Source organism: Dipodomys spectabilis, unplaced genomic scaffold (genome assembly GCF_019054845.1).
Source record: "Dipodomys spectabilis isolate Male_0828 unplaced genomic scaffold, ASM1905484v1 ptg000125l, whole genome shotgun sequence".
Classification (NCBI taxonomy): domain Eukaryota; kingdom Metazoa; phylum Chordata; class Mammalia; order Rodentia; family Heteromyidae; genus Dipodomys; species Dipodomys spectabilis.
In genome coordinates this window covers 3,387,507-3,448,454 of record NW_024870802.1, presented here as the reverse complement: position 1 = coordinate 3,448,454, position 60,948 = coordinate 3,387,507, and the positions used below count along the sequence as shown (strand labels likewise).

At 45.7% G+C, this 60,948-nt stretch overlaps 1 protein-coding gene and 1 long non-coding RNA gene across 44 annotated transcripts in view; one reads left to right on the top strand and one right to left on the bottom strand.

Moving 5' to 3' along the window:
* Positions 1-4,063: 4,063 nt before the first annotated feature.
* On the bottom strand, positions 4,064-25,005 carry LOC122116012. Its single transcript, XR_006148858.1, has 3 exons — positions 24,976-25,005; positions 6,955-6,959; positions 4,064-4,248 (listed from the first exon to the last, which is right to left on the bottom strand). It is a non-coding gene; the product is annotated as an uncharacterized LOC122116012 (long non-coding RNA).
* A 23,191-nt stretch (positions 25,006-48,196) lies between these two features.
* Tcf7l2 (transcription factor 7 like 2) overlaps positions 48,197-60,948 on the top strand; it is a 212,906-nt gene continuing 200,154 nt past the window's right edge. For 27 of the 43 annotated variants that reach the window (XM_042689167.1, XM_042689166.1, XM_042689153.1 and 24 more), the window contains exons 1-3: positions 48,214-48,935; positions 49,251-49,317; positions 49,541-49,665. In XM_042689167.1, the coding sequence (XP_042545101.1) occupies positions 48,747-48,935; positions 49,251-49,317; positions 49,541-49,665 (381 nt within the window). In that variant the 5' untranslated portion in view covers positions 48,214-48,746. Of the gene's footprint in view, positions 48,936-49,250; positions 49,318-49,540; positions 49,666-60,948 lie in introns of all 43 variants that reach the window. The other 16 variants (XM_042689169.1, XM_042689188.1, XM_042689165.1 and 13 more) reach the window with 1 other exon arrangement.

Here is a 60,948-nt window from a genome sequence, read left to right as displayed (position 1 = left end):
CCAACCTGATTAGTCTGGACAAAGAAAATGATGAATTTGGCTGATCAAAGTGGGGAAGGCTCTCCCTTCAACTCCACCCACCCCATTAGGCCTCCTGCAGACCAGAGAGCACATTTCTCACCCTTCAGGGATCCTGCCATATTCACTCTGAAATAGCCCCTTCTCCATCCCACTGTAAACCTTAGCTGTCTCTTAATAACCCACTTCAGGACAGGGATGGTTCTGATCTGATCTTATTATATGGAAAGTGGCCGCTTTCTAATCTGAAGAAAGGCAGGGCATTTGTAACAGCCAGAATCAAAGGGCTGGTCCTTTCTGTTCCTAATTATCAATAGTGTTTTATAGTCTTATTAATATTGATATCCAGTATACTGAAGATCTGTTAAGGCGTAATATATGTGGAAGATAATTAACAAGACCCCAGTCAGATCAATCGCCTATTTGACAGGCAACGGTGTGTGGCTTATAAATTATACATATTCTAGGTATTGCTCAAAATGTTTAAAGTTTCCATCCAGTCCTTCCGGTCCCAGCACTAGGGGAAAGCATGAACCTAAAGGTACGGTCCCCAGCTTATTGGAACCTTCTCTGCACATGCAGGATTGGCTTTCTTACTTAAAAATCAAAGGGTTCCGTTAACCGCCAGGCTCTCCACACAGCATAAAAACACACCTTTTCCTTGTAAAGTGCACAAAAACAAAAGGTGAAATCTTGTAAGAAAAAAGATGATTAATGAAAGGAAGGTAAGTCAGCTTTTGATTTCCATGGGAAGATACAGTTGGGTGTTTCAAATGGCAGAGCTAGTCTTTCCTGCTGACACCAATCAGGACCAAAATGGGTTAGATAGGTTATAGTGAATACAATTAGTAATCCCAACGAATGGATCTGTTTGGGTGGGTTATGGCCTTAAACAGTACTTTTGGACAAGTACACAAATGCATACCTGTGTGTGGCACGTATGTATGTGTGTATGTATGTATGTGTGCGTGCATGTGTATGCCTAAAGCAGATCCTATGAGAGCAGTAAATACTGATTTTTCTCGGCCAGTATCCCTTTAGAACAGCCCTGTCCAGTTAACTCATTGCCTGACTCAGAGCTGTGTTGCCAACTTATGTAGCCATGAGTTAGAAATGTCCACATTTGGGCTGGGAAGGTGGCTCCGTGGTAGAGTGCTAGCCTTGAGCTGAAAAGCTGAGGGACAGCCCCCAGGCCCAGAGTTCAGGCCCCGTGACTGACCAAAAAATAAAAAAATAAAAAGGAAATGTCCACATTTATGTTGGGCATCACTGGGTCTGAAAGCTACTTGCTGTGCAGCATTGTTGAATATAAGCTACCCAATCTACATTAGTTGCCAACGAGCTTCTAGTGCTACCCATGGTCCTTGAAGATAGAATGATTTGCTGACTCTGTGAAATGGAGCTAGGCAGCGTCCTAGACACTGAGCGAGGCCGTTTCTACTCTCCTTCCTGCCATCTGCAAAACAGAAAGGCAGAAACTTTTGTCTCTCAGGCATAGGATAGAGATAAAATGATCATTGGAAAAGTTTGCCCAGTGCTGCCAGAATCCCTGAACTCTTAATGGCTCCCTAATACCAGCAGTATGGCAGCACACAAATCTCCCATGTCTGTTCCTGCTGACTCCACTTTATTCCCCTCAGTACTCATGTGTGAACCATTTGCCACCACCACCGCCACCACCACCACCACCACCACCACACCACCTGCCCAAAACTGATCTGCCCTCCACACCTGGTTGCCCTGGCCCCTTCCCTTGTAATGTGGTCTCCTACTGACTCACGTTTTGCAAGCATCCTGGTATAGCCAAGATGTGGCACTCTCCAAATGGCTTCCCTGGTCCCTTAAGCAAAAGTTAAAGAACCATTCCTCCGGACACTTATTATACTTTACTTGAACTACAGGCATGGGCCCATTTCTATCCCCTACACTGAGTGAGAACCAGCTTTCTGAGAACCAAGATCATTTCTTGTCCATTTTCCTCTTCCACAGACCCTGTAAAACTTTATATCTGCATATATGTGTAGGTATATATACATATATGTGTATGCTCAGGGTTTGCTGATCTCTAGGGGTCTTAGCCCACTAAGCAAATGTCCTCACATACTCTGCTGGCATGTTCTGGAAGCCATCTTGACCGGTGATACAGGATTGGGCTAGTATCTTCGCCTGTAATGACCCATAAGTCAGATACTAAACACTAATTCTGGGCCACAATCTCTACTAAGCACTCAGATATATTGTCTGGCTGACTCTTCTTTCCTTCCTTCCTTCTTTCTTTCCTTCCTTCTCTCCCTCCCTCCTCCTCTCCCTCCTCCTCTCCCTCCCTCTCTCCCTCCCTCTTTCAGAATCTCCCTTTCTCCCTTCCTTTGTATCTCCTTCCCTCCCTCTCTCCTTCTCTCCAGCTTCCCCTCTCCCCTCTCTTTGAAATAGTGTCTCCCTGTGTAGCCCAGGCTAGCTTTATACACATGATCTTCCTGCCTCACCCTCCAGGATGTGTGAGCTACCATGCTGGGTTATGTTGTCTTATTTAACACTCTTAGTAGCCCCTTTGATGGTGTCTAAGATGTACTTCATCTAACTGGTGCAATAGGACACAGACTGTGATACATCCCCTTGAGCATCCAGCGAGACCACAATTCCCAGACTCCCCTGCAGTTAGGTAAAGCCATGTGACTAGCTTCTGCCCAATGGAATATAAAGGGAAGTAATGGGTGCTGGTTCCAGGCCAAACTTGTAAAACCTCCCCAGTAATTCTTCTCCCTCCTGTTCTGCCCACAGTTGTAGAGGACCCAGCCAATGACCCTAGAGTATGCTGGAGGCCCGGGGATAAGCCATCTGTGGAATATTCGTGGGTTGAACTGGTAATATGACCGTGAACTGAATTTCCATTTTGTTAAGCCACTGAGATTTTAGGGTTCTTACATGCAGCTGTTCCATGAGGAAACTAAAGATTCTGCCTTAATGACTTTGGGCAAGTTTATATAGTAAGTGTTGGAAGGCTAGGGTTTTAACCTACCCCTACCTGTGGCTGAAGCCTGTGCTTGCAACTACTAGTATAAACTGCCTCTCAGCTAAGAAAAAAACATGGAGAGAAACTCCCTTACTGGGGCAAAACAAAGGTTTTCCAAACCCTGACTGTGGAATGCTGGCCTCCCCAGAATTCTCCCTGGGGAGGCTTGGTGAAATCACTGACTTTGTTGCCTTCTCTAAGGGAAGGGAGGACCCGAAGGGAAACATCAAGTGCTTGAGAGCGCACTGCTCGGCTGATATCCTCGTCATCTCTTCTCTATTGTCACCCCGTGGGGCAGTATTACTACTGCAGGCTCAGAAGAGCCAAGCCACCCGCTCAAGTCTCTATGGCTAGTGAGAAACAACAGCCAGATTCTAATCTATATCCTTCTGCTTCCAAGTCTAGCACTTTCTCTCCTTTGCTATCCCAAGGAGGCTCTCTGTTCAGGGTTGATTTCATTGCCTTCATTCATTGATCCAGTTAGTGTTTATTGGATGTATTCAGGAATCAGGCCCAGGACTAAGGTGATACAGGAAGGTCACTCAGGGTGTAACACGGAGGGAGGGGTCAGCTCAGGTGATTCAAACTGCACCTTGCCACCTAGAGAAACAATGTCTCTTTCGCAGGCTCTGGGCTTTCTTCACCCAGTTCCAGCCCTAATGGCTGGAGTGAGCAAATAGGACCTGCCTTCTCCCTAGCCGTATAGACAAACTGGAGATTTCAGTTACTGCCAGCCCCATCTCACAACCTTAGCAATTGAATGGGGGACTAGAAGACATAAGGTCTTGAGTCATCTGAAGGGTCAGCTGAAATGAGGGTCGGGCCAGGTCTAGAAGGGGCTGTTGGAGTAGACCACTGCTTGTGGCCAAACATGTGTGGCCTAGGGCTAAGCCCTGTTCTAATGGAAGGAGTATCATTGTATTGATGGCCATTTTAAAGCTATCACCATGGCAATGATAATAATAGTATTAGTGTTAATATTTTATAGTGGAAAAGAGCCTTCTAATGTAAAACTGTATAGAAAAGGAGGCAACTACATAGAATATCAGAATCTTGTTGACTTCATAAAGGGAAAGCAAGCACATCTAATAAGGATGCAGTGAACTTTTCAATGCTACACAGTTATAAAACAGCTATCCCAACTTGGGCAAAAGTAACACAGAAGAACCTTAATGTGATAATCATCTTGAGATATGGATCAATGTAAAAAGTCAAAAGAACTAGATATTTTCTTGTCCATAACAATCTAACAGTGAAATTCAGTTATTTGTTCATTTTTAAGAAATTCTATATTTAAGATAATGTATACTGATTTTAAAAATATAGCATTTCAGAAACAAAAAAAGAAAAGAAAAGAATTCTGTAGCTGGGTGCCGATGGCTCAAGCTGTAATTCTAGCTACTCAGGAGACTGAGATCTAGGATCACAGTTCAAAGCCAGCCCAGGCAAGAAAGTCCGCAAGACTCTTATCTCCAATTAACCACCAGAAAACCACAAGTGGCACTGTAGTTTGAAGTGGTAGAGCACTAGCCTTGAACACACAAAAAAAAGCTCAGGGATAATGCCCAGGCCCCAAGTTCAAACCTCACAACCTGAAAAAAAAAAAAAATCTGTGGAGGAACTGAATGGGTCATAAAAATAGGCTGCATTTATGCATGCATGCATGCATGCATTCATTCACTCATTCAATGTCATCCATTGAATGCCAACAGGGTACCAGGCTTTCAGGAGAGGAAGCAGCCTAGCAGAGAGAAGCAGAGCTGTGTGGGAAGGAATGCAGGTCTATTTGTGCTTTGGCTTATGTGGCTATGGAAATGGTCCTCCCCCCACCCCCTGCCTGCTACCCAGAACTAGTTCAGAGGAGTATGTAAAAGCTCCCAAGTCCTTCACCTATGCTGGCCTGGGGTGACACAGAAAGTGCAGTTCTCTACCTAAAGAACTTGGACTTTGCCCTGTTATTATTGTCTCCACCATCATTATTATCAGGAATGCATTGCAACCCTTGTAACTGTATGTCCTTGCATTTGTAAAGTGTGTTAGTCAGGGTTCTCCAGGGACTCAAAGCAAGTAGGGGATACATAGACACATGTATAGAAGGAAGGAGAGAGGGAGGAATGGAGAGAGAGAGTGACAGAGAGAGAGAGAGAGAAAAGGGGGGAGAGGAAGGGAGTTGATTCACATGGTTATGGAAACCACAAAGTCTCACACTCTACCATCTGCAGCCTCCAGGAGAAGCCAGGGATATCCTTAAGTCTGAATCCAAAGGTGTGAAATTGTGGAGTTAAAGTTAAGTCTCAGTCTGGATCTGAAAACCTAAGAACTAAGAGTCCTTATATCCAAAAAGGAGGAGAAAAAGGGCATCTCTGCCCAAAAAGGGATTGAATATGTCTTCCTCTACATTTTGTCCTATATAGCCCTCCGTAGATTGGACCGTGCCATCTTTGGTTTTACTAGTCTATTGACTCAATCCATGATCTCTTCTGAAACTCCTTCTCAGACACACCCAGAGCTAGTATTTTACCAGCTATGTGGGCATCTCCTAGCCCAGTCACGTTGACACATGAAATTAGCCATCACATAAAGAGACTGTAGGTTCCAAAGTTCTTCCACAACTCTTACCTCACCTGAAGCTCATCTACAGTGGACAGGGAAAGAGGTGAAGCAGCATTCACAATCTCATTTTACAGACAAGGAAACGAAGTCTGAGAGGATAAGACATGGGCTATCCTAAATTAGACAGATTATTGGCAGCCCCCAGACGCTTCACTCTTCATCAATCTGTGACTCGTGTGTGTGTGTGTGTGTGTGTGTGTGCGCGCGCGCGTGCGTGCGTGCGTGTGTGTGTGTGTGTGTGTGTGTTTCTTCTCAAGTCCATTTTCTCCCAAATCTTAGTCTTTTCCCTGCCGTCCTTAAAAGCAAAAATGGATAAAATGATCCCACTGTGGCTGGGCGCTGGTGGCTCACACCTGTAATCCTAGCTACTCAGGAGGCTGAGATCTGAGGATCACGGTTCAAAGCCAGCCCGGGCAGGAGAGACCGTGAGACTCTTATCTCCAATAAACCACCAGAAAACGGGAAGTGGCGCTGTAGCTCAAGTGGTAGAGCGCTGGCCTTGAGCTGAAGAGCTGAGGGACAGTGCCCAGGCCCAGAGTTCAAGCCCCACGACCTACAAAAAAAAAAAAAAATGATCCCACTGTGAATGCATATCAAAATATCACTGTGCCCCATAATTATGTACCATCATTATGGGCCAACTAATTTTTTTTCTTATTAAGCCAGATACCAGTGCCTCCTGCCTGTAATCTTTACTCAGCAGGCTGAGATCTGAAAAATCACAGTTCAAAACCAGCTCAGGCTGTAAGGCTTTTAGCTCCAATAGCCAGCCAAAAAAAAAAAAAAAACCAGGAGTTGAGCTATGGCTCAAGTGGTATAGCACCAGCTTTGAGAAGAAAACAAACTTGATTACAGAACAAATCATAAGTGACTGCGCACTTGTGTGCCCTATAATGCAGAGCGTCCCACGTGCTAGCCCCGGAGAGAAGTGGAATTCCCATGGCCCCACATTCGGATTGAGCTGGGTGTGGGAAGGTAGTGCTGATGGATCCCAGCTAGGATTCTCTGTGCTGTCATTACCAGTGTGGGGGAAGTGGGCCTCACGCTCACTCTCAATTATGCATGGCCTGGGCTAAGCCCAGCACCTTGGGAACCACCCAGGAGGAGGTGCTTCCAGGCATTTACTTGCTTCTCTTTAACTGTTTCCTGGCTGGTGACAGGGTTTGGGTTTTATGCATCTCTACCCAGCCCTACATTGGGCTAGCTACCCACAGGGTGATTTCCTTTCACAGCGTTTTGGTGGTTGCCCCAGCTAGCTACCCTGCAGATTCTGTTACTCCAGGCTTCATGAGTGACCACACACACACACACACACACACTCACACTCAGGTTTACACAGATGTAAATCAGGCCATTAGCACCTCATGCTTTGGCAAGGAGGAGTTGGGGAAAAGGGAATTTAAGGATGGCTGAGTAGGGGGTGGGGAGCAAACTTTGAGTCCAACTTAATGTTTAACCGCTCTGACAATGAGATTGCCAGCCTTCCCCACCCTGACCCCGCCTGGGTGTGCTGGAAGGAGTTGATAAATGCCAGCAGACAGATGGGCTGGGTGGGAGGGAGTGGCTGGCTGAATTAGACAGCAGACACAAGGTGGCCGGGCCTGGCCAATGGCAGAACTTTCTCCATAGTCCTGGTGCCCCCCCTAAGCGCGGTCACCTCCTTTGTCTGGGAGGAGAAGCCCCTGAAATGCCTCTTAGCGTGGTGTTAAATCATCCGGGCAGGAAATTGAAGGAAGATCATTCTAGGGGCGGGTGGGAGGGTCGAGAGAACCGCGTTTCTGGTAAATAATTAACAACAAAAAATTGTTTCCCTAAAGACAAAAAAAAAAGTGCCCAGCAGAACATCCAACTTCTCTAATTTGGAAAGTCAAAAGTTTAAGTGGGCGCCAGGGAGCTGGTGCCAGGGCCTGCTTCCTTCCCGGCTGCTGCTGCTGGCCCAGCTGTGTCGCTGGTGGCCTCTGTTTCCTCTGAAGTCCTAGACCAAGAGGCAGGACCTTGGAATCTCACCCTCCACAGTGCTTCTGCCTGGTGGCAGCTCAGGATGTTGAGAGCATCTGTGGAAAACATGGTCACTGTGTGCTGTGCAACCTCCCACAAGTTACCAAACCTCTCTGAACTGCCTTTGGAGACTTATTAAGACAGTATTTGTCGGGGTTTAGAAAATTGTGGCTCCGGGGCTTAATTTATCTGGCACCCATTTTTCAAATACAGTTCCAGATTTTGATGGAACACACACACACACACACACACACACACACACACACACACACACACACACACACACACACACACACACACACACCCTCTCTGTAGTAAGGTCTGTGGCTGCTTGTGTGCTAGATCCATGGGGTGGAGTGGCAGAGGCCATGAAGCCTAATGTGTGTGCCCAGTCGCCCATGTGCACCCGTGCTGAGCCGAGCCCTATGAAGATGCAGCCTGGACTCTGGGAAGGAGGTGGGCGGCGCTGATGGGCAGATGCACTGCCAGGCAAAAGGCCTCGGCCGGCAGAAGGGCCGCTCTGGCTCCTCTCCCTACTTCACTAGTCACAGCTCTGTCTCCATCACTGGCTAAGCCCGCTGGTGATGGCACGGAGCAGGTCCTTCCCTCTGCTGCCCAGCAGGTGCTGAGAATAGCACTGGGTCCAGCCTTCATTACCATCTGGCCAGGTGAAAAACAGATCCAGGAAGGGGAAGGAAAAGCAGCAGGTAGAGACAGAACCTGCCCTGGAGGGGGCTGCTGGGAGACTCGGGGGTCACCCCGGGGCCTGGGCTGGGGGAAAAGGAGGAAAGGAAGGTGTAAGCCAGCTCTTGTCTGCAGAGGCTGGGCCAAGTTGGTAGAAGAACCCGAGACGCCCCCTGAGCAGCCTGGGGGAGGGGAGGGGGAAGAGGCAGAGGCAGTGGCCACCCCTCTCCACCCAAGACCAAGTTGAATCAGGGCCGTGCCAAACCCTTCGCTTCTGCTATCTGTCTGTCTTTCCCTTCTCTTCCCTCCCTCCCTCCCTCCCTCCCTCCCTCCCTTCCTTCCTTCCTTCCCTTTCTTATTTTTTCAGTCTTGGGGCTTGAACTCAGGGTTTGGACACTGTCCCTGAGCTCTCTTAAGGTTAGCTCTCTACCACTTTGAGGCACAGCTCCACTTCCTGTTTTTTTGTTTGTTTGTTTGTTTTTTCTGGTGGTTAATTGGAGATCAGAGTCTCTAGGACTCATCTCCTGTGATCTTCCTATCTCAGCCTCCTGAGTAGCTAGGATTACAGTTGAGCCACCAGCACCGGCCACTCGTGCTTTCTTGAACACAGCACCAACTTCAAAGCCTCATGAGCCAACTAAAGAGCTACGTTGGAAAGAAGTGGGGAGGGGGTATGTTGAATTTGGCAGACAGCGAGAATGAGGGCAGGGGGAGAGAAAGAGACTCCCTTTCCTTTATGTTGGCACGTGAATTCAGGGCCCTTGTTTGACTTACTTGCTCCCCTGCTACGCTTACCATTTGTGCCATGCTGCCAGTCTACCATTTTGATAAGTTAATTGGAAGTGGAGTCTTATAGACTTTTCGGCCTTCCTCCAGGTCTCAGCCTCCTGAGGACCTGGGATTAGAGATGTGAACCACCAGCACCTGGCCAGAGAGAACCTCTTAATCAACCATAGTTGGCTGATAGTATTCTGTCCTTTGATTTCACTTAAACCCTCCTGGCCATCTGAAGGTGAACATTGTCCCTGCCTCACACACATAAGGAAAAAGGAAGCGATCTCTGCTCACCGGTCAGGACAGCAAGCACCCACTAGAGCCCCTCCAAGCCTGCTTCATAGGTAGGGCACTAATAGCTTAATAGCATGCTGGCCTAATAGCATGCTCTTGCAGAGCAGAGTAGCAACAGGAAGTAGAAAAGTACCTCACAAGTCCTGCCCACAAATCCCTCCCACCTGCCCTCAGCTGCTTGAGCTCATACTGGTCTTCCCTCTAGCCACAGTCCGGCAGCATTGCAGGTAGACTGGGAACCCTACCAGAGAGCCTCCTGCTGCAGGTCTTGCATGTAGCATTCATCCATAGACTTGGAATGTGCAAGGCCCACACACCTGTCCAGGTGTGCCAACACCCTGGGCCTTCAGCATGTGGCATGTGAGGGATTTCATATGCATGAGTATAGACTTCTCAAAGTCTCTGAGATCAGTCACCATACTTGGTAATATATTGACAAATTATTTATTTTGTCCTTCCCTTCCTCCCTCCCTCCCCCTCTCCCTCCTTTCTCCCCTTCCCCTCTCTCTCTGATCTTGTACATGCTAGGCAAGTGCTCTACCACCAATGCAATCATACACTAGAATTTTCCCGGTACATGATGATGTCTTCACTCTGAAGCCCAATGAAATGTATCTTCTAGAGTTTTCTAAGGTGAAGTCTTGGGGGTGCTCCATAGTTTTTATGGGTGTAAGAGGCCAGTTCAGCTATACTCTGGGCTTTTAGGCCTTACCAGTGTGGCAGGTGCTATCATGCCTACTTTACAGACAAGGAAACTGAGGCTCCAAGAAACAAAGTGGCCGACTTAAGGTCACATGGTTAGGAGCAGTCGAGCTAGGACTAGAAGCCAGTTCAGGACCAAGGACAAGCTCTTGTCCTCCATGTGAACTCTGTCCAGATCTTGCATGAACACATCCCTTGAGACCAAGGGATCTCAACATAGGGTGCCCCAGACAGGCTCATGGTGGGTGACGGGTAGTGTTCCGGGGATGACTCCTGAGATCCTTTCCGGCCAAGCTTCCCCAGACCCAGAGCTCCAAGTGCCAACCTTCAGTGACAGGTGAGGGCAGATAAGGACAATGACCGGAAGGTCAGCTGGGATGGGTCAAGGTCAAGGGTCAGCCGTGTCTGTTCATCCCTTTCCCCTCAGTGATTTCCAATTTTCCTTTTTTTACAAAAAGATTTGGAAATAGAATCTAGTTAGATTTTAATCCAGTGGCTTTGCCAAGAAAAAAAAATTACTTTAAGAGAGAGAGGGAAAAATAGAAAGGAACAAAACAAAACCTTTTCAGCACTGAAAGGTTGGCCCAGCCTTGCCTTCCCTCCGTTCATTCTCGCTAATGGCTGTCCCCACTGGCCTAGGCCAGGGCTTGGCTTTGTTTCCAGTCAGTGCCAGTGGAAAGCACCTGCTCAGCTCTTAAACAAACAGCCCCATTTAATACAGCGTCGAGACATCATTGGCAAGGGAGCCCTGAGAAAACAGAATGCCTGACTTTGGTTGGGGTTTTATGCGTGTGTTTTTCATTTTGTTTTGTTTGGGATAGGCTGGGGAGGGGGGGTTCTGCATACTTCAAAAGAGGCTTGGGTGCCCCAAGAAGGCCTGTATTCTTAGCTCATCTCCCTCACATGTGGCTTTTGTGGACTTGTCTTCTATTGGTCTTATTGTTCTTGCCTATGGATTTAGGCTTTACAACAAAGAGATTGAAGGGAAGTACTGTGAGCAGCTAAATTACACCTGCAGATACAAAGTCAATGAGGGCCTGAGGGGCTGCATTCTTTCCCCACAAGCAATGGCTGAGCCTCAACCAACATCTGCAATCAGCCAGAAACCTGGGACCCAGCTTTGACCAACTCCTTATCACCAGACCACCCATTTCACCTCCAAGGTCTAGGGACTCTACCTTCTTACCTGGCCATAAGTATTGGGGTAATTTATTTTAAGGAGTTGCACAAACAAGGTTTCTTTTCAACAAGTCAGATTATGAGTACAATGCATCTTGATCGACATCACCCCTTTTACCATCCTCCCACCCCCCCCACACACACACCCCTACCCCCGCTCCGCCAAGGAAAAGAGTTAATTTATTTTTATTTTTTTTGCTGGTCTTGACGTTTGAACTCAGGACCTAGGCACTACTGGTCCTGAGCTTTTGTGTTCAAGGCTAGCACTCTACCACTTGAGCCACAGCTCCACTTCTGTCCCTTTTTTTTTTTGGTCATTAATTGGAGATAAGAATTTCATGAACTTCCCTGCCTGGGCTGGCTTTGAACTGTGATTCTTATATCTCAGCTTCCTGAGTGGCTAGGATTACAGGCGTGAGCCACTGCTACCAAGCTAGGAAAAGAGCTTTGCCTAGAACAGATTCGCATTCAAATCATAGGTTGGCTTTTATGACTTGCCCTGGGCAAGATGTCCCATATTGTCAGGGCTTACCTTCAAAGTCATTCCCTATGAATCCTTACTGGCCTTCCCATCAGGCACCTGGCACCTCTCCCTGCCGTGAGACCCAAGGCTCTCCCTGGGTAGGACAGCCAGAGAACCTGCATTTGACCCTCTAGAGAAGGCGTCCTTCCATGAGAGACAGCACTGGTGTGTAAACATGTCCTGATGTTACTAGGCAGGGGGGTCCTCAGAGTGCCTGCAGTAGGATTGAGCTCCTGTCTCTGGCAGTGCCACTTTTTCCTTTCCCCATCCCTTCCCCTGCCCCCCTCTTTTTGTGTCGGTCATGGGGCTTGATCTCTGGGCCTGGGCGCTGTCCCTGAGCTCTTTAGCTCAAGGCTAGAGCTCTACCACTTGAGCCACAGGGCCACTTCTGGTTTTCTGGTGGTTAATTGGAAATAAGAGTTTCATGGGCTTTCCTGCCTGGACTGGCTTCAAACCATGATCCTCAGATCTCAGCCTCTTGAGTAGCTAGGATTACAGGTGTGAGCCACCAATGCCTGGTGCCTCCCCCTGTCTTGAACTTCTGGGATCACATCCCAGATAAACTACCTGACCTCCAGCCCTTGTGTTGAGATCTGCACATAAAGATTGAGTGCCCCTAATTCAAAATCAGAAATATCCCCAAATCTAGAACTTCAGGGGGAACAACATGAAGCTGTCAGTGGAAAACTCCAGAGATCACCTCATGCAGTGAGTCAAAATGCAGGTACACCGAAAGCACTGCATGAAATTACCTGAGGTTATATGTGTAAGGTGCATAGGAAGCATAAGTGAACTTCATTAGCACTACCACGTGAGCCGGACACTGGTGACTCAGGCCTGTAATCCAGCTATGCCAGGAAGCTGAGTCTGAGGACTATTTAAAGCTAACCTGAGCAGTAAAGTCCATCAGACTCTTATCTACAAATAACTGACAAAAAGCCCGAAGTGAGAGTACAGCTCAAATAAGTGGTAGAGAACCAGCCTGAACCACCTAAGGGACAGTGCCTGAGTTCAGTCCCCAGTACTGGCACATGAATATATGCATGAGCACAAGTACCTGTGTGCGTGTGCGTGTGCGTGTGTGTGTGCGCGCGCGTACACACTATTATATTATCCAGCTATACCAACCCTCAGTATATTCCCAAAGACATTTAGGTCATTGTGCAATAGAGGTCCCTGCACATCAAGTTTAGAGCTACACAATTCCCAATGTCCGAATTATAGGATCAGCCAAGTACCTGTCAGCCAATAAATGGCTAAAGAAAATTATATATATATATGCAGTTTATAGTTTATATTTGTGTGCACATATTATCTAGCCATAAAGACAAATGAAATTATGGTATTTGTAGGAAAATGAATGGAACTGGAGAATATGTTGGTAAGTGAAATAAGTCAGGTTCAGAAGGACAAAGATGGAATGCTTTTTCTCATATGCAGAGTCTACATTTTGCTTTCACAGATATAGAAGTAGGAAGGAACTACTGATGGGAGGACCAGTGAGAGGAGGTACAGGGACAAGAAAAGATGGAGGGGTTGACCTTTGTGTATACATGCATGTATGAACGCATGAGTAAAAATCTGTTATTTATATAATTTCTTTTGGCCAGTCCTGGGGCTTGAACTCAGGGCCTGGGCACTGTCTCTGAGCCTCTGTGCTCAAGGCTAGTACTCTACCACTTGAGCTACAGGGCCACTTCCAGCTTTTTCTGTTTATGTTGTACTGAGGAATCAAACTCAGGACTTCCTGCATGCTAGGCAAGCACTCTACCACTAAGCCACCTTCCCAGCCCTATATAGTTAATTTTTAAGAATTAAAAAAATAGCCAGGCACCAGAGGCTCACACCTATAATCCTAGCTATTCAGGAGGCTGAAATCAGATGATCACAGTTCAAAGCCAAATCAAGCAGGAAAGTTCATGAGACTCTTATCTCCAATTAACCACCAGAAGATGAGAAGTGGCGCTGTGACTCAAGTGGTAGAGCACTAGCCTTGAGCTGAAGAGCTGAAGGACAGGGAGTGCCCAGGCCAAGAGTTCAAGCCCCACAACCAACAAAACAAAAAAGAAAAAAAATGGATATCATGTTTATGTTTGGAACTCATCCCCAAGATAGCTATCTTGGGGATAATGATATATATCATTAATATATTAAAATTTCCAAAAATCTAGCTGGGTGCTGATGGCTTAAACCTATAATCCTAACTACCCAGGAAGCTGAGATCTAAGGATCACTGTTCAAAGCCAGCCTACATAGAAAAGGCCCCATGAAACTCTTATCTCCAAGTAACCACTCAAAACCCAAAAGTAGCTGGGCACCAGTGGCTCATGCCTGTGATCCTACCTACTCAGGAGGCTGAGATCTGAGGATCAGGGTTCAAAGCCAGCCCAGGCAGGAAAGTCCATTGGACTCTTATCTCCAGTAAACCACTAGAAAACCACAAGTGGTGCTGTGGCTCAAGCAGTAGAGCACTCGCCTTAAGCTGAAGAGCTCAGGGATAGCACCCAAGCCCAGAGTTCAAGCCCCATGACCAATTAAAAAAAATTCCAAAATCTGAAATTGAAAACATTTCAAGGGAGACGTAGCCTATAGAGTAGCTCACTTAAGCTCGCTGAGCCTCCAGTGTTCAGTGGTATTGGGAGCTGTAATATTCCCCTTCCAGGGTTGTTAATGAGGAACTATATGAAATCCTCACAATGGCAGAATCTACAAAGCCCATGCGTGGTCTCCTTGAGCCCTAGAACTGAGTGCGTATTTATGAAACCTCATTATTTCTTCATCATCCTAGTCTATCATTAATATTCAGCGCACAGAGGTTGAGCTTTGGGAGGATGCTTGTTACACACTTGTAACATGCATTACTAATGTTCTAATGTTCTTACTTGGGCTCCTGTGACAAATGAAAAATGGCTGCTGTAGAAAAGGAGGGAAATGGAGGTCTGTGGGTGAGAGGCCAATGCCACTATTCATTGGTCAGGGAGTTCCGAATCCTTTCAGCGCTCATCTCCCTGGCCTCATCCCTTCATAGCCAGGCAGGTTGACAGCATTCACTTGGTCTTGCTGAGTCTCTGTGTCTTCTGCCTTGCAGAACTGCCATGAGAATTAGAAACACGTAAAATAGAGGCAATGTCATGGTAGGTACAGAAGTGAGTGGTACAGCCTCTTTCTCAAACATCTTTTTTTTTTTTTTTTGGTCAGTCAGGGAGCTTGAACTCAGGGCCAGGGCGCTGTCCCTGAGCTCTTTTGTTCAAGGCTAGCACTATACCACGTTGAGCCACAGCACTACTTCTGCTTTTCTGGTCTTGAATTGGAGATAAGAGTCTCAGGGACTTTTCTGCCAGCCTAACATTGCACCGAGATCCTCAGATCTAAGGCTCCTTGAGTAGTTAGGATTTCGGACAGGCATGACCCACCAGTGCTCAGCCTCTCAAAGACCTTGAGGTAACCCAAACACCAGATTAGCAGAAACAGGGCATGGCTAGATCCTTGAACACCAATATCTTCTGAACATCTACTGTGTGCTAGACACTAGAATGGCGGTATCAGGAGAAGCCAATTTTATGGCCTCCCTCCCTCCCTCCCTCCCTTCCTCCTTCCCTCCTTCCCTTCCTTCTTTCCTTCATTCCAGAGCTACTTGTTGAACATGCATAAGCACATCATTGCCTGAGATGTAGGTGACACAGGAGAGACAGTGGGATGGAAATCGCCCTCCCTTGGGGTAGCTGGATGATGTACAGTCACTGATCACATTCAGGAGGCAGAAGTTCAAGTTCCAACTGCGTGTCCCAGGGTTGGTTATTTTCCTTTTTGCAATTCAACTAATTGTAGTTGTTTCTTTGTTTCTGGTATTGGGGTTTGAATCAGAGTCTTGACCTTTCTAAGCAGGTGTTCTACCACTTGAGTCATGGCCCCAGCCCCTTTTTTTGTTGGTCATGGAGCCGGAAGTCTGGGCCTGGGCACTGTCCCTCAGCTCTTCAGCTCAAGGCTAGTGCTCTACCACTTGAGCCACAGCACCACTTCTGGCTTTTTCCTGCTTATGTGGTGCTGAGGAATCAAACCCAGGGCATCATGCATGCAAGGCAAGCACTCTACCACTGAGCCACCTTCCCAGCCCCCCCAGACCTTTTTTGGTTGGTCATGGGGCTTGAACTCTGGGCCTGGGCACTGTCCCTGAACTTTTCTGCTCAAGGCTAGTACTCTACCACTTGGAGCCACAGAGCCACTTCCAGTTTTCTAGTGATTAATTGGAAATAGTCTCACAAACTTTCTGGCCCGGGATAGCTTTGAACTGTGATCCTCAGATCTCAGCCTCCTGAGTAGCTAGGATTACAGGCATGAGCCACCAGTGCCCAGCTTCCCTGAGCTGTTTTTGCTCAAGGCTAGCACTCTCCCTCTTGATCCACAGCTTTTTGGTGGTTCATTGGAGATAAGAGTCTCAGGAACTTTCCTGCTCAGGTTAGATTTGAACCAAGATCCTCAGAACTCAGCCTCCTGAGTAGCTTGGATGACAGGCATGAGCTACCCATGCCCAGCTTGACCATTCTCTTTAAAGGTCACACTGGATGGTCCACCCACCCAGCATTTTCCTTTGGAGCCACACCCTGTGCAATTTAATCATAGGAAAGTATGGGGATCTTGAGCAAATTGTAAAGGCCTGGAGGGCATGGACTATTGCCAGCTGACCATTTCTCCAGAGCTTCCAGGTGCCCTGCGAGTACTTAGTAGGTTGCTGGAGTACCACAGAACCACTACCGGGCAGGATGTTACCACGCTCTGCATATCAGGGTCCTTAGAGGCAACCAGCCCCAACGTGCCAGCTGGGTCTGTACAAGGGTTCAGTGACACAGAAGCCAGTCCCTCTCACAGCTAAGGAAACCAAGGCCGTGAGAGTTTGACAACACACTCGCCTCAATGTGCGAATTAAGAAAAAAATTAGAAATACCATAAAACCCCATTCATTTAGCAAATGGCTCGTGCTTGTAATCCTAATTGTTCAGGAGGCTGAGATCTGAGGATCAGGGTTCGAAGATAGCCCAGGCAGGAAAGTCTGTGAGACACTTTTCTCCAGTAAACCATCAGAAAGCTCGGGCTCAAGTGGAAGAGCACTAGCCTTGTGCAAAAGAAACTCAGGGACAGCACCCAGGCCCTGAGTTCAAGCCCTGGGACTCAAAACAAACAAACAACAACACATAGTCTTAACTACTATGGTATGAACAAAATGGAAGTAAAGCTTCCACATTAGTAACAGAGTTATACGACATGGTTTCCCCAACTTAGCAAACTGAGAAACTGAGTCCATAAAATGACTGAGACAGCAGCCTGGGCCTACCAGGAAAGTGTTGGGAGTTGGACCCTTGTGGAGGACTAAGGATAAAGTGCCACTTAGCCAGGAAGAGGACCAGCCATGGGCTCAGCCTGGGCAGCTCTTAGGCTCTGCTGGATCCCTGTCCTTGGCTAGGTGGTCCATAAGCCCACTACCTCCATTTCAGGTCTGGGTTTCTTCCTTCTTTCCCTTTGGATCCTCCTCCTGGGGGCAAGGGGAGGGTGTTTTCTGGTTTCCCCAGCTGCACTGCATGACTGTGGCAGAATATTGCAGAAACATCCAATCACAGAGCCTTCTTTGAGTTCTAAGGCCTGGTACACATTGTTTTTCCAAGGCTTGTGCCCACTAGGGATGATCAGCAGGTTGGAGGTTCCAATCTCCCAAGGGCTTCAGAGTGACAGATGCCCATACTGAGTGGACACATTGTAAATGCGCAATGGGGACCAGAACCAAGATGGAAGTCAAAGCCTCACTTCTCTCTGTGCCTAAGTCTGTGCCCAGCATTTCCCAGGCTTCCCACAGGCCTTTCCTCTCTCAGCCCCAGTCTACAAAGCCATTGTGGTAAAGGCCAATGCTGGGACTTAGTCTCAGTCAGATACTCCCGGTGTCTCTCAGAGCTTAGAAAAGCTACTCTTTCAACCCAGATGCCTTTGACTCACATCTGTAATCCTAGCTACTCAGGAGGCTGAGATCTAAGGATCACAGTTCAAAGCCAGCCTGGGCAAGAAAATCCATGAGACTCCTATCTCCAGTTAACCACCAAAAAGCTGGAAGTGACGCTGTAGCCCATGTGGCAGAGCACACAAGCCTTGAGCAAGAAGCTCAGGGACAGTGCCCAGGCCCTGAGTTCAAGCTCTAGAATCATTCTCCCTCCTTCCCACCCCCAATGCCATGCCACCAAAAAAAAAAAAAAAAAGCTGCTCTTCATTCAGGTGCCAGTGATCACATCTGTAATCCCAGCTACTCAAGAAGCTAAGATCTGAGGATCTAAGTTCAAAGCCAGCTTGGGCAGGAAAGTTTGGTGAGATTCTTTTTTTTTTTTTGTCGGTCGTGGGGCTTGAACTCTGGGCCTGGGCGCTGTCACTCAGCTCTTCAGCTCAAGGCGAGCGCTCTACCACTTGAGCTACAGCGCCACTTCCAGTTTTCTGGTGGTTTATTGGAGATAGGAGTCTCACGGTCTCCCCTGCCGGGGCTGGCTTTGAACCGCGATCCTCAGATCTCAGCCTCCTGAGTAGCTAGGATTACAGGCGTGAGCCACCAGCACCCGGCAGTTTGGTGAGATTCTCATCTGCAATTAACCAGAAAAAAACCCTAAAAACACAAAAAAGAAAAACAAAAACAAACAAAAAGAGACGTGGAAGTGAGACTCGAGAGGTAGAATGTCAGCCTTGATGGAAATGCTAAGGGCAGCACCCAGCTCCCAGCACCCAGGCCCTAGAACAATCCCTAATACTGGTTTTGTTTTGTTTTTTTGTTTTTTAATTGTGAAAATACCATATAGAGGGGTTACAATTACATGGGCAAGATGAGTACATTTCTTTTTTTTTTTTTGGGTCCAGTCATGGGGCCTGAACTCTGGGCCTGGGCACTGTCCCTCAGCTCTTCAGCTCAAGGCTAGTGCTCTACCACTTGAGCCACAGCGCCACTTCTGGCTTTTTTCTTTTTGCTTATGTGGTGCTGAGGAATTGAGCCCAGGGCCTCATGCATGTAAGGCAAGCGCTCTACCACTGAACCACCTTCCCAGTCCCAATGAGTACATTTCTTATCAAGGATTGTTGCCTCCTCCTTTGTTTCCCCTTCCCATCCCTTCCCATCCCCCTCTACCCCTCCCCCGCATCCACATAACGACTTGTACATCTCATTGTTGCAATGGGTCCACCTGTATCCCTATTTAAACCATTTGTTTTTTCCCTTCCCCTCCACAAATTATACCAACATCAAATACAGTGAAAAGTTTTTAAAAAGAAATCCACTCTTCAGTGGTGTTCATGAAGGACATTTGGGACCATCACTCCCCAGAGAATGGCTGTCCAGCAACAAGGGATCATTATTGATGAAGAGAAATGCCCTGAGCAGCCCCTAACCCTAAGTAGCCAGGAATTCACTCACAAAGCAACATTTTGTTCTTCTTCCTTCCCACAAACATTTGCCCTGAAAAAAACAAAAAGAAAGAAAAAATCCCCCCCCCCAAAAAAAAAACCCCTTTTGGTTCTTAAATGCATCTGCAGGCTGATTTGTATGCTGTAATGGTGATATGCACTGTCTGGCTATAACCAGATCCAAACGCCAAATGGTGAACTTGTTTGAGAAAGTGCAGTTGGTGAGCCACAGTAGATGGGAAATGTTAATGAAGGGCAGATAGCTGAGCAGAGGTTAAATACTTTCATACTTCTCAGCTAACTCAGAAACTTCCCTGAATTCTCATTAAAAAAAAAAGTCTCTGTAATCTGATGTTTTACCTCATTTAATGCTGCAATTTGAGAAGCAAGAAAAGGGCTTGAGTTGAAAATTGGCACCTGGTTCAGGTCACTGAGCTGTTATTCTGTGTCTGGGTTGCCTGATTTCCCTCCAGGGGAGGGCTCACAGAGTGACAGGAAACTGGGCAGAGGCTGAGATTTCCTATGGCTTCCCAGAGGCCTTTTCCAACTCTCAGCCCTGATCCACAAAGCCTATTCTGGTCCCCATTCTATCAATGTTTTTGGCAGCCATGCCACCATGTTGGTTTTTGAAGCCTAAGGAAAAGATTGGGAAATCCAGAAGCGGATTTCCTGTTGTTCCTGACACAAATTCTCCTTTGCTTTCTGTTCTTCTACTGTCTTTTTCTCCCTATATTTCAGCTGGATTCCCTTCCTTATCAGTGTATTGAAACTCCTAATAAGAGATTGAAACAAAATTTTGAAATTAATGGCAATATACAATTAAATCGTTCACTTCAAATGACTGAATTTTAGAGTCGGTAAATTATATGTCAATAAAATTATTTCCAAGAAGAAGGACATATAGGAAATACAATCTGATTTGATGGGAGATCAATCCTGCTTGTACTTATGTTTATAAGTCTCTAGCTACCCACAGCTAAACATGGGCTGAGCTGACAAGCCTTGAGCTATACATTCATTCACTCACCTTGGAATGGCCATTTTTCTTTCACTTCCTTTCCTGGGCCCAAACAGAAGATGAGTTTAAGGTTGTGACCAGAATTTGGAGACAAGGGAAAGCATATCGTTCTGTGGATGGGCATATTTTCACCACCACTTTGGCCTCATCTTCTAAGTAACCCTGTGTTTGGAATGTCAAAGGTTAAATTCACTTATCAATGGCTTCCTTTTCTCAGAACTAGGTAGCCAAAAGTTGTGTGGCTACTATCTGTGAGAGATAGCTTGCTTTTCTCTGATTCCCTTTTCTCACAGCCATCACTTTCTCCTTTTTTCCATGAGAGGAACCCATACCAGAGCCCAGCTGTGGAATTCCCAATCCAAGCTCAGCAGTTGTCAGCCAGGTGACTCAGGAACCATAAGCAATACTGCCCTGCACTACCTTAGACCTCCACAGGCCACCTGCCCCAGCTCACACACTCACAGCTTTGTATAGGAAATTCACCACTTTATGACCTCACATAAAAGTGCCATTCTGAATAAACACAACCACCATCAAATGCTCTTGAATGGTTGGTCTTAAATATCAGTCATGCTTCATCAAAGCCTTAAGGGACCAGTTCTTTGCATGATATTGTCATATAAAGAGGAAGGACCTTAGTGGTACCTTAATGAGGTGATAATGAGGGAAAAATGCTCTGGTTGGGGGGGGGGGTGTGGTACTTGCTCTGATCCTTAAAATGGGCTTCATCTTACATCAGACTCTGCACTATGGAGGATGAAGGATGGATGGGGGCAGGGAAATGAAGATGGTTATTGAGTTAGGGTGTGTTTGCCTGTGCACATGCATGAACCTGGCAAGATTGCACTGTGTTTGGGATTTTTTCAATCTGCCTTTTGTTACTCTTGAAGACCTGCCCATTGTTTTATGAGGTGACTTTTTTTTAGACAAGCTGTCCTAGTCCTAGAGCAACGCCTGCAAGGAGGAGCTTCCTTCTCTAACATCCAGACCTATTTATACTCTTCCTGGTTGTATCATGCTCTTGTTGGTTCACTTTGTTTCCTGAGATATCCTTTGTTACTCTTGAAGACCTGCCATATTTCAAAACCCTTTCTCTTTATATTAACCACTGTGGAGCAATAGGGTGTGAACACCTCCAAATTCACCAAACAGATGTTCTTTATTCTCCCTTCTGCCTTCTTTCCTCTCAGAAACTTGGAAGAACTGGAGAGTTGAGAAAGTTCTTTGAAATGGAAGTAACCAACCATATCCTCTGCTGAGTGACTTCAGCTCTTTAGAGGAAAAGGACGGTATGAAGCCATCAGAGCATTGTTATCGCGCAGGGGGAAGTGCTATTGGTTCCTTCATTCATTGCCTGAATATTTCCTTGGGAACATCAGACTTGGTCTAATGTTTGCATTCTGAATCATGTGTGTTGGGAATCTTCCTTTACTAAAAAGATTCCACAGGTTTCAAACAACAAAAAAAATGGTTCCTCTATTCTAAAATTTTCAAAAGCTGTCATATCTTTATTTTTGATCTCTTGCTGCTACTGGTAGTTTACAAATTGATTACATCCACTCAACCATCCCTTCTGTTATCCATCTATCTGTCCATTCATCCATACACTCAACCACCCATTTACTTATGCATCCATTCATTCATTCATGCACCTATCCATCCAACCCTACCTATCCATCTATACATCCACCCATCTGTCCACCTACCTATCCACCTACTTATTCACCCATCCGTTCATCTACCCACCCATCCACCAATACATCCATCCATTTACTTACTCATCTATCCATCCATTCAACCACCCATTCACCCATTCATCTACCCACTCACCTACCCTTCTATCCATCCATCTACCCATCCATGCAATCAACTATTCATGCACTCATTCATCCATCCATGCACTCACCCATCCATCCATCCACTCAAACACCGTTCACTCATGCATCCACCCATCCATGCACCCATCCATCTACACCTACCCATCTATCTATCCCATCCATCTACCCACCTACCCACCCACCCACCCAGTCATTCACTCATCTATACACCCATTGATCTATCCATCAATATATCTACTCACTTGTTCATCCATCCACCTATCTGTCCACTCATCTATTTATTTACCAAAGATTTACTAAGCTAGTTACTCAACTAGATCTGGGAGAACATAGGCATAGAGACAAAAAAAAGTCAATAAACCATTACAATATAATGTAAAGTCCAGTGCAGAGTAGATTTAGAAGCACAAAATGGGGGCTGCTGGCTAGAATTAAAGGCACAAGGCAAGTACCCTTATGGAAATGCTATCCTGAGACCCAAAGGATAAGAAAGAGAAGGAAGGAGCAGGACTTTTTCTCAGAAAGAAAAATATCCACAGGTGTTTCTGCTATTCTACTGTGCAAAGTAATTCATCTTGCTGAACCCTGAGTGATCCATCTTAAGTAATGATGGATTTTCATGTAGAAAGTGCATAGTGTTGGACTTGGTAACTTAGGACAATTTTTGTAAACTCTTTTGGGCCTCACTTGCCTTATTTGTAATGTGTACAAAAGAATTCCTGCCCTACAGAGCTGTTGGAAGGATTACATGTATTATAGCCAAAGCCCCCAGAACATGAGAGACCTTCACAAAAATAGTAGGTCTGGCTGAGGAAAATTATAAAGGACACTCCCAGAAAACTTAAAAAAAAAAGTAGGGGCAAATAAACACACCCAGACGTGTCCTAAAGGCTCCTTGGTGATTTTGATATTAACCATGGTTGAGAATTACCACTCTACCCTGCCAAAGCAGGGCCTGTTTTTAGCCATATAGCTGCCACTGTAAGTACATTAAAACCACAACTAAGGGCATAGTAATGATGATTTAAAGTAACTGTTTGACAGAGTTGGAACAGCATGCTGATTGGGTGGACCGTCCTCCCTGGGTAACTGAGAAGGCAGTTTGAATCAGTAAAAGTAGAACCACAGAATTTCTCAGGCTCTTAGGAATGATTCCTGTAAAAATTTCTGGCTTGAGTCAGAGTGGAATTTTCATATTTCTCTTGACTGACCACTGAACCCTTTGGTAATTGATCTAGTAAATTAGTAATGTATATCATACAACAGCTTAAACTTGCAAGAGTTCACAACTGCCTGCTGAAAATAGACATCTGGGCCAAAGAATTTACAGCCAAACATGCAAGAATTCAGACAGCCATCTGCTCAGGAAAAGTCTCAATATTTCAATCTTCACTCTGAAAGTTTAGTTGGTCAAGGTGGAATTCTTTTTTTTTTTTTTGGGTCCGGTCGTGGGGCCTGAACTCTGGGCCTGGGTGCTGTCCCTCAGCTCTTCAGCTCAAGGCTAGCGCTCTACCACTTGAGCCACAGTGCCACTTCCGGCTTTTTTTCTTTTTGCTTATGTGGTGCTGAGGAATCGAACCCAGGGCCTCAGGCATGCAAGGCAAGCACTCTACCACTGAGCCACCTTCCCAGCCCCAAGGTGGAATTCTTAAGAGTATGTTTGTAAGCTTTTCTCCAGTGGGGAGTCCAGGCTGTGTGTCTCTTGTTCACTCCTTTGCTATTTGCACAATCCAACACAATGAGGTTCAAGGTTAGATTTGTTAGAGCTTGGGGATATATCCTGCCCTGGAGTTGCTGAGAAAGTCTCTAACTTTCCTTTTTAGAGATAGCTGTGTTACACTGAAGATGGAGGGGAAGAGGAGACTAAGCATTTTTTACCTGGCCTGAGTCATTCCAAAACGGAAAACAAAAAAAATCTTACAATTCAACTCTCTCCAACCAGTGCGAGGAATCTTCCTGAGATCACTTGGCAGAACCCATTAAGCATATAGATTGCTGTGTACCTGCCCAGTCTTATTCATTGTGAGTTTCTGGGCATGAGAACCAAAGCTCTTCCTTCCCAGGTGATTTTTTTTTTAATTGTTGGTCCTGGGACTTGAACTCAGGACCTGGGCTCTGTCCCTGAGCCTCTCTGTTCTTAAGGCTAACACTCTACCCCTTGAGCTACAGCACCATTTCTGGCTTTTTTTTTTCTGAATCATTTATTGGAGATAAGAGTCTCACACATAGACTTTCCTGCCCAGGCTGGCTTTGAACCACGATCCTCAGATCTCAGCCTCCTGAGAGGCTAGGATTACAGGCTTGCCCGGTTCCCAGGTGATTTGTACAATCACATCACTTATGACATAGCAAAAGTGTCTTCATTTGTTTCCCCTAAGACAAGGTCTACATTGTATAACCCAGGCTGGCTTTGAACTCTGAATCCTTCCATTTCAGCTTTCCAAGTGCTGAGATTACAGGTATATGATATGCTATTACACTTGGCAAAAAAAAAAAAATTCTACATTGTCTTTTTAGTACACTTTTTTTTTGTTGTAATGGAATTCTATTTCTGTGTTTAGATTCTTTTTTATTCAGTGAAGAAGAGGAAGAAGAACAAATTAGGTGCATGAAATCTGGAGACTCCCATTTGTTTTCCTTTGTTATTTCTCTCAGACAAATCCTTTATAGAGTTCAATTCTCTTTTCCCTAAATGACAATAATACTTATTATTGTATTGTGTGTTTATGATTACTATAAATATTTATTATTATATTTATTTATTATCATTTATTTATGTTGGAGATTAAATCCAAAGCATCCAGCATGCTAGGCAGGTATTTTATCACTGAGCTATAGATTCCCTCCCCCCATCATTTAAAAAGAAGTTATAATTCCTGGGTACCTGACCTTAAAGATGAACTAAGAACATGAATGTGAGAATATTTTGAAAACAACAAGAAATACACTTAAAAAAAATCATTGCAGTCATTTTATATAGAAAGGATTAAGCTTTGTATCTAATATTATTCCTGCCTAAATGCTAAGTAGGCATCTTAATTTGGCTATTTGTTTTTTCTTTCAAAGGACAGTGGATGCTTCCAGACACAATAAGCCACCTAGCCCTGAGCATGCATAAGATGGGTCAGATGTTATAAAGAGGCAGACAGAGGTCAGAAAGTCCTTCACATATCAATCAAGAATTACATAATTCAGATCTAGAGCAGCTACTAAGAAACAGGGAGAGCAACTTAATACACTCCCCAAAGCACGTTTGTTATTTGACATCCAGGAAGCTAGTTAAGCCAGAGCTTTCTAGAACTTAAGCACTGTCCACTATTCTGACTGCTTGCCTACTGAGATTTTTCTGTTTTTCCTATTTCAGGAAGAAATAAAGGAAGAAAGAAAGAAAGAGAGAGAGAGGGAGGGAGGGAAGGAGGAAAGAAAGATGGAAGGGAGGGAGGGAGGGAGGGAAAACCCCTGGCATTAGAAGAAGCCAGCCTGATGTATTTTGTGACAGATCTTCCTGAATACTCTCTTAGGCCCCAGGCCTGCGTCCTTAATAAAGGTAGTTTAGTAGATGTGTAAGAGCCCTCTGTTATCTACCTTAAATTTCCATCTGAGAGAAGGCCTTATCCTTCCCTAGATGCATTCTTTAACATGTTCAATGGATAGAGGTTGACCCATATAAGCTGAGTGCTGGTGGCTCAGGCTTGTAATCCTAGCTACTCAGGAGGCTGAGATCTGAGGATCACAGTTCAAAACCAGCACAGGCAGGAAAGTTCATGAAACTCATACCTCCAGTTAACCACCAGAGAACCAGAAGTGGTGCTGTGGCTGGAAGTGGTAAAGCACTAGCCTTGAGCTAAAGAGCTTAGGGACAGCACCCAAACCCTGAGTTCAAGCCTCACAACCAACACAAAAAAATTTTTTTAAAGAGAGATTGAATCATGCATAGTCCTAGGTAGAACTGCGCATATTCAGTTACCTAACATCTCTTCAGTATGATTTCTCTGGCTCAATCCTATAGCAGCATGGACACCAATTATTTATTTTGAATAGATGTTTTCCAGGCCCAGGGCAGATAGCCAATGATGAACAGAAGTCAAGTCCTTACCTAGCCTCAGCTGAAAATGAGGAAAGGCTGGTGGAGCAGGAAGAGACCAGGAAGAGGGAAGGAGGAGAATGGGATGATTGTCTAAACTCAGAAGAGACCTTGCATTCATTCTGCTCACCCACTCAACTCATCTCACTCATTGCTTCAGCCAGTGCTAGAGCACAGGGGTTGGGGGAAGGGCGCACTGTGCCCTCTGCAGGTGAGAGTTACTGTGCTGGGTTTTCAAGCAGCCACATTTACAAGTCTTTCTCTCACTTTGTTGGGGGAGAACAAAAGACTAGAAGACAAACTGAGCTAAAGCCTTGGGAAAGAAAATCCAGTTCCACCAGGCTCTTCCTTGACCTGTTCCCACCCCTTTACCCCTTCTGTAGCAGGTGGGGCAAGCTGAGCCCCTAACCACTGGCTTGGAAAGAAAAATCCTGGTGTCATTTGATCCAGCTCTCCGAGCTGCATTCTCCCAGGAATTAGAAGGAACTTTCCAGGGTGTTAACCCTTTTGGGTCACAAATAGAGGCTACGAGGCCATCCAGGCACGAAGAGGGCACATTGGAACATGAAAAGATGACGATGAAGCGGTGATGCTGATGACGCTGATGACAAGGACAATGAGGATCACTGGCTCCAGTGGAGACTTCACTCTGTGGCAGGCAACTGAACTGTCAATGGTACAAGGTAGTGAGTGTCATTATCTCTATTTTTCAGATAAGGAATCTGAGGTCAGGAAAGCCAAGTATTTTGCCCAGTCCCACAACTAGAAGGTAGAATTACTGAGCCAGTGTCTGTTTATCTTCTCTCTCTGCTCCTTCAGTACTGTTTGGGATGGTGAAATGATACAGGTTCATATCTATTTAAAAAGTCCCACGATACACTTGCTTTATATTCTTGTGTGTCAGATGACCAGGAGGATATTCACAGAGCATAGATGGTCCCTGGAGTCTGATTAGACTTTGTTGGTCTTGGTCAAGATCTTTGTTTTCAGTTACTGCCTAGTAGGGCAGAGCAGGAAGAACGTGAGGATTCATTTGGCCTGAGTCCTAAGAAGACCCAAGGACCAGATACCTGGTTTCATTGCTGCAGACCCAGCAATGAAAGATCCCAATGGGTAAGCACAGGCAGATGGTGACGTGGAGCAAAGGGCAGACAAGAACAAAAACAAGACACACAAAGGAGGGCTGGGAAGGTGGCTCAGTGGTAGAGTCTTTGTCTTGCATGCATGAGGCCCTGGGTTTGATTCCTTAGCACCCCATAAGCAGAAAAAGCTGGAAGTGGTACTATGGCTCAAGTGGTGGAGCACTAGCCTTGAGTTGAAGGGCTGAGGGACTAGCCTTGAGTTGAAGGGCTGAGGGACAGTGCCTAGGCCCAGACTTCAAGCCCCACAACTGAAAAACACACACAGAGGAAATAAGAGAGATCCAAGAGTCTTCCAGTCCTATTATTTTTGAAATAGGGTCTTATTTCCTGTGGACCATGTCCGCCTATTTTAGGCTTCCTGTAGTTGCCGGGATGAGAGGAGTATCACTGACTTTCCTACCAGGGCTAACCTGGAACCAGGACCCTTCCCACTTCCCCCTCCTGAGTAGCTAGGATTATGGCACCTGGCCTAGACCCCATAACTTGATGAAAAGTTTCAGTAAGATTGAGTGTAAGTTTTGGGATTCTGTTGCACAGCAAGGTGATATGTCCTTAATAATAGTGCATAATCGATTTGAAAATAACTACGAGACAGGATTTTAAAATCTTCTTACTAGAAAAATGATAAATACTTGAGATGTCAACCACTGATCCTTCTTTAATGGATAGAATATATATTTTATATTCTCTCATGTATTCATATAATGATTACCATAGAGCATATAATGTATGGTACATCCTATAATGTAACACACATATATAACATTGTTTGTCAGTTAAAAATAAAACAAAGAGCTAGGCCCTGCTGGCTCATGCTTGTGAGCTACTTAGGAGGCTGAGATCTGAGGATCACTGTTTGAACCCAGACTAGGCAGAAAAATCTGTGAGACTCTTCAATAACTACTCAGAAAAAGCTGGAAATGGTGCTCTGACTCAAGTGGTAGAGTGCTAGCCTTGAGCACAAAGAAACTAAGGGACAGAGCTCAGGTCCTGAGGTCAAACCCCAGAACCAGAAAAAAAAAAAATTAGAAGAAGGAAGGAAGGAGGAAAGGTAGGAAAGAATGAAGGAAGGAAGGAGGGAAGGAGAGGAGGAAGGAAGGAAGGAGAGGAAAGGAAGGAGGGAAGAAAGGAAGCAGGGAAGGAAGGAAATCACAGAGGCCAGAAACTAAGATGATCCTATAGCCATCTTTTCTGAACTATCCAGACCTGGGATTAGAATATTGATAGAACAGACTTTATATGTAGCAGAATTTATCTCTATTTTACCACACACACACACACACACACACACACACACACACACACACACAAATTGAAGAAACATGAAGTCAGACTTCCCTGGCCCCGTTCTCTCCCCTGGCAATGGAGCCTGAGGTCTGTGGGGAGCAGCTAAGTGTAGGTTTGGTTTGCTATACCTTCCATTCTCAGGGCCCTGCTAGGGACTGACATACAGAGGGTCTCATACATTTGTGGAATGACAAAAAGCCTGTGGATCCCCAAGCCTGGATTCCGGGGCCTCTGGGGATGGCTTTGTTCCCCCTGGGGCAGGCCAGATGTGGACTTGAAGCTCCAGGCTACAGTAGCTGACCTGAGAGCAATGTGGGAGCTGCGCGTTAGGCCCCTCCCGCCTCCCTCCCACAGACTTGCTTGCACAAGCCAGCGACTCCCATCCTACCTCTCCACTGAGCAAACCAGGTAGTTTCTTTTTGCTCGAAAGGAGCTGGGGGAGACTTGGAAAACTGGCACAAATGTGGGATTCATGACTAGCGTCCAGTGGAGCCGGCCAGCCTTCAGTTCTTTTGTCAGGCAGAGACCTCCAACCTGTTGTGACTTTGCACGGGGGATTAACAAACACGCTCTGCTGGGGTGCAGGGATTGCTGCGCAGGGCAAAGGAATCCAGGCTCAGGAAGCATAAACCCTAATTAGGGAGAAGAGGAAAATGGGCAAAGTCTGCAGTGGGATGGGAAGGATTTCCAGGAAGGACCTGGAGGAGGAAACACAAAGGTTAATAACCAGGTTTGCTGTGGGATTAAAACTCTAAGGCACCTTTTACCAAAGTCTGAAGAACTGCATATCTCTATGGAGAAGCAACAGAGATGCAACCAAGGAGAAGAGAGTGAGGGTCTGGGCGGGGCTGCTGAATGGGGTGTGTGTGTGTGTGTGTGTGTGTGTGTGTGTGTGTGTGTGTGTGTGTGTTAGTTTCCTCTGGCCATCAAGTGAGATGTGTGGACCCTTCTCAGAGTTTATATTTTGTTTAAAATGCATTAAACAAAACCCATACGAGAGACTAGCACAAAGAGAGCATTCCAGAGATCCAGAGAGAGTCTTGGCCTCTCATGAGAGCTTTTGGTGAGGTAAAACTAGAAGGATTACCCAGAAGAGTCTGGATACCTACAGTTGCTGGAGCTCACAGAGCAGAAGGGAAGTGTCAGGAAACCTTAGCTCTCTTACTGGAATCTAAGGTCCCTCCCCAATACTCACCACTCCACCTAATACCAGATTCTCAGGAGACAAACCTTAGGGAAAGAAAAGGAGCTAGTCAAGGCCAGCCCTGAGGACAATAGAAGAGACTTATCCATCTCAGATCTTTAGAGGAAGGGGATCTCTGGAGGTATGAAAGGCTATAATGGGATCCAAAAGGGTACCAGTAAGAAGATAGGCTAGGGCAGGCACAAGTGGCTTACACCTCTAATCCTAGCTACTCAGGAGGCTGGGATCTAAGGATCCTGATTTGAAGCCAGCCTGGACAGCAAAATCCATGAGACTCATATCTGCAATTAACCACCAAAAAGCTGGAAATGGAGCTATGGCTCAAAGTGGTAGAGTGCTAGCCTTGAGTGAAAAAACTCAGGGACGGCCCTGAGTTTAAGCCCCAGGATGGGCACAAAAATAATAGTGATACATGAAAGTATATTCCAATAACATTTCCAATCAGTATTAAAGAAGCTGGGTGTGTTGGTGTACACCTGTAATCCTGGCATATGCAAAGCTAAGGCAAGAGGATCTTGGACTTTTATCCAGAATATACATGAAAACTAACACTGGGCACTAGTGTCTGCCACCTGTAATCCTAACTACTCAGAATGCTGAGATCTGAGGGTCAAAGTTCTAACCTACTCCAGATAGGAAAGTTTGTAAGACTCTTATCTTAACTAAAAATACCCAAAAACCAGAAGGGGAGCTTGGCTCAAGTGGTAGAGCTCTAGTCTTGAGCAAAAGAAGCTCAGGGATAGCACCCAGGTTCTGAGCTGAACACACACACACACACACACACACACACACACACACACAAAACTATCAAAACTCAATAGAAGCTGGGTGCTGGTGTAGCTCACTCCTGTAATCCTAGCCACTCAGGAAGCTGAGATCTGAGGATTACAGTTCAAAGTCAGCCTAGGTGAAAGTCTGTAAGACCCATCTCAATTAAATCACAGAAAAAGCTGGACGTGGCACTGCGGCTCAAGTTGTAGGACACTAGCCTTGAGCAAAAGGAGCTCAAAGCCAGTGTGTAGGCCTAGAGTTCAAGCTTTAGTACTGGGGAAAAAAGAGAGAGAAACTCAATGGAATAAAATAGAACAGTAATAAAATAGAAAATTAAAGTACTTGAACAAACACATCACTGAAAATATACTTATAAATAAGTGAAACGTAGCTCAATCTCATTAGGCACTGCAGAAATTCAGTCTGTAATCCGACTGAGGAGCTTTGTTTGGTCTGTTTGTTTGTTTTGTTTTAACTAATTTTTTTGTCTTTTCTTTTTTAGTATTGGGGACCAAACCAAGGATGTTGCACTTGCTAGACAAGCACTTTGCCACTGAGTTACATCCCAGCCCTAGTGTAATGTACTGTAGTGGTAACATGTTTTCTTAGCAAGTGTGAGATCCTGAGTTCTATTCTCAGCACCATAAATAAGCAAATGATCTGGGTACTGCTTGCTCATGCCTCTGTAATCCTAGGTACTCAGGAGGCTAAGATCTGTGGATCACAGTTCAAAGCCAGCCTGGGCAGGAAAGTTCATGAGACTCAAAATAACCATCAGAAAATTGGAAGTGGCGCTGTGGCTCGAAGTGGTAGAGCACTAACCTTGAGTGAAAAAGCTCAGGGACAGTGCCCAGGCCTCAAGTTCAAGCCCAATGATGGGCAAAAAGAAAAAAGAAAAAGAAAAAGAAAATCTACGCTTAAAAAGATTAAAGCTAATCATGGTGGTAATAGCAGCATGTCATGGGAGGTTGAAGCAAGAGGATCTCAGTTTGAGGCTAGCCTGGTCTATATAACCAACTAAACAAAAAAGAACAACAAGAACCAAAAAAAAAGCAAATTTTTAAAAAGTCACATGAGTGTTGGTAAGGATGAGGAAATTTCCTACACAGCTAGGGTTGAGTGTCTATGTTCAAATCCTCTGAGGGGGAAAGATGGTAGTCTCCAAAAGTCTCACAAACTCCCATTCTCTGACCCTGCCACTTCACAGCTAGGTAATCGCCAAGTGAAAAGCCACATCCACACTAAGATGTGCATGCTAATGTTCAAAGTGGCTTTATTTGGAATAGCCCTCAACTGGAAACAAGACAAGGGCTTGCCAACAGGAGACTGGATGAACAAAGGGGTGTCTGTCCACAAAAACAATGCCCCTCAGGAAGAAAAAGGATCAGACTATTAATCCATAGCAGTATGGATGGATATGAAAATAATTGCACTAGCTGAGCGCTGGTGGCTCACGCCTGTAATCTTAGCTACTCAGGAGGCTAAAATCTGAGGACTGAGATTCAGAGCCAGGCAGGAAAATGCCTGAGACGCTTATCTCCAGAAAACCGGAAGTGGAACTGTGGGTCCAAGTGGTAGTGGCTTGAGCAAAAGAGCTCAGGGACAGTGCCCAGGCCCTAAGTTCAAGCCTCATAACAGACTAAAAAAGAAAAATAAATTGTACTGAATGAAAAAGTAAAGTTGGATAGAACATATACCATAGAATTCAATTTCTATAAAGTTCTAGAGAATGCAAACTAGTTTGTAGTGACAGAGGTCAGTTGAGTCACTTTCTGAGGACTGAGGTCTAAGTAGAAGTAGAAGGGAGGCACTACCAAATAGTGCCAGGGAACTGTCATATAATGGGTATGTTATCTCCATCATCTGTCTGTCTGTCTGTCTATCATCTAGCCACTTATTTATTGAGATGGGGGTTGTACTCTGTTGCTAAAGCTGGCCTTGAACTCACAATCCTCCTGCCTCCTCCACTATCTTGATTATGGTGAGAATTTCATGAGTGTGCACTTAGGTCAAAATCTCTCCAGTTGTGCATTTCTGTATCAGTAAGCTCAGGCTGTTAAAACAAAATACCACAGACCAGGTGGCTTAAATGTCATATTATTTTTTCTCTTGAGGGGTCTAGAGGCTGGACATCCAAGATGAAGGTTCTAGCACAGTTAGACCCGTGAGGCTCTCTCCTTGTTTTGAAGAGAGCCTCTCCTTGCCATGTCCTCTGTGTGTGCAGCCCTGATCCACTGGGGCCCACCCTCATGACCTGATCTATCTTCTTCACCTCCTTCCTGGCCATATCTCCAAATAGAGTAATGTTGGAGGTTATGACCTCAACCTTTAAAAATATAGTAGCTCATGGTATATCAGTATACTTCAAATAAAGATGCCAAAAAGAAAAAGTAATATAGAGCACAGGATGTCAAAGGGCCCCAATTCTACTGAAATGGAACTAACAAAGATTTTTAGAAACTGAAATTGTAGCTGGGTCTGATTGTCCGTGTCTGTAATGCAAGCTGTTGGGAGGCTGAGACAGGATCATGAGTTTTAGGTTAGCTTGAGCTCCAACAATACACACACACACACACACTCACCACATACCACAAAACAAACGCATGAGCTGAGCTTTGTTGGTAGAGTACTTGTACTGTGTGTGGCATCGCAAAACAACAACTACTACTGAAAATAACAACCACCAAAAAATGTGATAGAATTACCATAATGTTTATTAAGACAAGTATGTTTGGACTGGGAATGTGGTTCAGTGGTAGAGTGCATGCTTGCCTAGCATGCAGGAAGCCCTGGGTTCAATTCCTCAGTACCACATACACAGAAAAAGCTGGAAGTGGTGCTGTTGCTCAAGTGGTAGAGTGCTAACCTTGAGCAAAAAAAAAAAAAAGAAAAAACAAGTATTTTAACTATGGTAGTTTAGAATTACTGCATATGAATGATAATTTGAGGAGCTGTAGCCCCCATAAGGTGACATGAAAATACTTGTGACTTTAGTACTGTTAAAATCACAATGACTGCTAATGATCCTGCAGGCTGAGGTCCACTTATTATTATTATTATTATTATTATTATTTGTTTGTTGTGGGGTTGAACTTGGGGCCTGGGCACTGTCTCTGAGCTTGTTTGCTCAAGTCTAGTACTCTACCACCTTGAGCCAGAGCTCCATTTCCAGTTTTTAAATGGTTAATTGGAGATAAGAGTCTCATGAACTTTCCTGCCTGGGCTGGCAGGAAAGATCCTCAGATCTCAGCCTCCTGAGTAGCTAGGATTACAGGTGTGAGCCACCAGTGCCTGGTTAACTCTTTTCTTTTTTTTCCGTCTGAATCTCAGATTAGGAGATCTTAGACAGCTTTTTGAATCAACTTAAGAATTCAAGTTCAGAATCAAAACTATTTCTCAAAAACTAGCATGCTCTGGCTTTCCTGCAGTGGGATGGATGGAAGGGAAGGATTATTTTTAAAATCTTGCAAGTTGGGGGCCCTGGGAGCAAGTGTTAGGGTTCCTCAGGAGGATGCAGGGGTCTGTACACAGTGCATTTGGCTGGATCTCCAGAGCAGACTTCATGCCCCCCTGCAGATGTCAGAGAGGACACATTTCCTTAATCAAGGCCGCACCTGCTGGCTCAGGGGAGCTCCAGCTCAGTCTACAGGTGGCAGTTCATCTTGTAGAAATGAAGCTGTGCAGATTTAAGTAGAGCCTGGAATGGCTAGAGCCCTTGGGGTCTCCTGCTGTGTCCAGGACCTCTCTCTCTCCCTCTCTCTCGTAGAAGCTGCGACTGGCCTGCCTGAACCCAAAGGAGAGTCTCACTTGGCACAGGAACCTGCAACTCAAGAGCCAGATTTCAGCATCTCCCTTTGAACCTTCAATCAGAGCTGCCCTGAGGGAGGAACATTCTTGATCTCCCTGCCCAGAATCCGGAGGACAGGCATCTGCCTCAGCCTTCGAAGCAACTAGGAAGCAGGCCTTGCTTCTCAGGCCAGAGAAGCTAAGGAGACACAGTAGGTGTTGCTCGTGCCTGATTTGGATCATGGCAGATCTCAGGGAGTATAAGATGCTGGACAGGTAGGGGTGTGTGTGTGTGTGTGTGTGTGTGTGTGTGTGCATAAATGAATAATTGTTCCTACAAGTTCAAGTTTTAAAACTCAGCCAAAGTGAAGATGCTTCCGTGATTCTTTCTTGGATTGCACAGAGCTATCAATACTGCTGGTGAAAACAGCAGTATGCTGTGGAATTGTAGAGCCGGCAGTCAAGTTGAGAATGACTACAAAGGTGGGATCTGAAGCAAGGATTGGAGCTGGATGTGATCCCCACTTGAACCTATTTCCCCCATCCCACCACCCCAATCCCCCATGTCCACCCCCCCACCCCTGACACACACACACTCCCTCCCTTCTGTGGCTAGCCTTCTCTACCCTGGTGAGTCTTCTTACTAGTTGGGCTTCCCTCCTTCTGATAGAAGCTCATGACTATTCAGGGTGTGATTTGGCTAATACTGCCCTAATAACAGCCCTTCCATCCTCTCTGGGACTGGGGAAAATATTAAGAAGGTAGCCAGCGCCCGTGGCTCAGCCTACAATCCTAGCTAGCTACTCAGAAGGCTGAGATCTGAGGATCATGGTTGGAAGCCAGACCATGCAGGAATGTCTGTGAGACACTTATTTCCAATTAAACATCAAAAAAGTTGGAAGTAGAGCCGTGACTCAAATGGTAGTCTTAGCCTTGAGCAAAAAGAGCTTAGGGACAGCACCCAGACACCCCTCTCCCACCCCAAAATAAGAAAGTATATGTAATTCAAAAAACCAACTCTAGTAAATGTATAGGTGGGAGATAAAACACAAATGATTTTATTTATTTTTTTGTGTGTCCGGTCCTGGGGCCTGAACTCTGGGCCTGGTGCTGTCCCTCAGCTCTTCAGCTGAAGACTAGAGCTCTACCACTTGAGCCACAGCGCCACTTCCAGCTTTTTTCTTTTTGCTTATGTGGTGCTGAGGAATCGAACCCAGGGCCTCATGCATGCAAGGCAAGCGCTCTACCACTGAGCCACCTTCCCAGCCCAAACACAAATGATTTTAGAAGGTAAAACAGGAGACTGTCTTTATAGTAAGGAAAGATTTCTCATTGTACACACTCAAAAGCAAAAACCATAAAGATTGCTAAAAACTAAAGTTTTCTGTTCACCAAAATGTACCCTTAAGTTTAGGAGAGAAAAACGAGCCACATACACAGAGAAGATGTTTGCCTATGAAGGCCTTGTATATAGAATATGTAAAGGATTCTTAGCTATTCCTGAGCCTTTCTGTGCTTAAGGCTAGCCCTCTACCACTTGAGCCTCAAAGCCACTTCTGGTTTTCTAGTGGTTTTTATTGGAGATAAGAGTCTCACAGACTTTTCTGCCGGGGCTGGCTTTGAACCTCGATCCTCAGATCTCAGCCTCCTGAGTAGCTAGGATTACAGGTGTGAGCCACCGGTCCCCGCTCACTTCCAGATTTTTTCTGAGCAGTTTATTGGAGATAAGGATCTTACAGACTTTCTGTGTGGGCTGGCTTTGAACTGCAATCCTTAGATCTCAGCCTCCCGTGCAGCTAGGATTACAGATGTGAGCCATCAATGCCTGGCTAAAGGATTCTTATGAATCAATAGTTAATACTAGGGTTTGAACTCAGGACCTTATGCTTTTCCTTGGCTGGTGCTATATCACTTGAGTCATGCCTCCAGCCTGGCTTTTTGCTGGGTATTTTGGAGATATATCTTGGAGCCTATATTGGCTTTGAACCTTGGTCTTCCAGATCTCAACTTTTTGAGTAACTAGGATTACAGGTATGAATCACCCATCAGTGCTCAGCAACCCCTTTTATAAACTAGGCAAAAAACATGAACAAGCCAGGTATCATGGGATAGCCTTTGACCAACCAGGGCTACATAGTGAAACCCTATTAGCAAAAATAAAAATTAAAAAAGACTTGAGCAGAGATTTTACTAAAGAGGACATCTAACTAGCCAACACATGTGTGCAGATGCTCAGACATTAGTGATCAGAGACGTACACACCAGAGCCACTGTACAGTCACCATTAAAGGAGTAAAACAGTTCCAGGGAGTCAATGGGTCTCTCTGAACTCTGCATAAATTGGGTTCAACAGCTCTGGAGACATTCAGTTCATTCTATTAAGGCTGAATATATGTCACTGCCTAGATATTACAGGAATGGATTCATATCAAAATACCTCCACATAATAACAAAGACTTATACCCAAACATTCAGTCTAGCCCTATTTGCTATCAACAACCTTGACTTTTTACTGAGGTAGAGTGGACAATAAATTTACATTGGTTATATTCATTTGTGTATCTGTATATTCCCAATATGCTTTTTATTAAACAGTATATCTATATATATAATGGAATAATATATATTCATGAAAAGGGAACTATGCCACATTATTAGATTCTAATGCTAGACAAAAGAAGTACTACTTACTGTGGCTTCTACTTGCCTGATGGATAAGATTGAGCAAGCTAATCTACTGTCATAAAAGTCAGGATACTGACAACTTCTGGGGCAGGATTATTGGATAAAATATAGTTCACCACCAGGCACCAGTGGCTCATGCCTGTAGTCCTAGCTACTCAGGAGGCTGAGATGTGAGGATGACAGTTCAAAGCCAGCCCAGGCAGACTCATCTCCAACAAACCACTAGAAAACTGGAAGTTGTGCTGTGGCTCAAGCAGTAGAGTGCTTGCCTTGAGCTGAAGAGTGCAGGGACAGCACCCAAGCCCAAGCCCAGAGTTCAAGCCCCAGACCGACCAAAAAAGAAAAAAAAAAAATATATATATATATAGTTCACCCAATAACATCTGAATTTCACATAAATAATATACAATTTTAAGCATGTGTCCATTCACAATTCTGTTTGTTAAATCTGGCAATGCTATTCATTCTGAGAGACTATTACTTGTAGGGCACATGAGGCTAGCTTCTGATGGTGCTTTAGGTGTAGTTGCCTGGGTGTGTCCATTGTAAATGTTCACCTAGGTGAGTGTTTAAATTTAGCACTTTACAACAGGAATGTTACACTTCAACAAGATGTAGCATAAGACCTTGAGTTCAAAACCCCAGTACCGCCCCTGCCTCCCCTCAAAAAAGAAATAGAGCAAACAGAGTCAGGAGTATTAGTCGACTGAGTTTAACGGAATATTTCCAGTCTCAGTTTTTCCATCTGTTGAATGGAAATCATTTTAATAAGAGTGTTAGGTGGGAAGAAAATGGAAGTTAAGAAGATGAAATAAGGGCTGGGAAGGTGGCTCAGTGGTAGAGCGCTTGCCTTGCATGCTCAAGGCCCTGGGTTCGATTACTCAGCACCACATAAGCAAAAAGAAAAAAGCCAGAAGTGGCGCTGTGGCTCAAGTGGTAGAGCACTAGCCTTGAGCTGAAGAGCTGAGGGACAGCACCCAGGCCCAGAGTTCAGGCCCCACGACCGGACCCAAAAAAAAAAAAAAGAAGATGAAATAAGCGGGCACCAGTGGCTCATACCTATAATCCTAGCTACTGAGGCTGAGATCTGAGGATTAAAGTTCAAAGCCAGCCTGAGCAAGAAATCTATGAGACTCTTATCTCTAATTAAATAAGAGAAAAGCAGGAAGTGGTAGCGTGGATCAAGTGGTACAGTGCTAGCCTTCAGCAAAAGGAGCTGAGAAGAGAGACAGCACCCAGGCTCCGAGTTCAAGGACTGGCAAAACATAGGCAGGCACTGGTGGCTCACACCTCTAATCCTAGCAACTCAAGAAGCTGAGATCTCAGGATCTTGGTTCTAATCCAGCCCAGGCAGAAGAATCTATGAAACCCTTATGTCTGAGTAATCAGAAAAAAAGCTAAGAGTGGAAGTATAATTCAAGTGACAGAGCAGCAGCCTTGAATGAAAAAGCTAAGTGAGCATGAGGCCCTGAGTTCAAGCCCCAGTACTGAATGAAAGAGCATGCTCAGGCTAACTTACCCAGACAGGGAAGGACATTGACAGGTTCAAATCCCACACCCTATGGCTTTGCCAGGAAAGCATTCTTGAATTTTACAAGACTCAATACACCTAAGGCTTGATGAGGACTATTTATTAATGAGGAATTTGTTTGTATGTTTTTGATGTTTTGTGACTGGGTCTAGAACTCATGATCGTCTTGTCTCAATCTCCCAAATGCTGGGATGATAGGAATATGCTACTTTACCCAATTTAAGGCAAAGGATTTTAATAAAAGGTCTGAGATGTGAGACCGCCTAAACCAAGCACCAATCTCTCAAGGAGTTCCCCAACACCCTCCTGTACAAGTGGAAGTGTCAGAAGAGCCCCAGTTTGCAGGACCATTGGGCCCAGCGTTCCAAGTAGCCATAGTCTTGAAGAGGCCTCCATGACCCAGAATTCCTCTCTTCCCTTTTGACCTAGCCTCCTCCTTCCCTTCCCTTTAGCCCAAGGCAAATCACTTCTCCTGGGAGTCACCTCTGTTGCCTTGCTTTGAAAGCCTGGCCAGGAGTGGGAGAGTAGCAGGCCTTCCTCCCCCGGAGCTGTGCTCTTGCTTAATTAGTGTTTGCAAAGGGCTGCACATTATTAAATTACTAGACAATTTAGAGGAAGCCTTGGGGGCTTTGGAAATCAGCAAGCTACCCTAACTGGGTGGGTGGGACCTGACTGGTGTCTCAGACTGGGGTGGGTGGAGACACCCTTTGGTGGCCCACCCACCTCCTGACAGACAGCTTCTCTTAGGGATCCTTCTTAAAGGGTCCTTGTCACAATTGTCCAACTTGCCTTTGAAAGCACACTAAGGCTTTCCTTTCCCTTTTATGAAGCAGCTGCTGTTGAGAAAAGTGAATAGGAAGTAGAGAGTTTGATAGCCAGGAGCCAAGGTGACAGAGGCCTCCCAGGCACCAGAACTGGGCTAAAGCCTGCATCCCATCCCTACTCCAGAAAAAAGGTGTGGGGGGGGGGCAGGGGAGTGGATTAGAAAAGGGAAACTGGGAAACTTCCCCATAGAAAGCCAGTAGCTATTAATTCAAGGCTATTAAAGCTACCTGTTATTCCACTGACTCATAATTAACATTCAAGCGTAGACATTACATTCCCATTTTATAGATAAAGAGAGGCAGAATGATTAATGGGTGGCCCAAGGTCAAACATCCAGGTAAGGTAAAGGCCAGATTTAAAGCCTTCAATGAAGCCAAGATACCTCTTGCTGGGGCAAGATTAGAAACACACACACACACACACACACACACACACACATGCATGCACACGCTCCTGTACATACATACACATATGCATGCACACTCTCCTGTACATACACACACATGCACACACACCACCACCACCAAAAACAACAACAAAAAGAAACACAAACGATTCTCCTAGCTATTCTCAGCCCTCTCCGCCTGTGTTGCGGAGGAAGGATAGTGCCCCTCAAGTAGCAAAGGAACTTGCTGAATCTAAAGCGGATCACATTTTTCCCACAGAGGGGGTTTCATGTAACGTGCCACTTCACAGGGGTCCTCCTTCTTGCCTGTGGGGACATTTTTTTAAATGATCACATCCAAAGGGGAGACAGCTACTGACTCCTACTGAGTACAAACAGGGGTGTTGCTCAGTTTCCCACAAGGCACAGGACAGCCCTGACACAGACTCCTTTAGTCCCACTAGTGAGGAGCAAGAGATACTGATTTGAGGAAGGCCTTACGGCAGAGGTAAGCTGGGCAGGGAGGTTGGGGGTAGGGGGAGTCCCGGAAGTCCCAGAACAAGGGCAAGGCGGGGAGGGAAGGAGAGCTTTGAAGACAATGTGAGCCACTTCATAATGCAGCCTTTAAAAGAGAGTTACTTTAAAGAGATCTATTTATATTTTTTAGGATCTTCTTTATAACCCAGGATGTCACAGAAAAATCATGAAGGTGATTCTGTTGTCATCTTGCCCAGAATCCAGTTGCCAAAAGGCCCTGGATTTTCAGAAAACTTGAATTAAAAAGAAAAAAAAGGAACACACCAAGGCTATTTTTAGCTGGGGGGTTTACACCAGTAATCCTACTTACTCAGGAAGCAGAGATCTGAAGATCTCTGGTTGGAAGCCAGCCTGGGCAGACAAATGTTGAGACTCTTATTTCCAATTGCCAGTCATTGAACTCAGGGCTTGAACTCAGGGCCTGGGCACTGTCCCCATGCTCTTTCACTCAAATCTAGCCTTCTACCACTTTGAGCCACAGCTCCACTTCCAGTTTTCTGGTAGTTAATTGGAGATAAGAGTCTTGTGGACTTTCTTGTCAGGGGCTGGCTTCAAAACACGAACCTCAGGCTCAGATCTCAGCCTCCTGAGCAGCTAGGATTACAGTGTGAGCCACCAGTACCCAGCTACTTATTTTTATCTATTCAGTGCTGGGGATGGAGCTCAGAACTGGAACTCTACCATTGAGCTATACCCTCAGCCAATATGTGGGCTTTGAAATTTAAATATGACAGTAAATCCTACAAAAAGTGGTTTACAATTACCTATGAGGTGCACATTAACAATGGCTACCTTGAAATATGCGGATATGACAGTGAAGGAGGAAGAAACGGAAGGAATTTATTTCTTAAAATAGAAAGTACATTACTTCCATTCTGATAATGCGAATAATCTATGTTCAGTTGTTAAAAAGATAACAGAATAGTACAAAAATGAAAGTAAAAATTACCATGAAGTCTACCATCTAGGGGCATTTGAGAACATACCCTTCCTCTTTTTATTTTTTTGGCCAGTCCTGGGACTTGAACTCAGGACCTGGGTGCTGTCCCTGAGCTTTTTTTTGTCTCAAGGCTGGCACTCTGCCACTTGAGCCACATTTTCCACTTCTGGATTTTTTGGTAGTTAATTGGAGATAAGAATCTCACACTTTTCCTGCATGGGCTGGCTTCAAATCATGATTCTCCGATCTCAGCCTCCCTGAGTAGCTAGGATTACCAGGTATAAGCCACTGGTACCTAGCTTCCTTCCAAATATTTTTAATGAGAAATCACACTTTCATTTTTTTCTAGAGAATCCAGCAGTATATGTTGTTTTATCACCAGCGATTACATAACATGACTAGCTAGCTATAAGATGAGGTTGGCAAGATGTTTCTTGTATCAAGAGGTGTGGGGGTAGGACCATGAGGATCTTTCAAAGAGGAAAAGCTGAAAAATATAATAATATCAGATCCTTCAAGAAAGCCCCCAGCTGGTTCTGGATAGACTAATCCATGCCCTTTGCCCCAGAAAGCAGAGGTGGGCATCTAGGCCTGGCAGGAGGGTCTCAGAGACACAAGCCATCAACTTCGAAGGCCTGCAGTGCGAGAGGAAGAGGGGAATAATGGTCCCAAGCCGAGGAGGCTTCTGAGGGCTCTTGTTCCCCAAGAGCGTAGGTCCCTGCAGAGCAGAGGACCTAGCATCTTTACAGTGGCAGCCCTCTAGCAGGGTCAGTAGATGCAGGCACTGAGAGACCATGGGAGGGCACCTGATTTTTGAGGTCATTTACAACCTCTCACTCTGAGCATCTTGGAGCCTTTAAGAAATAATGATTAATGCTTTCTCGCCTGCTCTAGGTATTTACAGTGTGCCCCCAGGCTACCAAGCAGTTTGCTCAGGACACAGTCAACCTGGTGCTGCAGGCTGATGTCTATACAGAGATCCAAACTCACTCTGGATCCCTAACCCATTCACTTCAACTTCTTCCTTTTCCCCATCCAAAGGAGTGTTTCATTAGGAAACACACTCCATGCATAGCCTGGGAATTGTCAGAAACAGTTGGGATTTACCTAGGGAGGAGGAAAGTTGTTGATTCCAATGCAGTCATCGCAAGTGATTAAATCAGCAGAGATTTGGTCCTTCCTCCAAACACACCAGGGCAGAGGCTGCTGTGGATTCCTCTAATCTTCCCATTCTGGGCCGGAGAGTGTCCTTGGACCCATCATCTTCTCCATCCCATAATGCTCTGGGCCAGAAGCAGGTGTTAGCTCACACCTAGATAAATTACCAAGGGAACAATGGCATTGTCTTCTCCTGAAATTTCACCTGCTCTGCCCCTTGAACCACCTTGTGAGATTGCACAATGCTGGCTGACATCCTCTCTGCCTCAGTTCAAGTGCCCACATTTTGTGGAAGGAGTTTTGGTATCCATTTTCAAATATGGCAATAGGCTGGAGTGGGCAGAGATGTTCAGTGATACAGGTGGGGGTCATTGAAGCTATCATTTTGGTTTTGTTTTTTTTAAGAAAAAAAAAGAGCCAAGAAAAGAAAACCCTGGGCATTTTATTATGTAAAAAACACAACCAATTATTAATTCTAAAGACTTCTGCAAGATCAACCTAGATGAAACTTTTCCTACCTTTCCCCTGCCCTCTTCTCAGAAACATTTAGACCTACCCTATGGCAATAACTATCGGGAAGTCTCTGCCCTGTAGATCAGGGTACCACAAATAATTCAGAAAAAAAAAGTCAGCGCTGTTCCTGTAGCCCGGCATTAGGATAAGTATATCTTAAGAAAGTTCTTATGCAGACTTGGCTTCAGGCAATAAAACGTCATAGATGTATAACTGTAGCAAGTGAAATTTCTAGGGAACAAATTAGACTGCAACACGTTTTTCTGGAAATGGCAAGAAAAGCATTGCACACCACTCCCCCCCTTTAAAAAAAAAAAGGCAAGTTATTATGCAGTAAGTGTTTCATTTATTGGCCTTCTTCTGTTACTAGGAGGGTTAAAAGTCATCTTGTCAATAAGCAAAGTGTATTTACCGAGGACTGATGTCTTTTGGAATGCTGTTCCTGTCACACATGCCTGTAGTAGTAGTGATCTGCCTCTGAAAGCAGGTGGTGAAGGCCTGCACATGGGCACACAGCTCACCATTTACCCTGGCATTATAGTAATAAGGCAGGCATTATTGTTACTTGATTACCCTTGTAAGCAGAAGCAAGGTGATCAAGCCAGACACTTCAGACAAATGTCAGAAGACAAGCCTGTTCCTTGAGTTTCCGTTGAGCTTTTCTTTTTAGTCCCTGGATGGCATGTTTCCAGAGGAAAACTGAGTCTTTTTGCCTATGCCTTCCTCCTGCTAAAATGGAAAACTCTTGGCTAACATCGAATGTAGTCCTATGTTGGCTACGGGAGGAGCTTTCCTGAAGGGCCAAATAAGGAACCCTCACCCACGTAGAACACAAAGCAAACAGAAAAATCTCACATGGAATCAGGACTCTGGCTTCTCAACATTTCCCCATTTTATAGCTTCCTTGTGTTTTCTGATTCTTTTTTTGGCTTCTCTTGGTCACCACACTCCTTGTACAGATAAGTCCAACATAGTGGGTAACAGATCGTCCATCTTGGAGCCAGAGCTTTAAAGACAAATCACATGGGAACAGAAGTTTCTCTCTCTCTCTCTCTCTCTTTCTTCCCTCTCCCTCCCTCCCCCCTCCCCCCTCTAATTTAGTAGAGTCTTGCCTAGTGATTGGGGGAGTTACGTATATGGTTGTCAACATGTGGTCCCCTCCTTCTGGTATAAAGTTCAAGCAGAACATCATTGTTTTCCCTGAATTCCAAAGCCAACCTGTCAATGTGGTTTGGCTTCTTGGCTAGTGTGCTGTGAAGCTCTTGGCCCTAACTGGGTAAGTATAAAACCACGGACCCTTTGGGTGTTCAAAAGCACCTAGAAAAGATTCAACCTAACCACCTTACCCTCTAGGGTAAGGGGCCACAGGTGCCAAGGCACAGTGGTCTATTTTGGCAATCCCTATTAAGCACTTTCCCATAGTTTGTGTGTGCCTAATACTCCACTATATTTTCCCTTCCAGAGACCTAGTACCCTTCAGGTAGCTTATATAAACTGTAACTTCTTTTTAATACTTGCCCATAGAGATGAACAAGAAAAGTGACCCTAGAGAGGTAACCTATTAAGTTTTAAGGGAAAAATGTTGGTTACCAATATCAACACAGGTTCCACAGGGAAAGAGGGAAGGAAAGAAAAGCCAGAGGAGAGGGGACAACTGAGAAGTAAAGAAGCAAGAGAGCAGTGGAGGGTGGAGAAGAAGAGGCTGAGGGACCTATTCTTACAGGTCACATCTTGGGCTGGCCTCAGGAAGGGGCTCCAAAAGATGGGAGGGGCTCCAAAAGATGAGGACACAGCTCCTCCCACAACTGTCCATTCTTTGTATGCAATACACAGACCACAGTGGGCAAATCCCTTACAAAGCTCAGGCCAGCTATCAGAACAGACTGCTGTATTCTCTGTGTGAGTTTAGACTCTCTGCCATTTGGGCAGCACTCAATTCTATAAACTAAGAGCCATCAGTGCCTAGAGAGATGTTTCTTAACATTTGGATGCAAACCAACTGTTGTTTAAGATTTTCCACCAAATCTATAAATTACATGTCCACATTGTGGACCAACGTGACTTTTCCTTTAAGTATTATATTACCTTACTTCTTGCCAGTTTCAGTTCCAATCCTGCCCATGTGGGCAGCACTCTGAGCCCTTGTGAGATCAGGGGTTATTGACCCTCAGATCTTGCCTTTTATAGCATGAAGCAATGAAATGAAACAAGGCACATGTGCTATCAAGGAATAACTTCTAATTGCTTAATTAATTCAAAGATATAAGGTGTGTGTGTGTGTGTGTGTAGATTTAAAGGCTCCCTTTGAATGAAAAAAATAAGGGTATGCTCAAGTGAATGGGGTTACTAACTGTGGGAAAGAATTCCACACTATTTACATATGATAAAAATGTAGGCCAAGCCAGGTGCTGGTGGCTCACACCTATAATCCTAGCTACTCAGGAGGCTCAGATCTGAGGATCATGGTTCAAAGCCAACCTGAGCAGTAAAGTCTGTGAGACTCTTATCTCCAATTAACCAGCAAGAAAGCCAGAAGTGGAGATGTAGCAGAATGCCAGCTTTGAGTAAAAATGCCAAGCAAGTATGTGAGGCCCTGAGATCAAATCCTAGTAATAGTGTGTGCAAACACACACACACACACATACACATAACAGGCCAGATGTTTGAAAAAAATACTGATATCCTTTGAAAATTCAATTCAGTATATTTATGGGCTTTTATTATACAGGTAGTCTGTGAAGAACATAGGCAGCCATTATCCAACTTCAGGTCAGGTTGAATTAAAAAACAAAAAACAAATCCACTATTATAGGGCAAAAAAAAGACATAAAATTGAGTTACTATAAATATGTTCCAGTTTATATAAAAACAAAAACAAAAACAAAAAAATGCAAAAAAAAAAAAAAAAACCCCACCAGAAAACAACCCAGAATAGGCCTATGGAAAGTCCACACAGGATATAGACAAACTCAAGCACTGGGTGACAATTAGCAAGTGTGTAGAGATACAGTCATTTGGCTAAATGTGGAAATCTAAAGGGAATCAAGTGAAAGACCTAAAAAAGGAAAACTGTTAAATCCATTTGTACATGGACTTAACAGTGAAGCATTTCATTCTTCATGTTTTTTACTTGGTATCTTGAAATAATCCCCTTCATGTCTCAGTTCCCCCTCTCAGACATTGCACCTGCCTTATTTATTTATGAGGTTTGAAGGTTAGTCCTACCTGCTGAGATTAATTAGCCCTGTGCTTTGTATCCTATGCAATCCTGTCTGATTAAATGTACACATTTGTTTGACTTCTTTTCAGGCTCCTACTTACTCTACTTCTGATTTTCTGACAAATATTTAAGTTGGGAGTGTAACAGTGATTTCTTCTTTGCCTCCCCTAATCCACTTTTTTTTTTTTTTTTTGGTGTCAGTTCTAAGGCTTGAATTCAGGACCTGGACATTGCCCCCTAACTTTTTCTGCTCCAGGTGGGCATTCTACCACCTGACGCCCAGCTCCACTTCTCGCTGAGAGAAGAGTCTCACAGACTTCCCTAAGTGTGGGTTGGCTTTGAGCTGTGATCTTCAGATTTCAACCACCTGAGTATCTAGAATTACAGATGTGAGCCTCAGGTGCCTGGCTTCTCCAAACCATTTTTATGTTGCCTGCATCTTGCTCTTTCCTGTGCAAATGTAGTTGTGATTTGTTTTGTTTTGTTTCCAGTGCTGGGGAATTCATTGGCCTTGTCTGTCTTGGTATCCTTATTTTTAGTAGTCTTCTTTTGAAGACCTTAGCCTATAAAAGTTTTGCTGTACCCTAAATGTTCTGTTCCATGTAAATCTGCTTTTCTTTTGGAAAGATAGGCACTGATGGACCAGCTCAAAAATGTGCGAGAATTTTTAGGAAAAGGTGGGATAACTTACAGTATAGACTGCAGACCAACATGTTCCTTCCTAATAGGCAATTGGCTAATCACCATTGATTTTTTTTTTTTTCTGGTGGTTTTTGTCCTCTTTTCAAGTTGTAGCTTCCAGTCTCCTTCTCACTGGATATTTACAAGAAAACGAATGTTCTGGCTCCATCATTTAGGAACACTGTGTTTTCGGAGCTGGGCTTTTGTCCTTTTAACATAATTTGTTTCCCCATTTTTGCAGCCAATCAATCTGCTCCCCTAGGGGTGCCTAATGGATCGACAGATACCTGTCTCGAACTCCAAGTTTCACCCGCTCTTTCCCGAGTTCTTCCAGCGTGGTTGGGTTAGCAATCTCCTGCCAGGGTCATCTACCTCTGGGTGATGTGGTCCGGGTCGGTCTTGGGGATTTCATTTCAGACCCCCTGGGAGGAAGGCTGCAGCCCCAAGCCTCACCGGCTCAGAGAACTTTCAGTTTTATTTTCCCTTGGCGCTGTTAACGCCCCAACTTTTCACCTCCAAAGTCAGAGAGGACTTTGACTCCTCGATCACTGCCTACCGCCTCCAACGTCAGTTTAAACACACACGCGCACACACACTCACACTTAACATTTAGAAGAAGCACGTATTATTTCTCCTTAAGGACGTTTCCAGCGGCCCTCACACCCTCAGTGTGTGTGTGTGTGTTTTCGGATAAGAAAGTCATGTCGACATTTTTATCCTGGTGGGACTCCGCGTGGAATGACACGACTCACCATCACTGAACACAAGCGGGGCGGGGGGCGGGCTCGGGGTCCCTTCCCTGCAGCGGGGACCGGGAACTCTGCCCGGCCTCTGCAGCGCAGGGGACACCGGTGCCCTCGGCCTCGGGTGCCACGTCCCGCCCCGGGGTGGCAGATCGCGCCGCGGGACGCACCCCTTGGCATCCCCACCCCTCTTCCCGGAGACTTATTTCTACTATTTCCAAAGTGCACTTCCCCCGCCCCCCACCCCCCCGGCCTCTCCCCATCCCCGCCCCCCAAGTGGGCTTTCCTTCCGCCTCGCAGGGCTCGGATTCCTGACTCGGTCGCCACCCCTTTTCCCCTCCTCTCCCACTCCGCATTGTCTTTCAGAATCCGCCCCCCCTCCCGGAGCGAGTCCCGCACTCGGGCCCGACTCCCGGCGCGCGCGCTGCGCGCAGGCCGCTCCCCCCCCCCCCCCACCGCCCCGCGCGCGCCTCCCGCGCCCCCTTCCCCGCCCGCCCCCCTCCCTCCCTCTCCCCGCGCCCGAAAGGATCATTGTTGGCCGCCCCCGTCCCGCCCACCCCGGCTGTTTATTTATGCACACGTCACCAGCCCGGCCCCGCCCCCGGCATCTCATTAAGGCGAGTGTGTTCCTCTCGCCCTGTCAATAATCTCCGCTCCCAGACTACTCCGTTCCTCCGGATTTCGATCCCCCTTTTTCTATCTGTCAATCAGCGCCGCCTTTGAACTGAAAAGCTCTCAGTCTAACTTCAACTCACTCAAATCCGAGCGGCACGAGCTCCTCCTGTATCTTCGGCTTCCCCCCCCTCTGCTCTTTATAGCTGACTTCTTGTTGTTGTTGGTGTTTTTTTTTCCTTAACCCCCCTTTTTATTTATTATTTTTTTTTTTTTGCACATTGATCGGATCCTTGGGAACGAGAGAAAACAAGAAATCCAAACTCACGCGTGCAGAAGATCTCCCCCCCTTCCCCTCCCCTCCTCCCTCTTTTCCCCTCCCCAGGAGAGAAAGACCCCAAAGCAGAAAAAAAAAAAGTTCACCTTGGACTCGTCTTTTTCTGGCAATATTTTTTTTTTTTGTGGGGGAAAAACAAAACTTTTTTTGGGGGGGCGGTTGATTATTTTTTTGGCTTTTCTTCTTCCTTCATTTTTCATCCAAAATTGCTGCTGGTGGGTGAAAAAAAAAAATGCCGCAGCTGAACGGCGGTGGAGGAGATGACCTAGGCGCCAACGACGAACTGATTTCCTTCAAAGACGAGGGCGAGCAGGAGGAGAAGAGCTCGGAAAACTCCTCGGCGGAGAGGGATTTAGCTGATGTCAAGTCGTCTCTAGTCAATGAATCAGAAACGAATCAAAACAGCTCCTCCGATTCCGAGGTAGGAAGAGCCCCTCGGGCTGCCGGGGTTTTCATCTCTTCCCTGGGTTTGGGCAAATGTGGCCGGGAGGCGAGAAGTCGGGGCTCGGGGGGCGGCGGGCGCCGCATGCGGGGCCGGGCGGGCGGCCGGCCGGCGAGTGCGTGCGGGGCCACGGCTGAAAAACACAACAAAACAAAACTTGTAACTCTGTTTCTCTGCCCCCCCCCCATCCCCGCCACCCGTCGACTCCTCGTCCCCCCCCTCGCCTGGTCACCCCCCCACCTCGGCGTGGCGTTTGCCCCTCGCCCCCTCCACCACCTCTGCCCCTCCGGGAAGGCGGAAAGACGGCCTCCGCCTCGATCCGAAAGTTTCCGAGATAAATCCCGGGAAAGTTTGGAGGAAGGTGAGTAGACCCCCCGTGCGCCCCCCTCCCCGGCTGCCCGAGCTGCGCCCCGGGGGCGGCTGCGTGCGCCCCGGGCCTTCCCCGCGTCCCCGGCTCGGTCCGGTCCGGTGTCGGCCCGAGCCGGGGCGCGCGGGCCCCGGGGGCCACTTTTCTAAAAAAGTTTCTCCTGCTCTCTCCCGCTCCGCGCGGCCGCCGCCGTCCCCTCGCCGCCCCGCCATGTTAGCGGCCAAGAGGCAAGATGGAGGGCTCTTTAAGGGGCCACCGTATCCCGGCTACCCCTTCATCATGATCCCCGACCTGACGAGCCCCTACCTCCCCAACGGATCGCTCTCACCCACCGCCCGAACCGTAAGTGCCAGTGCGCGCGGCCCCCGCCCGCCCCGGCCCCGCATGCGGCCCCTGCCCTGCCCCCTCCCCTCCCCTCCCCGCCTCCCCTCCCTCCCCCTCCCCCGCCTCCCCTCCCCCGCTCGCGGCCCAGGCCGCCCGAAACTCTCCAAACTTTTCTGCCTTTTGTGGACTGGATGTGTTTGCACTTCGCCATGTTCTTGCTTTCAGTTTGCTGCCTCGCGATGTTGGGGAGCTCTTTCTTTCCAAGCTGGGCTTGGCTGGGAGGGGGGGGGGGAATCAGGAGAACGTCCTTATTTATTTATTTATTTTAACCCCCACCCCTCCCCCACCCCCTGGGCGCTCTGGCCCCCTCCCCCTTCGGGGGTGTTGTTTGTTTCTTCACTCTGAGAAGGATGACTGTGTGGCTCTTTTCTTTTCTCCCTCTCTCCCCGCTCTCTCTCTTTGGCTTCCCAGTTCGGTGGCGTCTTGGGCTCTCCCCGGTTAACCCCTTGGCTGCCGCCGCCCGGCCGGCCCGCCCCGCACGGCTGCAGGCGCCCGGGGCGCGGGGTGGCGTGTGCATTTTCCTGCGGGCGTTCCTGCGCGGCGGAGCCGGCGAGCGCGCGGAGCCCCCGGGCCCGGGGCCGGCCGGCGCCACGGCGCGGTCTTTCTCGGGGCGGTTATTTATTTAGCTTTCTAGGGGCGATCCCTGGCACCCGGCCGTTCCCCCCTCCCTCCCCCCCCCACTGGAAGGTCACACTTCCCAGGCGGGTCCCGTCGCAAACTTGGGAGCTCCGAGCGCCCTTTTCTTTGGCCACCAGGCCAGGCCGCGAGCGCCTAGGGCGCTTTTGGCGGACTCGGCGCGGCTGCGGGACCGCACAGGGGGCCGGCGGGGGCTGCGTGCGGGGTGGGGAGCCCTCCCCCTCCGTGGTTGAGGTTCTGGATCGGTGACTGAGCGAGGATGGCCTCCTCCGTGCGGACTCGATGTATTTCTAAGGAAATGGGGCGCCGCCGGGCCTGCTTTTCACCGGTCTCTGGGAAGGCCCTCTGAGGGCCCTCGGGGGTGACCCGAGACCCTAATGTGAAGGCTCAAGAGTGCGGGGGGCGGGGGTGGGAGGCCACGATGTCTTTTTCTTTCCTTCAAGGGGGTGGGCTGCCGATCACCGGCCACCCAACTTTGGGGGACCCCAGGGCAGTGCAGGGTGCTGGGCTCCCAGGGCGCCTCCTGCAGCGCTGCGCCCGGCGTGCTGACCTGTGTCCTCGCAGATCATTTCCCTCCTTCCGCGGGCCTCGGGCCTCTGCCCCCTGCCCGCCCCTAGAACCCCCTTTTATCCACGGCCTCTCAGAAACCTGGATTTACAAGCATCTGGACGGTCAGGGCGCGTTTGGGTCCAGCGTCTCCAGCTTGCCATTTTTGCATCTTGTCTGGTTGATCTCCTATGTACATACACTACTTTGGGCTTTTCTTTTCCTTCTTTCTTTTTCTTTCTTTTTTTGTAACCTTAGGTGGCAATTTGAAATAATACCTCCACTGTTCGCAATAGTGGATTCAGGTCTCATAGCCCAGGGTTTGCGGGCTGGAGTCGATCCGATCTAACAAGTGTTTTAAAGCATTAAAATATTAACTATCAGGTTTGACTTGTTTTTGTTTTTTTTTTTTTTCTTTTTGGTCCTAGCAGAATGGCAAAGGCATGCCAGACCGGTCATTTTTTTTTTTTTTAAATGGCTCGTAAAGAGAAATGATTACCCTTCCCCCACAGCCCCCTGCCCCCCAGACCCCGGCTTCTGCATGCCTGGGAAATCCGGTGAAGTGGTTACCAGCCCGACCTCCTCCTGCAGGGCCGAGCTTTCTTTCGTGCTGCAAGGCAGGGGCCCTGCTCTGGGGTTGCAGGGGGACGCAGGGTTTGGTTATTTGTTTTGTTTTGTTTTTCTTGCGAGCTTGTGGGCATCTTACAAGGGATTCTGGCTCAAAATCGGAGGGTTCAGTGAACTAACGAAACCGGGCTAAGCAACATTCCAAAGTAATCCTGGGAATTCTTCCTCTCTCCCCTTGGATGGAAATCTCACTGCGATTTTAAAATCCACTTAGTCATCTGATTATTGAGCTTTGATGGCAGGCTTCTTCGCTTTCTTGATTCTTTTCAAACTCTAGGTCTATGACTGCTGGCAGTCTTGCCCTACCATCGCCTAAAACTTGAACAGTTGTGTTGTGCTGTAATTAGGAAGCTGGGAAATTGTTAAAGGCAAATAAATGATTTCCTGGTGAGAAAAGGAAGACTCCCAATGCTCAGTTCCCTTTGTGGGCATTATAGGAATAGCCGGGCGGCTAGTTATTTTAATTGTGTACATAGCAGGTGGCCCTGTGCTGTGACTTCAGATTGAGTCTGAGGAGACATTTCTAAACTCAGTAGGCAGTTTTAGTATTTGCATGTCAAACATCAGTAGACATCTTTGTACACTGCCTCTTCCTCCTTCCTTTCCATTTCCTGGGTTAGATGATGCACTCCAGAATTAAGGTTATTTATTTAGGTTGGGAAGCAGGGCTGTAGCCAGGGGACCCCAGGTTGTTGTGTCTCCCTCCATCCCTGGGCCAGCTTGCAATTCCAGATTTGATTCAGCTTCTGGAGGAATCCATAGGCAGGATAGCGGTCATTCCAAGCTCCTCTGAAATTCTTCATGGTTTATGGGGTGGTTTTTGAGGTCAAGGTGTATTGACAAATTAGCGGCATGCTTGCTTCTCTTCTTGTTCCTCCTTGCTGAGTGGTTTTTGTTTTTATTTTTGTTGTTTTTTAAAATTTGTTTCATTTTCTGTTATGAGCCTACCTGTAAAACAACTGCATCCTTTAAAAACCAAAATCTCTGGAACTCGGATTTCTGCTTCTCTGTTTAAGAATGTAAAGAATTAAGGGGTATCATTAAATGGGCTTATGCTGAATAATACATTATCTCAAGAATAATGCTTTAATTGCTAGAGACGCCAGAAAGCTTGGTAGTAATAATTTTATTTTAACACGACAAAGATTTCCACATAACCCTAATTTAGCCTTTGATACAGTAATGGGAATGGCTTTTAAAAGGACAGATTCAGATTCAAAAGGCATTAAAGAGAGATCCAGTTAAGTCTACGGGAAGGGTTCAAACTGCAAATATTAGAATTGTTACATGGGTATATGAAAGATAAGAATACTATTACCTTATTAGAGTTGATAGGAAAGAAAGAGTAGTTTTACATTTCTCTCCCTCCCCCCCCTCCCTTTTCCTGGCAAACAAGAAATAGAACTGTACTGTAGTGATGAAAATCCCAGTTAGGTTTGAAATTTCTCTTTATAAAGATTCCGTTGGTATTATTAGAATTCTTGCCTCCTCTTTTATCCAAAGTTATTTGCTTTTCAACTGAGCTGTTTGCTACTAGGCTGCACAGATAAATAAGCAGCATCTTGAATTCATTTTTGAACTTGGAATCCAGCATTTAAAGGAAACCAAGAGGGGCCTATTCATTGGGGTTTTATTTAACCAGGCAACTTCTCTTCTTGCTTGTGAAAAACAACATAATCCTTTGTAATACAAAAGATTGAGACCTTGGAGTGTGAAGGGTTAATGTTGGTCCTTCCCTGTTGTCTTCCCACCCCCCACCTTCACCCCTGATTGTTTTGACAACACTTTTCAAAGTGTGACATTCCAAACCCCTCCATAACAATGTAATATTACTGTAATTACACAGGTCATTACATTTTAAATAGAGAACAATAAAATGCTTATCGCCCTGAAAAAGAACAGGTGTTCTTGCCTTTCTTTGGTATTTATGCTAATTGTTTTTCATCTCCTTCAGAAATATTTATGGCGAACATGTTTAGATTTCAATCTCAATGCAACAGTATTAATTCCATGCTAATCTTTATAGGTTGGGGTTTAATGTCTGCAGTATGGATTATGGGCTCAACATTCACCCAAGAAGTCATATTTTAATGATTATAAATTTAATATGCTAGTACTTGGCAATTTGTGGAGATTGCGGAAAGCCTCCCCTTCACCCGTTTCCCCCCCCCCAAAAAAAAAAAAACTCTTAGCAGTTGGAAGCCTAAAGTGCTTATCTAGAAGTGGTTTTTTTTTTTTTTAAACTTTTCACTACTTAGAGGAAGAAGCTTTGATTGTTGTTGCCCCATATCTCTGAGGAAGAAAAGATTTTTGAGGAAAACGGTCCCTTCTTGACTAGGAGATTTCCCACCTTGGTTTTAATTTTACTGATAGGGATTTCATTTAGAGTCACTGTTAGAAGTTGAGTTAGCTTTCTGTTTCTTAGCAAGCTGTGAGAAGTTACAGGAGGGTTTCTGGGAGCTTTGCAGAGCAAGAATGCTATTCTGTTAGTCATGCAGGATCGCTGCAGCCCTGCACAGCACACCAACACACACACACAACAAGACTTGCTTTAGAAAACTGGCATTTTAATAGTTGTGCAGAGGGGGCTGTGCTTTTCAAGATGCCAGGAGATGTCTTTCCAGGATCCGAATGCCTTCGCCCATCCAACAGGGTACCCGGGTGTGTGCAAAAAGTGCCTAGATTTCTCCGTTGAGAAATCCTCCTGTAAGTTCCCTTTCACACACACCGTGGGTAACCGAGAAGGTAGCTCTGAGGATTTTGGCATTTTGTCAGATGTTTCTCGAAATCAGCCCCCTCCTAACCTGAATCACATTAAAAATGCCTAGTGGAGAAAGGACAGCTGCAGATTTTTGTGTGGACGCATGTTTCTCGACCATGACTAAAACTCCTAGGACCTTTCCCCCAGCTGTCTGGAAGTTATGTGGAAGTTGGTTTATTGGCAGTTAAGTATGAGACAACCTGGATTTAGCAAATACTCTCTCTGACACAGGAAGTACATGACATTATATTGGGGGAAGGGGGAAGGGACAAGACTTCAGGCAGGGGAAAAAAAAAATCATAGAGTTACCAAATAAATAAGCAGTTTCCAAGGAAGTAGGTGCAAGCTTTTTGAATCTGTGTAGTGGAATTAGATACTATCTTTGTCTTAGTGATACTTTGGAGGGGGCATATTTTCAATGTTTTAAAAAGGAAGGAGTGAATCAAATTCTCCAGCGTTCTATTATTTTTAAAGTATGTGTGTGTGTGTGTGTGTGTGTGTGTGTGTGTGTGTGTGTATTGTGTTTGAGTGTATGTGTGAGAGAGGGAGGGGGAAGAGGGAAAGAGTGAGAGGTGGGTTTCTGAGTTTCTTCAGGGGAGTAGATATTAGCCAACATGCAAGTAAATCTTCAACTTGGACTTCTAATTGAGCCCATTTGTGAAGGAAATGGTTAATTTTACAACCAAAGGCAAACTTGCACCTCGACAGGTCTGCTGAAAGAAACGCACCCCAGTCCTTCCCCGGCAGCCTCACTGGGTCATAAATCCACAGGCTTTATTTACAGTCCATAACACTTATGAATGTTAAGATATTTGACGCCACGTTGGCCTTATAATATTCAAGGTCCGCAGACGTTGGCAGTGGCTCAGATTTCTCTCACTAATTATAAGCAATGAGGTGTAGGGGGAGCTCTGCAAAGATTTCCCTCCCTCTCCTCCGGCCCCCACCTCTGCAATGTGAGTTTACTGAGACAGACCTCCCCCCCTCCTTTGGCAGCTGACCTGTAGTTTTCCTGGAGGCTATTGTTATACACATTTATAAAGAGAACTTTCAGGGATGGAATTGGGGAGAAGGGCATCCATGCCTTTCTGCGTTGGGGGTTTATGTCGCCCTCACTACCCTATTCTTCTGGTCTCCTCTTTTCTCATTCTTTCTCTGAAGCCCTTCTTTCCCTTTTCGGAGACTACTCTTGAAGTCTCCAAAATATCGTACGTATTTCTCAGAATACTTACGGAAACCTGATAGGGAAAGACTGTGCTTTAATTTATATGATGTTCCACCAGGCTGAAAGAGAAAATCGACCCACGTTGCATTGTGCTCTAGTTACTCCGAGGGTTTAAACAAAAAGTGAGGGGGTGAGGAGAATTGAACACAAGAATTTATTAGAGAAGAATTTAAAAAAAGAGTCCAGGCTTGAGCTGGGGACAGGAGTGAAGATTATTTGGGATAAATGTGGAGGAGACAAGTAAACAGAAATGGGAGAATAGATGCTTGATTAGGAAAGATTAGAGAAAGAGGAGATGGGACCAAGCCTCTATGTGTGTGTGTGTGTGTGTGTGTGTGTGTGTGTGTGTGTGCATGCGCATGTATGTGCACAAGTTTGAAACTGAGGGCTTAAGTTTCTTTCTTTCTGAGGGGCTGGAGTTCTGTGGGAGGGGCTACTGAAAACCATTGCTTTGCTCAGCAGAGATTGGTTCCAATCCTGTCCCCACCCAAAGTGTTCCTCTATCTGCCACCAAATCTGTTTCCTCTCAGTTACTCCTGGCGTTGAGGGGTGGGGAGTCTGGCTGGGGCTTTATCGTTGGTGTGGTGGAGACCAGACTGGGAGAGAGAGTTAAGTTTTTTAAGTTTGGTTTCCAAAGTGGGCTGTTCTGGTGCGCCTGTTACAAATGGACCACATAGTTCTGAGGCGGTGGGGGCGGGGGCGGTGGAGGTTGGGGAAGAGGCAAATGTGGGTGACTGTTGAGCATCTAGAGAAGCTGATGGCTCTGTTATTGCAAGCTAGATCCTTCCATCCAACTCCATCCGAGGTTTTATTTTCTAATCAATGGAATGCAGAAACTTACCAGCCCTCAGGGATTGATGTGAATCCCTTAACAGCTCATTACAAAGATGAGGCTGAGGGATCTTTGAACGGGTTATCAGCCCTGGTGTTCATCGGTTTTCCCAGGGTAGGTTTTTCTTCCTTAGGCACATCTGATTTTGTTCAGGTAATTCCGCCCGTTATATTTTATTCTTTTCTTTCTTTTTTTTTCCCTTGGTCACGGAGTGGCCTCAGATGGGTGTAAGTCTGTTTGCAGCGGGGGGAGAGAAACCACTGACAGCTATCAGCTCCGAAGGAGTTAAGACGGCTTGCCAAAGTTTGGCATCATGAAAATAAATTTGGGGCCTGGTAGGCATTAGCAAGGCCCAGCACATTTACAGAGCTTAATTAGTATGAACTGTAATTGTTCATGGTCTGCCAGAAGAAGTAATGTTCAGGAAAAGTGGAGTCCCTTTCTTCCAGTGTTCAGTTTGAAACCGATAAATCACTTGCATATTTGTGTAGTGATTCAAATGGAGCTGAGACCTCTCCCATCCCAACATGTGGTAAATTGTAAAGTCAATGAATTGCAGATGTAAGCTATAGTGAGATTCTCTAAGAAAATGCAGAATGAATGGGAAAGAATGATGCTATAAATATTTACTGAGCAGATAACTAGATTCCTGCGTGCTGGGCCAATTATGATGTACTAAATATATTAGGAAAATGCTTTAAAAATTGGAGAAGGAATCTGTGTGGGTCTTTGGGTAGGTTGGTTTGTTTTGGAAAGTGAAATAAAAAGGCACTGTGTTATTGTCATGTCAGTTTTATTGAGCCTGAATCACAATGGCATACCCAAAGAAGGACACATGAAACCCACATTAATGCAAATTAATTCGTTATGAGTTGCAGCCCTGTGACTGCTAAGTGGGGAAATGATGGTGTATCATTTTAAGAGTGTTAGTAGTGGAGCAACTTTTAATGAAATACGCCGTGTTAAGAACATGTCTCAGCACTTCAGTGCACACACATATTTTTTTTTTTCCCTCTGCTAAGAAATTTGTTATACAAGAGCAGGAAACACGATGCACTTACTTTCCCCTCTAGTTGAAGAACTTTATGTTTTGATGCATAAAGAAAACCGGCTAGTTTTAATCTCACACACTTAATCCAGAAAGACCTATTGCCATCAGCCTGGTTCAACCTCAGCTTACTTTTTTTGCCTAGAGATTGTATAGCATGAAGCAGAGAAACAACGAATGTTAACATTCCCCTTGGAGACCTGTAGATAAAACTTTCTTGAAGCGATTCCCTCCTCCCCCCCTTTTTTCCTTCTTAGAGGATTTTGGTCTCAGGCAATGTTGCAAGTCAATACTTCTTTCCCCAAATGTGAGTAGGTGGATATGTATGGAAGCTGTAAAACTTAATGATCGGTTTCTGACTCATAACTGATGGTTTCAGGTTGAGGAAAAGAAAAAAAAAAATAATGAGGGTAAATAGACATGAGGGTAATAGACACTGATACGGTAGGAGAGATTGTCCTTACGTCTACAGACTGAGTTCTGTTGCAGATGATTTTCTGAAGGCAAAACTGGCCTTAGAATGCGATGCTACAGATGTTCTGTCTAGATACTTTTCTTTTTTCTTTTTTTTGTGCCTAGACTGGGGCTTGAACTCAGGGCCTCTAGCTCTTGATTGGCTTTTTCTTAAGGGTGGTGCTCTACCATTGGAGCCACACCCATACTATTCCAGCTTTCTGCTGGTTATATGGAGATTAGATTCTCACAGACTGTCTGCCTGGACTGGCTTGGAACTTGGATCCTCAGATCTCAGCCTCCTGAGTAGCTAGGATCAGTGACATCAGCCCACCAGTGCCCTGCTCAGTTTCTAGTTATTTGCATGCATGCTTCCATCTAGGAACTTAATAGTTATCCTGGTGTTTTGTTCTCCTTCTCGAAGTCAGAACACTGCTTTGGCATTTTTGAGGACAAGCAGTCCTGGTCAAGAGTTTTATTCACTACTAAATGAAAAAGGCTCTTCACAAAGAACCAGGGGTGAGGCTATGCATATGATGGTCTGTGGCTTTTTTTTTTTTTTTTTGCTTCAGCGCCTCCCCTCCCCATGACTGATAATATAAGCAAAGCTCTCAGATACAGTAATAAATATATTGTCCTTTGAGCTAATGACATGGAAATTAGACCTCAAGAGGCTCATAGAAGGCTAGAGAGGAAAAGTAGACCAAAAACCCCCAACAAAATTAAGAAAACCAAAACCTCTTAGGACATGGATCTGTTATTTTTTTTAAACACATAAAAGTGAAAGCCAGACAATTCATAAAACTCTGAAAATAAAGTAAGTGCTCTACCGCTTCCCAATTTATTGGGATGAATTGGCACGAGCGTCTTCATGCCCTTGGAAGTTAAGTTCATGTTGGAAAAACCAACATTAAGCTCTTTTTTTTTTTTTTTTGGTGGTGTCTTGGAACATGAGATTCTTGCGGTTGAAAGAAACAGTTTCCTCTTCCATCGGTGGATATTTCTGGTGTTCCTGTATCAGGGGTATCAGCTTTAGATTTAGTCGTACGAATTAGAACTAAAACAGGATATGGTAACCGGGGAAGTGGGTTCATGATAAAATGAACTGAGCAAGCTGTGTGCTGCGACCTGTTCAGTTCTTCTCTGGACAGATGAGGGTCAATGGGAGTTGTAGTAAAATGATGAGTGGATGAACTTGATAAAACCCCAGGAAAGGAAAATGTCATGGTACTGAGTTTCATGGGAGGGAAGAAATGAAAGTCCTCTGGACAGCTCTTGCGGTGGCTTTCCTGGGTATTCAGCAGAGGGGGAAGTACACAGCACATGTCCAGGTTGAGATTCCACAGTTGCTGGATGAGGAAGTGACCTGAAGACTCCTGGGTGAGTGGTGCAGGGCAGCCCCAGGAGACGAGTCACGTGGGCACCTGGTTCTTCAACCCAGCCTTGTTGTCCCAGACCTTCACCTCCCTTCCATTTCCAAAGCCCAGGATGTCAGGGGGTCAAACCAGCTCTTGATCTCTCCTTCCTTATTACTTTTAGAGCCAGAGAGACGTGATCATTCCAGTTTAGAGTGCTAAGTCTTTACCGACGATCTGTGTTTTTACCTTTGTCTTCAAAAGCTGGACTATGCATCAGCAAGCATCTTTGCGTTTTATATGGGGAAGACAAAAGCAGTGAAAAGTGTACGTTTCAGAAAAGGGACAGGTGGAAACCCAAAGAAATAATGAGAAAAACTTTAGGCCTTCACTGCTGTAGCTGGAGGTAGTGGAGCTTGGAAATCTCTGTGAGACCCAATAGTTACTGGCTGGAAGTGAGGATCTGATTTAGACAGAATGAGTTGCTTTTATTGTGCTGTTGGATACCTGCAGGAAGTTATATTGCCTGGAGTGGGTGTTGTGTGTGCACTTACACGTGTGTGTGTGTGTGTGTGTGTGTGTGTGTGATGGAAGGCTTCTCTGTGAGCAGAGTGTTCAGAAAGTTGCAGCTGCACTTTTTTCCTCCTTCTGTTTTGTTGGTGTTATTTAGTGATGAGGAAGGCAAGGGGGGGGGCGTTTAAGAATAGAACTGGACAAGTGAGAATTGAATTTGGCTTAGCTACAGTTTTATTAATTGATTCATAAGACTGTGACTGTATGAAATTATTTTCCATGACATTATCCTTAGCTATCAGGTGTCCATTCCATTTTAATTGACAATATAAGATTCCTGTGGTTACTGGAGTACAGATTGCCAAGGGCTCCACAGGATTTGTGGGAAGAAAAGCTTGGAGAAGTTTCCATTAAGCTCTGAATCGGGCAATTGGAAAAGAAGAGAATAAAACAAACCTCGGGGCTGAAAAGAGAAGAGACAAGTTGTTAGTGTCACCCACTCTGCTCAGGAGCACCTCCTCTCACACAGGAGCTGCTCTCTGGCTAAGAATGTCAAGCTTGCAGAGAGACCTGTCCCAGGCACAAACCTTGTTTCAAGGCGCTGAGGAATTGTCACCATGTTGTGTGCCATCTCTGCTTTCTGACGGGCAGTTTTTACAAAAAGAGCAAGGAGACAAAGAGCGTACAAATTTGCTTTCCTTAGTCAGTGATTCACTTTGGATGGACTGCCTCTGAGTGGGTGGAGGCTGTGTGTATAGGGGTGGTGGGTGGAGGCTGTGTGTATAGGGGTGGTGGGTGGAGGCTGTGTGTATAGGGGTGGTAGGGTATAGAGGATGTATGGGGGGTATAGGTGTATAGGGGGCTGTGTATAGGGGTGAGAAGGGTGAGGGGCTTCTTCTTCCCTGTCACTACAAACAAAAGCACTCACTTTTGTTTCCTGTTTCAGGGAGTGTAGTTTTTTGACAGGTTCACAATACATACACACACACACACACACACACACACACACACACACACACACACACATCTCCCCCTTAATTGCTCTTCTTTTTATTTTTGATTAATCTGTTTTGGTATAAACATAACATGCATATGTATATATAAATAGATATAGAGATAATCTCTGTTGATTTGGAAGAGATGAAATTATCTCAGAACCCACTGTATCCTGAAATGAATGCATTGTTTCATCTCAGGAAGGGCATAGATTTTTTAAAAAATTGACTAGTACTCAGGTGTGCATAT